Source organism: Podarcis bocagei, assembly GCF_964188305.1.
Source record: "Podarcis bocagei genome assembly, chromosome: 1".
NCBI classification, from domain to species: domain Eukaryota; kingdom Metazoa; phylum Chordata; class Lepidosauria; order Squamata; family Lacertidae; genus Podarcis; species Podarcis bocagei.
In genome coordinates, this window is record NC_138125.1 from 141,066,402 (window position 1) to 141,130,045 (window position 63,644).

Consider the following 63,644-nt stretch of genomic DNA (forward strand, 5'->3'; position numbering starts at 1 on the left):
GACAACTCACAGGCTACTTTAACTTCACAATTTATTGTGGCACATTCCCAGCCGGTCTCTCATCATGGCCCACAGAAACCACTGTAGAAATCACTTTTTTATCTCGTTTATGCAGGTCCCCTAAGGTAGGATGCCTTATTGTTAAAATCCTTGGCAAATATGATCCAGCTCATATCTGGCTGCTAATTCCTAATGCTGATGCTATTCTGAATCAGTAATGGATTGGATGAGGGCTGATCAACTGCATCTCAGACCAGAGCTTCTGTGGTAGGGAGGTGGCCCCGTATCTATCTAAGGAAGTGGGGTGCAAGCTGTTCTGAATGCGACCACACTGCCCCAAAGCACTAGGTTCATGGCCTGGGAGTTCTGCTGGATCATATCATTGTCCAAGGTGTTCTATCAACTTCACCAGCTACAAACTCTACTGGGCAGAGGTCATCTGGGCCATTTTATCCATGACTTGGTGAACTCTAGGTTAGGCTAGCACAATGGTTATGTTACTACAATGAGGTGAATAAAGTGCTGCAGGACACTACAGTGCATGATTTTGCATGGTGTGTAGAGAAAGTGTGTTTTCCTTCCTTGCTCACAATACTCAAACCCAGAGCCACTCAAAAAAGTTGTCAGTTCAGGACAGACCAATGAAACTGGCTACCACAAAATGCTGCCACCAACTTGGATGGCTTTAAAATGGGGTAGACCCTGAAGATCCTCTGAGGTTTTTGCTTAGCAAATATGCTTCAAAATTCACTTTTGGCAAAATTCAGTGGCAACTCTGGAGGTCAGATTTGCCCGCCACATTGGTTCTCTCAGTTAAATGAAAGTGTTACTTTAAGGCCTAACCTGTCACTCACTGCAGGTCATTAATACACTGGTGGTTGCCTCCATAGGTTTTTCCTTGAAAAGTCACTGGGTGACAAGATAAAACTAACTTTTTAAATCAAGCATATTTGTAGAACCAACAGGCTATAGAAGAGGTGAAGAAAACAATGGAGTAGGAGAGTGTTTATCAAATACTTTCCTGCGAGACTAATAAAGAGTCAGTTTACCACATAATGTTATTAGTTATATGAAATAAGACTGTCAAGTACAGCTTTATAAGCGACACAGAGAAACAGAGAAGGGCACGTGAGGGAGTGAGAACACCAGGGGCAAATCACTGTCATACATAAAAGAATGCCTGGCAGACAAAGAATTAAGTTCACTCTTCAGGCCAAGCTATCTCTGGCTGTTATAAATACATTTTAATGCCTCTGTCAGCATGGTGAATGCAAGAGGCAGCCTTTTCAAATAGTGTGTGTGTAAAATGGTCCCATTCATAGGAATTGTTTAAAAGAGACATTATTTAGTTTATTTGGTGCTGCAATGAAATTTCAATATAAGTTAGGAAGGGATGGGGGCTCAATGGTTCATTGCCCGCTCCAGGACTTAACTGGGAGCAAGGCTGAGGGCAGGGGGGAGCGTCCCACACAGAAAGGGGGCTTGGAAAGAGCATGCCAGGTCCATCCTTATTAAAAAAGACTTCCCTGCTTCCTCCTCAGGGAGAGAGGGAAGGAGAGCAGAGGGCAACGGATAGTGCCAGGTGGGAGAAGCCTACTAAGAAATCCCCAGGGGGAAATCTCTCCCTCCAGCGGCAGAAGGAACAGCAGTATAACTCTTCCACTAAGTCGTATCATTTCTTTTCCCCTGCCCCAGAGAAGTAACTGACACAGGTTTATTTACTTCAGTACTGATATCACTTACTTCTATTTCTGTTTCTGTCTCTGGGTGCTGTACAAAATACAGGTGTGGGATAGCCAGCCTCTTAAAACCAACATGCTTAAGTCTACATTAATGGATTAATAATGGATGAATGGATTAATACATGAATGGATTAATACCACAGAGTAAACTGTTCTGCCAGGCTTAACTATGTCTACTTACCCTCAGCAAGCCTATTGTCCCACCCACTGCAATCTACATGCGGACTTTGTTGTGTGAGGAACTCTGAGCTGCTCCTTCCAGCCACATGGCTTTAGCAAGACTCTCTTGAGTTCCTATACCAATAAACTAGGAACTTTTACCACTTTGTAAGTAAGCTACATTTTACTGCCTTTGCAACATTTTCTGACTGCATTTGGAGCGTTTGGAAGTAAAGCATGTTTAACTTACCAAATGTGTGGTCTTTTCCTATGATGGGGGAAGTGGGAAACTTTGGAAGGAACTTGGAACGACATTATATTGCACCAACAGAAGGCAGGAGAGAATTTCCTGGACACCAACTTCCAGGCTCCAACTTTTGTTCTCCTTGAAGTAGAAATAGCAACTTTGGAGCCTGGGCACACATGGAGAGCTAACACTGATGAGAATCATCACGCCGCCAAAGTGGTTTCACAATTATTTCCTCTCCATAGATAACCCAGGACCTATAGTTTGCCTAAACTGGTTCTGACATAACAACCATGATTTACTGGCCAAAGAATGAGCCTTGGGCCTGCACATTCACTCCTTGTCTCTCCTCTCCTCCCATTAAGCCACAATGTTCTCGTTTAAAACTGGGAAACTGTGTTTTAATCTCAGTTTACTGATCTGACCCTGTTTAGAAAGGAAGGATTAAGCCACATGACAAATGTTAAAAGACATTTGAAGAGATGTGATATATCTTTGGTGCTAAGCTGAAGTCTCAGTTCATAGGGGGTAACAGTGAAGCTCAATGGGCTCATTAAAAAAAACCCCAATGACCTGAATGTGATGTCCCTACATGACCCAGACAAAGGATTCAATTTGCAAAGTGCCATTGAAAGTAGAAAGTTTGAAAAATGCTTTCCCAGACAAGTCTCTTCCTCAGCTCCACACCTGTAAAATAGAAATAGCTCACAGATTTGTTTGTGAAGGAGGAGGAAGCAATTTATAAAATAGCCTGCACATTGCAAAGAGCTATATGAAGTATGAATTATGTCTCATCACAAGAGCCTAAGTATTTCTTCCTCAATCCAACCAATTTCCATCTAGTCTATTATTCTGTGGCTAGCAGTGGACAGCCAGATGCATTCGGAAGTTCACAAAGAGGCCATGAAGACAGCAGCTCCCCTTTGCTCTTCGTCCCCAGGATCTGGTGATCCGAGGTGCAAGTGGTACCTGAAGCTAGGGATGGGGGAAGATCTCCATTCTGGTATCTCTTACGTTCAGTTTTCCACATCAGTTTTGCCAAATATATTAAAGATCCTCATGAAAGCTCAGCATCATTTTAGTGCAATTTTCTCCTGACACATGTATTTTCATATGTGATTTTGCAAATCAGTTTTCTGTAGTCATACCTCTGGTTGCAAACATGATCCGTGCGGGAGGCACATTCGCAACCCGCAGCGTTCGCAGCCTGAAGCACTGCATCTGCACACACACATGGTGTGATTCGGCGCTTTTGCGCATGTGTGTGATGTCATTATGTGCTTCTTCACATGCGCCGAAACCCGGAAGAAACCTGTTCCGGTACTTCCGTGTTTGGCGCAGTCTGCAACCTCAAAACACACAACCTGCAGCGTTCGTAACCCGAGGTATGACTGTAATAGAATGTATTTTTGTATATTACTTTCACTACTGTATGCATTTATATGCAGTTTACCTGACCATAGCATCATTTATGCATTACTTGCCTGGAAAACTGCTGTCACGGGAAATGGCGTTGCTTGTGTGTAAACCTCCAGCTGTTCCAAACTGCTTAGAAGTTGGTGGTGTCTTTCCCTGACTGAGCAGCCTAGGTGGTGCTGCTGCTCAGTCACTGGACGAATCCATGAGTGGGTGTTTCCTAAATTTCCTCCAACATAAAAGCTCCTTGACTGACACCCTTCGCCTCGCCTCTCTGCGCGTAACCCTTCTGCGCAGAGTGGGCGTGCCCAGAGGTGCCCCTCCACTCTCTTCACTACCTTCAGTGCCAGCATCTCGGAGCCTCTCCTCCGAGGTGCTTCCTCCCTCTTCCTTCTTCCTGGTGTCACCGGAACATTCTTCCCCAGATGACCTTCTCTCTCTACCCTTACTCATCCCTTCTTCCGCAGAATCGGGAAGCACCGCCTCTCCCCTCTGCTCTGATGTCAGTTCCCTGACATCCACCTCCCTCCCAGGGCCCTCCTCTCCCCCCGTCCTTCCCTCTGACGGTGACGCAGGAAACCCTAGGAAAGAACTCTCCTCTCCATCTGACGATTCAAACACCCCTCTCCATTTGCTGCTGTCTCTCCCCTCTTCCCAATCGGATTCTTCTTCTGGCCAACCCCCTACCTCTTCTTCGGAGGCTGGAAAACCCTCAAAATCTTCCTCCTCATCGGTGTTGCCAAATTGCTCCCTCCAAAATCTCTCTGGTGGTTTGGGCTTTCTCGGGTACCTGCTATGAAACTCCTCCTGCAGATACTCATCCCTCATTTCTTCTGCTGGGACCCATGCGTTTTCCTCATCTGGCTCCCCCTCCCATGCCACCAAATACTCCACCCTCCCCCCTTTCCACCTGGAATCGAGAATCTCAGCTGCATGTCCACTGAGTTCCCTTTCCTCCATCTGTGGATGCAGGGGTGTTTCATTTTGCTGACCCAGACACTCCCTCCCTTCCCTGAAAGGTGAAAGTAAGGACCTGTGAAACACAGGGTGCAGTTTCATGTGAGATGGCAATTTGAGCCTAAAGGTCACCGGATTGACTTGCTGAACTACTTGGAATGGTCCCAGCCTCTTTGGCCGTAGCTTCTTGCACCCTCCTTTGAACGGTAACCCTTTGGTGGACAACCACACCTGGTCCCCCACTCCTATGTTTTCCCCCTCCCTGCGGTGCCGGTCTGCCTGCCTCTTATACCCTTCTTTGGCTCTCTCCAAGTTTAACTTAAGCTGTTGGTGTAAAGCCTGCATCTCTTCCACAAACTCCTCTGCTGCGGGAACACCCCAACTTCCCTCCCCTTCCCCAGGAAAAGCCCTGGGGTGACACCCGTAATTTGCCATAAACGGGCTCATCCCTGTGGACACATGCTCTGCGTTATTGTATGCAAACTCAGCCAACGCTAATTTGTCCACCCAGTCCTTCTCCCTCTCGTTGATGTAGCAGCGTAGATATTGTTGCAGCACGCTGTTTGCTCTCTCTGCCTGTCCATTGGTCTCCGGATGCCTGGCCGTTGTGAACACCACCTCCACGTCCAGCAGACTCATAAGCTTTCTCCAGAATCGGGACGTGAATTGCCGGCCTCTGTCGGATAAAATCCTCAAGGGGGCGCCATGCAACCTGAAAACATGCTCTACAAACAACTTGGCCGTTTCTTCTGCAGTCACCGCATGCGAGCATGCAATAAAATGGCACATTTTTGTCATCAAATCAACTACCACCATAACTGCTGTTTTCCCCCTGGCTTTGGGTAAATCAGTCATAAAGTCAATTGATACCACCTCCCATGGTTTCTCTGGTGTAGCTAAGGGTTCCAGTAACCCCGCAGGTGCCGACCTCTCCCCCTTCGCTCTCTGGCAAACCTGGCACCCTCGTACATACTGCTTCACATCCTCTCTCACCCGTGGCCACCAAAACTGCCTGGTGACTAGTAACATAGTTTTATGTTGTCCAAAATGTCCTGCCGTGGGGTTGTCATGCATCTGTTTGAGTATTCTGTTTCTCAATTCCCCCTCAGGTATGTACAAGGCCCCCCCTATAGTACAATGCTCCGTCCTTAACTTCAACCCCCCCCCCCCCCGGAGTTTCCCCGGTGATATCAATTTTTCGCATTTTGGTTTGTGCATATTGATCATCCCTCGTCAACCCGGCTAGCTCTTGCCTCCCGACGAACACTCCCCCACACACCCATTTGTCCTCGGGAATGACATGTCATGCTTCTGGTCCTCCCTCCCCTTCCTCGTATTCAGGCTTGCGAGAGAGGGCATCTGCTCTGACATTTTCCTTCCCGGGCACGCACCTAATTTCAAAATTAATCTTGGAAAACTCCTGAGCCCACCGCACCTGTCGTTGGTTGAGCACTCTTGCCGTTCTCCAATACTCCAGGTTCTTGTGGTCAGTACACACCTGGACCTTGTGCTGTGCGCCTATGAGAAAATGTCGCCACCGTTGGAAAGCCTCGTGAATTGCCAGCAGTTCTCGATCGTACACTGTGTAGTTTTGCTCCGACTTGTTAAGCTTCCTGGAAAAGAAGGCACACGGTTTCCACTTCCCATTTGCCTGCTGAAGCAATATTCCCCCTACAGCTCTGTCTGATGCGTCCGTCTCTAGCCTTATCGGCTTCCGCAGATCCACGTGCAGGAGCTGCTCTTCCGACGCAAACGCCTTCTTGAGCTTTTCAAAGGAGCTTTGGGCCTCCTCCGTCCATACGAACTTCTTGCTGCTGAGACAATCTGTTATGGGTGCTGTTAAATGAGCGAAGTTCTGGATAAACTTCCGGTAAAAATTTCAAACCCCAAAAACCTCTGTACATCCTTCCGGTTCTTGGGAGGCTGCCATTCTATCACTGCCTGCACCTTGCCTGGGTCCATGGCCAGACCCTTCGCTGACAACCTGTAGCCCAGGAACTCCACCTCTCGTGCATGGAATTGGCATTTCTCCAGTTTGACCCACAGCTGATGCTCCTGCAGCCTTTTCAGCACTTCTCTGACATCTTTCACATGCTGCTCCTCATTCTCTGAATAGATGAGTACGTCGTCCAGAAAAGCCACACAATTCTTGTACAGCAAAGATCCCAGCACGTGGTGCATGAAAGCTTGAAAGGTGCTCGATCCCGATTGTAATCCGAAGGGCATAACTAAGTACTCAAAGGCTCCCAGAGGGGTGAACATGGTGGTTTTCCATTCATCCCCCTCCCTCATCCTTATCAAGTTGTACGCCCCCCGAAGGTCCAGCTTGGTAAAAAACTTCCCCTTCCTTACCCTGGCCAAAATGTCATCAATTCTGGGCATTGGGAAGGTCACTGGTTCTGACACCCTGTTCAATCCACGGTAGTCCACTACGAGCCTGGGCTCATGAGAGTCTCGCTTGTCCACAAAGAACACTGGACTACCCCCCACCGCCCTCGATTCCCTTATGAACCCTCGCTTCAGGTTCTTGTCAATAAACTTCTGCAATTCCTGCATCTCCCTATCTGACATGGCGTACAGCTTGCCCACTGGCAGCTGAGCGTCTGGGAGCAAGTTGATCTGGCAGTCAAAGGGCCTGTGGGGGGGTAGCCGATCCACCTCCTTCTCGCTGAAGACTTCTTCCAAGTCCGCATACTGAGTTGGTACTCTCCCTTTTCCCCCCACCACCATCCCTGCCACCCTGGCTACTGCCATCCTCGAGGTTTCCCCTCCGTGGCAATGCTCTACGCAGTGAGCTGACCCAAAGGTGACTGTCCGCTGGTGCCACCCTACTACTGGGTCGTGCAGTGCCAGCCAACTCATTCCCAGTATGATTGGTGGTCCTGCCAGGGTGGCTACGTGGAAGGCAATGGTCTCAGTGTGTCTGGAAACCGTCATTTTCATGGGAGGGGTCTGGTGGGTTACATCCCCTCCCAAAAGTTCTCTCCCATCAATGGTGGTTACTTGCAGGGGATGTTCTAAAGGCACCACCTGGAGCTGGTGTTCTAGCGCAAAATCCTTGCTAAAGAAGTTGCAAGAGCTGCCTGAATCCAGCAGCGCCTTCACTTTGATGGGGTGTCCGTTTGGGAGTTCTAGCACCACCTCAATTGCGATGGCTGCTCGGGGGGGGGTCTGGTTTGGGCACTACTACTGGTTGCTCGCCTGGCTGCTGTGCCCTCTTTCCTGCAGCCAAGCCTTGCCGTTTCCCGGCTCCTCCTTCTTTTCCTCCTCAATCGCCACAGCCCCCACCATTCCTTGCCACGCCTTCTTCTGAGGGCATGCTCTGGCAAAATGTCCCGGCTGCTGGCATAGGAAACACCTCTTATTGGTTTTCCCCTCCTTCTTACGCACCTCGCTGGAGTTTGAAAATCCGTGCGCGCTCGCTCCTCCAATCTCCATTGGCTCCTCGGGCGGCACTGCCGACGCTGGCATGTCTGGAATCCGGTTCTCCTGCCAACGCTCAGCTCTCCTTTCCCGCCTTTCCAGCGCGCGCGTCTCTTGTCTGACTCCCACAGCGAGCGCCAACTTGGTCAGCTGGTCCATCGATTGAGGGCGGGGCGAGCGGGAAAGTTCGTCTCTCACCCAAGGGGATAAGCCCTCCTCAAACAACATTTGAATAGGTTCCGAACTCAGATCCCACCCAAGTTTATGTATCAGCATAGCAAATCTCGACCAGTACTCTCTCACTGACTGGTTCCCCTGTTTGTACCCCATCAGTTCTTTGCGCGTCACACTCAATTCCACATCGCTCGAAAACATGTGATCCATCGCTGAGAAGAACTTTCTCAGGTCCTTTAAGGCAGCGTTCTCCGCTGCCATTAAGGGCCGAACCCAATCTCTGGCTCGCCCCTCCAGGTGCCCCACCACGAAAGCAACTCTTCCCCCATCGTCAGCAAAGTCATCGTACTGCAGGTCCAACGCATACTGCACTTCTGTTTTAAAAGCGTTGTAATCTCTGGGGTTGCCCCCAAACTTCTGCACAAGTCCCGGTACCTTTCTTGCGTGGGGGTAATCTTCCCCTGGGCGTCATGCGTCCTCCTTTCATCCAGCTGCGCCGCTAGTAGAGCCAGTTGCCTCTCCAGATCTCGGTTTCTCTCCTCAAGACTCTGTCCGCCTCTGGCTCCCTTTCCTGCGCCTGCTCCTTCTATTTGACTCATGACTGTTCCCCAGTGCTCTTACACACAAGCAACGTAAGAGACTCACGGGTTGCTGTCACGGGAAATGGGGTTGCTTGTGTGTAAACCTCCAGCTGTTCCAAACTGCTTAGAAGTTGGTGGTGTCTTTCCCTGACTGAGCAGCCTAGGTGCTGCTGCTGCTCAGTCACTGGACGAATCCGTGAGTGGGTGTTTCCTAAATTTCCTCCAACATAAAAGCTCCTTGACTGACACCCTTCGCCTCGCCTCTCTGCGCGTAACCCTTCTGCGCAGAGTGGGCGTGCCCAGAGGTGCCCCTCCACTCTCTTCACTACCTTCAGTGCCAGCATCTCGGAGCCTCTCCTCCGAGGTGCTTCCTCCCTCTTCCTTCTTCCTGGTGTCACCGGAACATTCTTCCCCAGATGACCTTCTCTCTCTACCCTTACTCGTCCCTTCTTCCGCAGAATCGGGAAGCACCGCCTCTCCCCTCTGCTCTGATGTCAGTTCCCTGACATCTGCATTGCAGAATTTCAAAGGAAGGGTGGGTGTTTTGGTTTGTGAATTGTTTCAGAAAGTGTGGGTTACATACATTTACTTCTAAATGTGAATTGAGTCCAGTTTCTCCCCCAATTCTATCTGCTACAAAACATTTTTACACACCATCACTCTCTAACAGAATGTTCCTGTTGAGGGGTTTCAGCCAGCCATGTCCTGTTGCAATAAGTTGAAATGTTTTAATCTGAATTTTACTGTTTTTACTTTTAATGTTAAATTACAAACATCTAAAAATAATTAAATGAACTGTTTCAGTTGTTTTTTATTGGTAATTTTCATTCTTCTTGTAAACGGCTTAGAGGTTTTACTGTAATCAAGTGGCATATATGAGGACCCATATACAGTATTTCCCTGTGTGGAGGTGAAAAACCAGCCAGAGATGTTGATTCTGAATTGGTGAAATGACAGAATTAAGTGTGGCCACTCTGCACACCCACTACAATACAACTTTACTTGCAGCTGCTTTCAGTTTTAAAAACTGCACAGGAAAATATCCTAATATTCCACATAATTTATTCCATGTACCATCAAACAGATGTTAGGGACACAGTTCAGGAACCAGTACAAAGCCTGGTCCTCAAGCATAAACTCAGAGGTGCCTCTACGTTTATTATTACTTCGCCTGTTCCAGCATGAATATGTTGGAGCTTAGCATTCGAAAGAAGTGGTGGAGCAAGGTTGTGGTCAACTTTAGCTCAAATTAATCCCTCTTGGCGATTCTGTGCTTTTAAAAGCATGCCTTCTAAGAGGGAAGGGTGTGGACAGGTATGCAGTTTTGTCATGTTGGTTTCATTTTGCTTTTAACTTGTCATTGATAGCTGCCTAGAGCTTTTTTAATAAAAGCAGGATATAATTTTTTAGATTATATAAGCAATAAATGTGTGCATATCTATTTTTGTGGATTAATAGAATAATGCTTAGAAATCATATATGCTGCTTAGATTGTTCTTATCTCCTTACAGCAACTTTGTAAAGCACATATATTATATTATTCCCCTATTATAGGGGCAGGAAGGCTGATCCCGCATGAGAGCCAGTGTGGTGTAGCACTTAGTGATGGACTGCAACCTGGGAGTCCACAGTTCGAATCCCCACTTGGCCATGAAGCTCACTGGGTTGTTGTGGGGATTAAATGAGATTGGGGGGGGGGCAGAATCATGGAAGCCACTTTGTGGTCCACTGAGAAAAAGGTGGGATATTAATGCAACAAAATTAATAAAGACTTGTATCAGCCCAACTAAAGCCGCTTTCAGCAATCTGCCCAAGACATTTGGAAGACAGCAGGTGGATAATGGCTGAGCTAGAAAGTTCCTAGCAAAGGTGGGTTGCCAACCAAACTCGGTCCCTTAATGAGTATGATACACCAGAGTCTGCCAGGAAGCCTTCTTCTGTCTCAGAGCAAAAGACTGTATTCCAATTAGTGCCACGGAATCTTTTCCATAAGCACAAGCATTTCTACTCACAAGGTTTCCTTTCCCCCATGTACAATTCTGGGGTTTTCCCCAGGCCTCCAGAGCAGATTAGGGGAGATGGAGCAGGGAGGAAGCACCATTGCACTAGTGGGAATCATTGAACTGGCTTCCACTAGCACAACAATTTCATTGAATACGGCCCACAAGGTTTAATTATCCATACCATTTGTTTAGCTTGCCTCAGACGTTTTCCGCAAGTGTAAAGGTAAAGGGACCCCTGACCATTAGGTCCAGTCATGGCCGACTCTGGGGTTGCGGCGCTCATCTCGCTTTATTGGATGAGGGAGCCGGTATACAACTTCCAGGTCATGCGACCGGCATGACTAAGTCGCTTCTGGCGAACCAGAGCAGTGCACGGAGATGCCGTTTATCTTCCCGCTATTTATCTACTTGCACTTTGACGTGCTTTTGAATGGCTAGGTTGGCAGGAGCTGGGACCGAGCGATGGGAGCTCACCCCGTTGCAGGGATTCGAACCACCAACCTTCTGATCGGCAAGTCCTAGGCTCTGTGGTTTAACCCACAGCGCCACCCACATCCCTTCAGCAAGTGTAGTGCAGAATAAAAAGATGGGGTATTTTCCTCAGCTAAAGGCTAGTTACACTGAAATCTTTTCCCAAAGTAAAAGGCAAATAAGAACTTCATCCACACAAACACACACCAGCAAAAAACCAAGGACATTTTAGGTAATATAGCTGAAGTATGACTGATGGTAAAATATTCAAATGTTGTAAAATGAAATAAAATAAATGAAATGGCAATGGCATTATAAAACAAATGGTGGAAGGCTTTTTATTTTTTATTTTTACTGCTACAACAAAAATCCATATTTCTCTGAATGGCAAAAGTCAGGTGGGTTTTTACTTAGTCTTTTTCCAATGGCAAATACATTGGTGGTTTTCAGGGCTGGACTGCCTAATCCATCAGTACTCCAGCTAACTTGCATCCAGAGGGGGCTTTCCTGCTTGGTGATTGCAGATCATTTCCCAAGGTACCAGTTAGAGTTTCAAATGCGCTACTGAGAGTGAAAAATGAACAAATAAATTGGATTTGCCAGGGCCCGTCTCACCAGTCAAAAGAGCAGGCAAGGAGAACAAAGAGGGAACGTGCAGACTGACCTTGCTCACAGAAGACACTTGCCCTGCAAAGGACAGGCTTGGGATCCTTTTGCAAGGCATACAGGGAGTCAGTTATTATGCAAGACTCATCTGGACAGGCAGCTGTCCCCCTCTCATGATTCTGCCAGGGCCCCACTTCCTTTTGACCTCCAGTGGTTTCTAATGCTCAGCAGAAAGTACCAAATGGTGCCAAGACGAATTCGGATGGTGATTTTGAAATTTGGGCAAGTGCAGGTTGGGAAAGGTGTGAGAATTGCCTTTGAACTCTTCTCCATGTAACGGAATTGCAGAGGTGGAGGGTGAGCCGATTAACCTTCCACGGCACCGTCCAGCATTCCAGCTTGAGATAAATGGGACACGGTGGAGCAGATACTTAAATGAAGATGGATAGAATTTTTAGCCAGCACACATTAGTGTTGATGGAGCTACACCAACGTATGTCAGATGTGAATCTTGCCTGGAAACCGGAGGGGGGAGGCACGGGAAATATTTTCAAGCAGATTTTGGTATAGGTTTGCTTAACAGAGCAGCTTCCACCTCTAGCTGCCCCCCCCCATAAATGAACAGCTTTCAGCATTTCCTTTGTCCCTCCAGCTTTTCCTCATAAATTTTTTTTTTTTTAATGGTATCCACAGTACCAACAAAAATTTTCTCTCCTCTGTCCTCCAAAGAGCAATTAAACCCCATTACCCTTCAGGAGACCCACTCAGGCAAGACGGTCACTGACAGCCTGTGAAATTGTCATCAGGTAATCATCGCCAAGGTGGCTCAGAGCTCTGTCACCAAGCAGCCAGCCTTGTTCAGCCCTGAGCCCTGGCAGCTGAGGAGAAGAGGGAGGGAGGGAGGGAGGACGAGAGGCTGCAATGGGAGTTTCCTTCCTACTCAGTCATTACTTCCAAAAAGCCTGCTGGGATTTCCCAATAGAACGGCATATTTATTTTCCTTTTATAGTTGGGAACAGTGAAAACATTTGTCAGTGGTGAGGAGAACACACTAAGTGCCCATGCCGGGGTGGGGTGGGGTGGGGGGAGTTACGGCCACTTCACATACCACTTCAATTTTTTTAAAAAGTGCCAAGACCAGAAAAAACAGCCACATTTGCAACCTGTTCGGTCTCAGACTGTATTAAGCAAGCCTGATCAATTCCAAGTATTAATGCTGGCAATAGCACTGCTCCATAAGCTGTCATAGTGTATGAATCCTGGATCACACCAATTCTACAAAAGGGACAGCCATTTTGCTGTGTATTTTGCAAGTTTGGCATACCTGTAAGTGTGACCCCCCCCCCCCCGGTAAAATTCTCTGCATTTTTAGGGAGGAGGTGTGAGTGTACATTTTGTCATAACATAAGAATAAATCTCTAGTTTTCTGCAACAAACTGATTTGTAATAAACACTGCTAATCTTCTATGAAGTTTGTAACTGTTTTTATATAATTTGCTTTCTCCTTGGATCTGTGTTTGTTGCTATAGGGCTCCCTTTGCTAATAAGCAGGGGGTGTTAGAAACCGTGTCCTCCTCACGGAGAGCATGTGGTGCGGTGAGATCATCAGGACTGACCTCACTGCTTGTGTGGGTAGGAGCAACTGGATAGCCACAACAACCCGATTGGTGGTCCCTCGGCTGCAGTGGTAATTCTGGCCATTGGGATTGTTCATGCATTATCCGAGGGACCTATATACACCGCTGCACGTTGCGTTGAGCTTCCTTTTTTTTGCCTCGTGCATCGGCTCACCCGCCCACGCTCCCTCTATTTAGGGTTCATTATGACCTTACTACCCCTTCATGGATCACTGCCTTGCCGTGGCGAAGGGGCTTGAAGAACTCAGAGAAGCTATGAACTATGCCGAGCAGGGCACCCAAGATGAACAGGTCATAGTGGAGAGTTTTGACCAAACGTGATCCACCTGGAGTAGGAACCGGCAAGCCACTCCAGTATCCCGGCCAAGAAAACTCCATGGACAAAGACAACAGGCATATAAAAGTTATGACGCTGGAAGATGAGCCCCTCAGGTCGGAAGGTGTCCAACATGCTACTGGGGAAGAGCGGAGGACAAGTACAAGTAGATCCAGAGCTGATGAAGCGGCTGGGCCAAAGCCGAAAGGACGCTCAGTTGCGGATATGCATGGAAGCGAAAGGAAAGTCCAATGCTGTAAAGAAAAATATTGCATAGGAACCTGGAATGTAAGAACCATGAACCTGGGTAAGTTGGATGTGGTCAAAAATGAGATGGCGAGAATAAATATTGACATCCTGGGCATCAGTGAGCTAAAATGGACGGGAATGGGCGAATTCAGTTCGGATGACTATCATATCTACTACTGTGGGCAAGAAACCCGTAAAAGAAATGGAGTGGCCCTCATAGTCAACAAAAGAGTGGCGAAAGCTGTACTGGGATGCAGTCTCAAAAATGATAGAATGATCTCGATACGAATCCAAGGCAGACCTTTTAACATCACAGTAATCCAAGTTTATGCACCAACTACTGGTGCTGAAGAAACTGAAATTGACCAATTCTATGAAGAATTACAAGACCTTATAGAAGTGACACCAAAGAAGGATGTTCTGCTCATTATAGGGGATTGGAATGCTAAAGTAGGGAATCAAGAGATAAAAGGAACAACTGGCAAGTTTGGCCTTGGAGATCAAAACTAAGCAGGGCAAAGGCTAATAGAGTTCTGCCAAGAGAACAAGCTGGTCATCACAAACACGCTTTTCCAACAACACAAGAGACGACTCTACACATGGACATCCCCAGATGGGCAACATCGAAATCAGATTGATTATATTCTCTGCAGCCAAAGATGGAGAAGCTCTATACAGTCAGCAAAAACAAGACCTGGAGCAGACTGTGGCTCAGATCATCAGCTTCTCATAGCAAAATTCAAGCTTAAACTGAAGAAAGTAGGAAAAACCACTGGACAGGTAAGATACAACCTAAACCAAATCCCTTATGAATACACAGTGGAAGTGAGGAACAGGTTTAAGGATTTAGATTTGCTGGACAGAGTGCCTGAAGAACTATGGGTGGAGGCTCGCAACATTATACAGGAGGCAGCAACTAAAACCATCCCAATGAAAAAGAAATGCAAGAAAGCAAAGTGGCTGTCCAACGAGGCCTTACAAATAGCGGGGGAGAGAAGGCAAGCAAAATGCGAGGGAGATAATGAAAGATACAAGAAATTGAATGCAGATTTCCAAAGAATAGCAAGGAGAGACAAGAAGGCCTTCTTAAACGAGCAATGCAAAGAAATAGAGGAAAGCAACAGAATGGGAAGAACCAGAGATCTGTTCAAGAAAATCGGAAACATGAAAGGAACATTTCGTACAAAGATTACCATAATAAAGGACAAAAGTGGTAAAGACCTAACTGAAGCAGAAGACATCAAGAAGAGGTGGCAAGAATACACAGAGGAATTATACCAGAAAGATATGGATGTCTCGTACACCCCAGGTAGTGTGGTTGCTGACCTTGATCCAGACATCCTGGAGAGTGAAGTCAAATGGGCCTTAGAAAGCACTGCAAATAACAAGGCCAGTGGAAGTGATAGTATTCCAGCTGAACTGTTTAAAATTTTAAAAGATGATGCTGTTAAGGTGCTACACTCAATATGCCAGCAAGTTTGGAAAACTCAGCAGTGGCCAGAGGATTGGAGAAGATCAGTCTACATCCCAATCCCAAAGAAAGGCAGTGCCAAAGAATGCTCCAACTACCGCACAATTGCACTCATTTCACACGCTAGCAAGGTTATGCTTAAAATTCTACAAGGAAGGCTCAAGCAGTATGTGGACCGAGAACTCCCAGAAGTGCAAGCTGGATTTAGAAGAGGCAGAGGAACCAGAGACCAAATTGCAAACATGTGCTGGATTATGGAGAAAGCTAGAGAGTTCCAGAAAGACATCTACTTCTGCTTCATTGACTATGCAAAAGCCTTTGACTGTGTTGACCACAGCAAACTATGGCAAGTTCTTAAAGAAATGGGAGTGCCTGATCACCTCATCTGTCTCCTGAGAAATCTCTATGTGGGACAAGAAGCTACAGTTAGAACTGGATATGGAACAACTGATTGGTTCCAAATTGGGAAAGGAGTACGGCAAGGCTGTATATTGTCTCCCTGCTTATTTAACTTATATGCAGAATTCATCATGCGAAAGGCTGGGCTGGATGAATCCCAAGCCGGAATTAAGATTGCCGGAAGAAATATCAACAACCTCAGATATGCAGATGACACAACCTTGATGGCAGAAAGTGAAGAGGAATTAAAGAACCTTTTAATGAGGGTGAAAGAGGAGAGCGCAAAATATGGTCTGAAGCTCAACATCAAAAAAACGAAGATCATGGCCACTGGGCCCATCACCTCCTGGCAAATAGAAGGGGAAGAAATGGAGGCAGTGAGAGATTTTACCTTCTTGGGCTCCATGATCAGTGCAGATGGTGACAGCAGTCACGAAATTAAAAGACGCCTGCTCCTTGGGAGAAAGGCGATGGCAAACCTAGACAACATCTTAAAAAGCAGAGACATCACCTTGCCAACAAAGGTCCGTATAGTAAAAGCCATGGTTTTCCCAGTAGTGATGTATGGAAGTGAGAGCTGGACCATAAAGAAGGCTGATCGCCGAAGAATTGATGCTTTTGAATTATGGTGCTGGAGGAGACTCTTGAGAGTCCCATGGACTGCAAGAAGATCAAACCTCTCCATTCTGAAGGAAATCAGCCCTGAGCGCTCACTGGAAGGACAGAACGTGAAGCTGAGGCTCCAATACTTTGGCCACCTCATGAGAAGAGAAGACTCCCTGGAAAAGACCCTGATGTTGGGAAAGATGGAGGGCACAAGGAGAAGGGGACGACAGAGAATGAGATGGTTGGATGGTGTTCTTGAAGCTACCAGCATGAGTTTGATCAAACTGCGGGAGGCAGTGGAGGACAGAAGTGCCTGGCGTGCTCTGGTCCATGGGGTCACGAAGAGTCGGACACGACTAAACGACTAAACAACAACATGACCTTACTATGCCATCATGGGTCGTCTGTTTTTGAGACAGGGGCCCGGGAGGAATTTTCCTATTTGGCGGATTGGCTGGTGCCACTTGGGTTTCGCCTGCCACGTAGCAAATCCTCACAACTTTGTAAGGTTTGGCAGTTAGGCATTGGTTCAATGTGGAGGAGAGGGGAGGTTGTTACACCTTCTCCTCCAATGTGCGAAAGGGTATTCTGTTAAAGGAATCCAGGGGCTCGCCTTCCAGGGGCTAGGGCCACGCCAGAGCCCCTGGGAGCATTTGGGGGGGTTAGCCTGGGCCAATGCTCCCCCACGATGTTTACCTGAACTGACCTCTGCCGGTGTCCAGTCATCAGTGCTGCCCTGCTAAGGTCAGGGGCAGCTAGTCGGGAACCAATGCCTAAGCAAACCTCTCACGATCTGTAATCAATAAAGTTGTGGCCAAAATTATGCCAATAACCTTAAACTAAATTATGTGTCTTTATTTATTGGGGGAGGTCTTGGGATATTAACACACAAACTTATGGGGAGAAGTCAAGTTGCATTTTACTCTGTTCCTGAAGAGCCATTTTGGAATAATATGTTCATTGGAGAAATTTTGGGTTTTGAAGATTTTCGGTATGCCCCCCCCCCCTCCTTCAGACAAGCTTTTCATTCTAATTCTCAGAGGAGCTCTTGGAGTGGTGACTAAAATATATTCTGTCTTTCTGAAGGTTATGTCATACATACTTTTTATTTGAGGGGTTGATCAGGCTCTTCAAAGCTCTGGATAGTCTCAGATCTGCTTATTGCAGAGGATGCTTTCTGTCACCTTGAACGGCCTCACATCGGCTGAGCGGTGGGGGCAGCCTGGCGACTGAACAAATGAACTCTTCAGCTCCAGCAGGAAACCTAAATAGGAGAAAAGAGGGAGAGAACAAAGGAGAGCATTTTCAAAGAATAAGAAATCAGTCCAGTAAAGAGTAGGTGGTGTTGTAATCCACAGTTGCATGGCCAGCTATGACACTGCAGCCTTCTTCAGACACTCACTATTCACATTACGTAAACACATGAGAGGGCAAGCTTATTCTACTTCCCCCAATTGCTATTCTAATCACTTTCCAGAGATTGGAGGATGATATTCTGAAATGGGGAGTGCAACTTTTCTTGAAAGATTCCCTCTTTCTCTTAGAATGGCAATGACACCCACCTGAGAGGTGCCAGAACTAAGTTCCAGCGAGTTCCCCCGGGAAAAACAAACCCTGCTTCCCATGCATTTCAGAACCTCGATTTTCCATGAGCATAGGAGGTCCCCTACTTCCTGGTTATCAGAACACTGATGGGGACAGAGCTATCCCACTTATATGTACTGCTTGCCTCTCTGTATGTGCCAGAAATGGGTTTTGGACTTCTTTTAAATGTGCATAAACTCATCAGTCTGGAGGACCACCAAAATAATCACTCAGGAATGAACATTCCTTGGGCAAAACTGAATTGCTGTACAACCTCTGAAATCCTATATGGCTTAAGACCCAGGTATTTAAAGGACTGCCTAGCTCTCCATGAAACTGCTCAAACCTGAAGATAATCCTGTGAGGTATTCCTCCTGGAAGGACACCTGCCTATGGAGAGGTGAGATAGGTGATAAGCAGGAAGAGGGTCTTCTCTGTCGCAGTACAACAGGGACACGACCTGTGAAGATGTACACGATTGTTGTAACCCTAAGGGCTTTCAAAAGAATGAAAAGTTTTAAAACATTGTTGGAGGAAAGACACCACCCTTTCTGTATTGCACATGACTCCAAAAATGCTCTCCCTAAATGAAACTCAGATTACTCTCTTCAAAAGTTGGGTCCAAAACAGTTCAACTCATATTCGACACAACAAATATGAATAGGAAAATGTTTTGACTTGTGCAAACCTTTAACAAGCACACCATAAAGAGCTCATAACTCACCTACTCTCAGCAGCAAGAAACATCATAGCCAGACACTGGAGAGACCCGTCAGGAGTAAGCATGGACCAGTGGTATCAAATAGTATGGGAAACAGCCTTTTTAGAAAAACTAACCAATAAACTGAAACTGACGCAGGAACAAATAGAAGAAGACGCCTTCACTCCAGTATGGTCCCACTTTATCACATACACAGCCCAACAAGACAACAGAAAGAATCCGCCGACAGCGTACGAATCAGTCTGGCTAACCTGATTCAAATTACACATTCACACCCCGCTCACACACAAAAACAATTCTCACTACAGCCAACCAAAGGCAACCAACCACACCCTAAGCCACCCCCAACCTCTCTCACCACCAAGGAAATACAACAGGTGAATAGTAAGAGAACCCACACAAGTGATGCTGACAAAATCCTTCACACACACTAAGTAGAATAATAGAAGCATAACCACCCCACCCCACTCGCCACTCCCCGTTTTTTCTCCCCCCCCCCTTCTTCCTAATTGTTTAAACCAATTCATAAATCAAGAACTTATACATTGATCACTAATAATGAAACGTGTTGTGGATATTTTTCCACATTTATTATGCTATTTTTGTGATATACTAATGACATGAGAAAACTTGGTATACTTGTTTGTATAACATTATTCTTGTTTATAAAACCCAATTAAAAAACAAAAAAAAACAAGCACACTCCACCATGTGGTGGAAGCAGAAAGTGCAGAGAAAACAGAGCTTCGAAATTCAGCATGTTCTGTAAAGTTGTATGGTGTTTGACAGCAACTGTTGGAATAAGTTAATGACCAAATGGGTGCTTAGGGCAATCCTGACCACGTTCTATTGAATTCTGTGGGGCTTACCCCCATAAGTATGTGGGGTTAGGATTGCAGCCTAACTATTTGATAATCTGAAGAGTTTCTACTGCAAATTCCTCCCATTCAATCTGTGTGATTACTTTTCAGACTTGCTTTCATGTACATCATTTCTTTTTTCTTGTTCTGAGTCTGGGTGCGTGTGCCTTTTAAAAAAGAGGCTTAGGAGCAGGTGTTCGGCCGCTCCCCTTCCCCTGGGACGCAGCATTGCTGGTGGACATCTGGGACCTCGCAGTGACCTGAGAGCAGGCGGATGGATGCTGCCCACGTCATTAGGGCACCCAGCCGCGTCACACCCCTGACTGACCAATCGGATTAGCCGGGGGGCATGGCTGCTTGCCGTTTACACCGCCGCGCAGCTAGGGTGCAACCTCTTCTCGCCAGATCTCCCAGCCCACCCACCCTCTATTTCATGCGTTGCTTGACTTTGGCCTTGCTATGGACTAACGTTGGTCACCTAGTTGCAGGGGCCAGGTAGGAATTTTTCCACTTGGCAAATTGGCACCAAGCATTTGGTTTTCGCCTGTCTTGTAGCAATCATCACAACTTTGTAAGGTTAGGCATTGGGTAAGCCTTGTTTGTGGGAGGGGAGGTTGTTGCTGCCGCCTGCCCCTCCTCGTTAAGGGTACCTCATTAAAGGGATCCGGGGGTGTGGTTCCTGTCCGAAGCCTGGGCGTGGGCTAGGGCCGTGCCACGACCCCATCGGCGACCCTGGGGGTGCTCTTAATTGATGCATATCATAGGGCTCCCCCTGTCAGTGGTTGACCCTTGAGAGATTTCCTGCAGATGGGCAGGAGAGTCAGGTTATAGTCTGGCTTCACCCAAATGCCTTAGCCAAACCGCTCACATCTGTAACCAATAAAGTTGTGGCCTTATTTATCCCATTAACCCAACATACTTATGTCGGTGTGTTTATTTCTGAGGGGAACTGCAGGACCTGGGGCCTCGCCAAGCAAGTCTGGAGAAAGGAACACATAGCTAGGCAGTACCCTACGTAAAGGGACCCCTGACCATTAGGTCCAGTCGCGGATGACTCTGGGGTTGTGGTGCTCATCTCACTTTATTGGCCAAGGGAGCCGGCGCACAGCTTCCAGATCATGTGGCCTGCATGACTAAGCCACTTCTGGCAAACCAGAGCAGCACACGGAAACGCCGTTTACCTTCCTGCTGGAGTGGTACCTATTTATCTACTTGCACTTTTTAGCGTGCTTTTGAACTGCTATGTTGGCAGGAGCAGGGACCGAGCAACGGGAGCTCACCCCGTCGCGGGGATTCGAACTGCCAACCTTCTGATCGGTAAGCCCTAGGCTCTGTGGACCACAGCACCACCTTACTCGAGAGTAATTCAGCAGACAGAGATTTATTTCTTCTCTAAGTTTATGAATCAGATTATATTGAAGCTATTTGTCCTTGGTGGTTTATGGGAAGGTTTTTTAACTAATGGGATGTGTTCCTCTTTCACTAAAGGAAAAGCACCAGTGACAGCCAGAGGAAAGGAGGTGGAAAAGCCAGGGAAGAATGTTCCCATTCAGATTCTGTTGTTCACGCCCATTTCCTATTGCTTACAACAAAACCCCAGCTCTTGGCTGATCTGTTGAATTGGATGCAGCTGGCAAAATTGAGGGAAGACAGTGCTTTGTTCTGTGGAGGCAAGTGATCATTTGATTATCTTATCTGCAGCTGAATGGACTCCATTTTCAATAAGAAAATTATCCCAATAGAGGATATACATTATGAACAAAAGACTGCACTTCAGCAGCTTAGAAGCTGCTAAACTGGGAAAAACAGGAGTAATCAAAACGTATTTGAGTGTGGAGTTTGGAGATTAATTTTATCAGATGCAACTTTGCTCAAGGAGACATAAGCATTTTTAATTATGTACCACTATTCCTAAAGGAACACTGAACTTCTTTCTTAAGGCATTCCTCTTCCTCTCCTCTGTCACATTTCATCCCATTTAAGCCAATTGAAACTCTTCCCCAGCCCCCCGGGCACCGTCATTTTGGCACATAAAATGCCCACTGCTCAGCCCCCTACCATGTGCCACCTTTGCCAGCCGTGTGGTCTCCCTACTACTACCCAGCTGACTTTTTTGCACACCTGGACAGGCACTCTCTGGGCACCTGTGTTTACAATATGGCTAACTCTATCATACTTTTTACTAGTTTGACCAGGGACTCTGCTCATCACCGCTAAGCAACACTTGGTTTTGTTTTGGAAAAATCTAGGTGTGAGGCTGCTCAGTCCCCCAGCTGGCCGGGCAGAGCCCGTGGGTCCCTGCGGAATAAAGGAAGGATTCCAGCCAACCGGAGCAAATAGCTGTAGACCAAAGTTTATTGCGCAATAGGTTCAAAGAGGAAATTTGAACCTCGAGGATGGGGTGACAAAGACTTTTAAAACTTTCCCACCATATCCCAGAATACAGTTCGTACAGCATCATTGCTACATCACTGACATGTCACAAAAGGGGAGGGGTTAACCTTGGCAAACATGTCCAGACAAGTCCTTGGTACATAAGCAGACATGGCGGGGCAAGACTCAGGTATAAAATTAGCATATACAAATATGTCTTAAGTACCCACCACCCAAAAGTACAATAGAACTTCCTTTGCATGTCTGGAGCCTGAAGCAAGTCAGGTTATGAGATTTGGCTTCCCTTGGCTAACAATGAGCCCAGCAATTGTCACCTCTGGGGACTTCCTGGGGTCCTTTTTCAAGGGGAAAATAGCTTTGGAATGGAGGAAACTGGCAAGGAGTTGATTTTATATTATTTTTAAAGCTAGGTAACTTCCCTGAGCTGTCAAGTTGGAAGGATATATTCAGGCATAATATTTGTATCATTTAACAACTTTAAAGATGTGCCCACCCCCCCCCACCCCGTAATTTCCGTAACAGCTTGCTGCTAGTTTCCAGGTGCTACCAAAACTTTTATTCAGAAAGGATATAGAAAAATCACAGGGACACTTGAGAAAATTATTTTGGAGGAATTCCTATGTGGAATAACATGGTCCACAAGTTCAAACAAATATGTAAATCAGAATTTTACTATCTTTCAAATTTCACACTTCTTGGAATGTTGTAACAGTTCTTGGATGCTTTAGACCTGTATTTCCCAACCTTGAGTCTCCAGCCATTTTCAGACTACAATTTGCATCATCCCTGACCACTCATTTTGCTAGCTAGGGATGATGGGAGTTGTAGTCCAAAAACCGCTAGAGGCCCAAGGTTGGAAAACACTACTTTAAACATTCTAAAATGCATGTTTAAATGTGAATTTTGAGAGATAATATGCATTAAAAGAAAATACTTTGAAAGAAAATACATAAAAGTTCTAAGCCTGTGCGTATATTGAGATGAAATTTTTAAGATCATCAATTAATGTGGAAATTGAATCATAGAATCATAGAGTTGGAAGAGACCACAAGGGCCATCGAGTCCAACCCCCTGCCAAGCAGGAAACACCATCAGAGCACTCCTGACATATGGTTGTCAAGCCTCTGCTTAAAGACCTCCAAAGCAGGAGAGTCCACCACAATAGAATCAATCTGAATTATTGATAAATATGTGAAAATTACACAAACAGAAATATAATAGATTTGCCCATTACTATAAAATTACTCTTCAAGATCATAGAATCTTAGAGCTGGAAGGGATCACAAGGGTCATCTAGTCTAACCCCCTTTCAATGCCGGAATCTCAGCTAAAGCATCCATGGAAGATGCCCCTCCAACCTCTGCTTAAAAACCTCCAAGGAAGGAAAGTCCACCACCTTTCATGGGAGTCTGTTCCACGGTCAGAAAGTTTTTCCAAATGTTTAATCAGAATCTCCTTTCTTGCAGCTTGAAGCTATTGGTTCAAGTCTACCGTACAGAGCAAGAAAAAACAAGCATGCTTCCTCCTCCATGTCACAGCCCTTAATATATTTGAAGATGACTATCATATCTCGCCTCGGTCTTCTATTTTCCAGGCTAACCATACCCACCTCCTTCAAGCGCTCCTCATAAAGCTTGGTTTCCAAACCTTGATCGTCTTTGTTTCCCTGCTCTCCACAAGTTCTAGCTTGTCAACATCCTTCTTCAATCCTTCCACAGTCACTTACAGACTCATTGTTAAAACCGTGTTTATGGAAGACAATCTTACTCGGCTATGAGTGATCGCCAAAGAAGAATAACCACAACTCACAGACTGACTGTTGAATTATTTGTTCTAGAACCTTCCCTTGTATCGATGTCAAGTTCACCGGTCTTCCTTTCCCCCCTTATTGAAGATGGGGACAGCATTTACCTGCCTCCAGTCTGTAGGGACCTCACCTGTTCTCCAAGAATTCTCAGGCTCTGAAATTACTTCCACAAGCTCCTTTAGAACCCTTGGATGCAGCTCCCTGGAGATTTGACTTCATTTCAAGTAGCCTGGTGTTCCCTTGCTACCGTATTTTTCGCCCTATAAGACGCACTTTTCCCCCTCCAAAAATGAAGGGGAAATGTGGGTGCGTCTTATGGGGCGAATGCAGGCTTTCGCTGAAGCCTGGAGAGCGAGAGCGGTAGGTGCGCACCGACCCCTCTCGCTCTCCAGGCTTCGCGGACCTCTCCCCAAGCAGCGGGAATGCTCCCGCTGCTTGGGGAGAGTTGCCGGCATCCCGAAGCCTGCGCGCGCTGATCCCAGCGCCGGCAGGCTTCGCGGATCTCTCCGCAAGCAGCGGGAACGTTCCCGCTGCTTGGGGAGAGTTGCAGGCATCCCGAAGCCTGCCCGCGCTGATCCCAGCGCCGGCAGGCTTCGCGGATCTCTCCGCAAGCAGCGGGAACGTTCCCGCTGCTTGGGGAGAGTTGCAGGCATCCCGAAGCCTGCCCGCGCTGATCCCAGCGCCGGCAGGCTTCGCGGATCTCTCCGCAAGCAGCGGGAACGTTCCCGCTGCTTGGGGAGAGTTGCAGGCATCCCGAAGCCTGCGCGCGCTGATCCCAGCGCCTGCAGGCTTCGCGGATCTCTCCGCAAGCAGCGGGAACGTTCCCGCTGCTTGGGGAGAGTTGCAGGCATCCCGAAGCCTGCCCGCGCTGATCCCAGCGCCGGCAGGCTTCGCGGATCTCTCCGCAAGCAGCGGGAACGTTCCCGCTGCTTGGGGAGAGTTGCAGGCATCCCGAAGCCTGCCCGCGCTGATCCCAGCGCCGGCAGGCTTCGCGGATCTCTCCGCAAGCAGCGGGAACGTTCCCGCTGCTTGGGGAGAGTTGCAGGCATCCCGAAGCCTGCCCGCGCTGATCCCAGCGCCGGCAGGCTTCGCGGATCTCTCCGCAAGCAGCGGGAACGTTCCCGCTGCTTGGGGAGAGTTGCAGGCATCCCGAAGCCTGCCCGCGCTGATCCCAGCGCCGGCAGGCTTCGCGGATCTCTCCGCAAGCAGCGGGAACGTTCCCGCTGCTTGGGGAGAGTTGCAGGCATCCCGAAGCCTGCCCGCGCTGATCCCAGCGCCGGCAGGCTTCGCGGATCTCTCCGCAAGCAGCGGGAACGTTCCCGCTGCTTGGGGAGAGTTGCAGGCATCCCGAAGCCTGCGCGCGCTGATCCCAGCGCCTGCAGGCTTCGCGGATCTCTCCGCAAGCAGCGGGAACGTTCCCGCTGCTTGGGGAGAGTTGCAGGCATCCCGAAGCCTGCCCGCGCTGATCCCAGCGCCGGCAGGCTTCGCGGATCTCTCCGCAAGCAGCGGGAACGTTCCCGCTGCTTGGGGAGAGTTGCAGGCATCCCGAAGCCTGCCCGCGCTGATCCCAGCGCCGGCAGGCTTCGCGGATCTCTCCGCAAGCAGCGGGAACGTTCCCGCTGCTTGGGGAGAGTTGCAGGCATCCCGAAGCCTGCCCGTGCTGATCCCAGCGCCGGCAGGCTTCGCGGATCTCTCCGCAAGCAGCGGGAACGGTCCCGCTGCTTGGGGAGAGTTGCAGGCATCCCGAAGCCTGCCCGCGCTGATCCCAGCGCCGGCAGGCTTCGCGGATCTCTCCGCAAGCAGCGGGAACCACCGCTGGGCTCCCACGGCTTGCAGAGAGCTGCCTGTTTGCGGGCTGGGGTCGGGGGAAGCTCGGGCTGCCCCAGCCCTGCGCCTGGGGGGGAAATAATTTTTTTCCTTTATTTCCCCCCCAAAAAACTAGGTGCGTCTTATGGGCCGGAGCGTCTTATGGGGCGCAAAATACGGTACTTCTTTTCCTATCTTACATCCCTCCTTACATCATTTATTCTGTTATCACCAGGCTGGGCATCACTTGCCTTTTGGGTGAAGACATATCTAATCAAAAGTTTCATATGATTTGTACCACTGTGGAAATGCTGACCAATACCACAAGTATGAAACAAATTCTGAACCCATTCCTTAGGGAGTTCTAACGAGCTTGGGCCTCATGGGGTTGGATATTGTTTGAGAAGAAGTTTGGTAACTTAAAGATGGGACAATCAATAACTCCACATGTCTCTCCTACTCTTCAGCTCTATGTTTTATTTTTTGTCAACAACACATTTTAACTGTCTGCAATCTCTAAGCCAGACGAAGCCACCTCTTTGTAGATAATGGTGCCGTATGTCCCTGTCGCAAGTCCTGGTAGCCACCTGCAATTTCTACCATAGCATATGGAGGGAGAGAGCATTGCACCGAGTGAATCTCATTCGTTCTGCATGATTAGTCCTCGATCTCCCAGTACAGATGTTAACACATATGGTCCCCATCACCACCCCACTAATCACACAAATAAGAAAGAAACTTTTCTGTTAACTTTGAGTCTCAGATTGACAGAACTGGTCCCTAATTATCCATACTTACTACTTTCCCTCCTTTCAGCTGCTTAAATTAGCACATGCCATTCTGGCAAACTTTTATTAACTACAAGATACAAAAAAAATTGCAATGCTTACTCAGTACAAAATTGGCACTCAGAAAAACTTCAGAGGATACAAGGAGAGCAGGGCTGCCTAGCAGTGTTTGCAATCTATTCTTACATAACTCCAAAAGCCATCCTTAGACTGAAGCTCTTATTATTTCTGGGCCATTTTTAAAAATATATAAATTGTTGCACCCAGTCAGCACTGTATTCCAGAACAGTTTCCAAAATAAAAACTATGAGCTGGCAATAAAAACTATGAGCTGGCAAAACTATGAGTTCCTACATAACTTAACAAACCAATACTCGGGTATGCTGCACAAAGGATATTCTCTGAAATACCAGTGAATCAACCATGAGCTCAAATGTGACGTCTCGTCCCACAATGATTTGGTTGCTTTGCTATTTGATGCATAGACTACCCTTCCGTACAAAGATTCCTAGGATGGGGGGGGGGGCAGAAAAAGCTCAATATGGAGGTCAAATGGCCAAAATATTGGGGAAATTTTGGAACAAGAAGGAGATAAATTGAAACTGCAAAGTTTTGAGAAATTGAAAAATAAAGTGAGAGATTGGCTCCATTATTACCAGATAATGGAGGCTTACAACCAGGATAAAAGAATTGGTTTCCAGGTGGAAAAATCTAAATTGGAAACAGAACTGTTAGAACCTAAAGCCAAGATTTTGTCCAAAATGTATAACTTGCTGTTGAAATGGAACACTCAGGGTGAAACGGTGAAATCGGTCATGATTAAATGGGCACAAGATGTTGGACATAACATTATGTTTGCTGACTGGGAACAGTTGTGGACCACCGGAATGAAATTTATGGCATGTAATGCCTTGAGAGAAAATATTATGAAAATGATATATAGGTGGTACATGACCCCAGTCAAGCTTGCAAAAATCTATCATTTGCCCGATAACAAATGTTGGAAATGTAAAGAAACTGAAGGTACATTATTTCACCTTTGGTGGACGTGCCCAAGGATTAAGGCTTTCTGGGAGATGATATATAATGAACTGAAAAAGGTATTTAAATATACCTTCCTGAAGAAACCAGAGGCCTTTCTCCTGGGCATGGTCGGCCAATTGGTGTTAAAGAAGGATAGAACCTTTTTTATGTACGCTACAACAGCAGCAAGAATACTCATTGCAAAGTATTGGAAGACACAAGACCTACCCACTTTGGAAGAATGACAGATGAAGCTGATTGACTGTATGGGACTGGCAGAAATGACTGGCAGAATCCGTGACCAGGGAGAAGAGTTGGCAGAAGAAGACTGGAAAAAATTTAAGGACTATCTACAAAAATATTGTAAAATTAAGGAATGTTGAATGACGCTGGATTGAAATTAAGTGGTTTCAAGCTGTAACTATGATAAAATGACTTTCTTTTTGTAAGCAAGAATTTAAAGCTACAATAATTTAAGATGTTGAGATAAGGATTTGCTGTATAAATAATTCAAACTGGGTATACAAGAAGGGGAGGTATGAGGAGGTCGGGGAAATAAGTCACAAGAAAATAAGATGTGAAATTTATGTGTTTTTAATATTTTTATGTTTGTTTTTTTCTTTTTGTTTGTAAAAAAATTGGAAACTTTAATAAATATCTTTTTTAAAAAAAAAAGATTCCTAGGATGGAATACAACAAAAGTAATTAAAATAAAGTGATGATCCCATAAAACATCAATACAAATAAGGAGCAGCCACCAAGAACCAGTAAAAAACAGTCAACCCATAAAATCCATCAAGCCATAAAAAAATTCACACACTGTTGGGATTGCCTGGCCAAATAAAAAAGTATTCACTTGGTGCCAAAGAGAAATCAATATTTGTGCCAGGCAAACATCTCTGGGAAAGGCATAGGCTATACAGGGCATGGGGCATCACGAAACACACACCAAAAAAAACCTTCATTTTAAAATGTGCTCTTCCAGTGAACCCTCAAAATGTCCCCTTTTAAAAGTTATTGCCAAACTTTCACACTTGCCTAGCACAGGTAAGTCATAAAATGGTTTTACTTACAAATCTCTTCAAAGGTCAGATTCATGTGCTTTTACATACAAGCAGTCAGAAAAGATGCACAGGCAATTTAAAAAGTTGCTTAGTTGCTGAAGCCCACATGCAGAGGGAGAGAGCAAAAGACTTGGTTACCTATTCCCTATTATACTGTAAATATGGTTATGTATTTACAATATAATATTTATCTGTACTTGTCAAATTATTTTTTTGGCACATTGCTGTACATGTTGCTTGTGTTCCGTATTTGAACACACACACAGGTACCGCTGTAGTGGGAAGTTAAACAACATTTCCATGCACTCTGGCACTCATCATGGTCCTCTGTACGCCAGAAGCAGTTTAGTCATTCTGGCCACGTGACCTGGAAAGCTGTCTGCAGACAAACGCCGGATCCCTCGGCCTGAACGTGAGATGAGCGCTGCAGCCCATAGTTGCCTTTGACTGGACTTAACTGTCCAGGGGTCCTTTACCTTTTCACACACACACACATATCTCAAAAATATAAGTAAGCTCAAGAAACCTCATTAATAAAACAGTCATACAGGATTTTATTTTTTGATGTGGAAACAGCATTTGACCATTTAGAATAGGATCTGTTGTACAATATTTTAATGGCATGATATCCCAGTATGAAAATGGATTTGGCAAAGCGATTTCTCCTTCATGGAGAGCACGTGTTGCGGTGGGGTCTGACAGGCCACCCCCTCAGTTGCCGGGCGGAATCATTTAGATAGCCATTAGCAGTGAATGGGCTGTTTGGGTTACTGGGCTAATTTTGATGTTGTCAATTTGTGGGATGGACCAAACGTTTTTTAAGCTGGGCTCGCAGCTTCGCACTTTCTCTTTCGCTGTGTGCACCGGATCACCTGGAGCACTCAGACAGTCTGGAGGACAGTGGAGCGATCTTCTCATTGTCTGATTACATTTCTTTAGTTCCCCCTTCTTTTTAACCCTCTCTAGTTCCTTAAATAATTTTATTCCCACTTTTTCCTGTTTGATTTCCCACCCCACCCCACCCCTTACCCTGCCTGCCCTGTGGGAAGATTCTCCCTGTGTCTGTGAGCGCTGCCTGTGCATAATCCTCCTTGGCTTGCCTTTCCCAATAGGGGAGAGCCCCCGTTAGGGGCTTTCTTTCGCAAAAAGGTTCCCCCCATTTCGCCTGTTTGTTAACTGTGGGGCTAGTCAGGGCTGTTCCCAGCTTAGCTGGAATCACTTTCATTTATAGTATCCCCAAATGTCGGTTTTATTTTGGGTGCGTGCAGTGCTGTTTGCCAAATTTTAATCTAGCCTTGGGCGGGAGCGCTATTTTGAGCTTCCTTTAATATTGCAATAAGACAAAGATTCTCAAGAGCAGAAGCAGGGAGGCCTTCACAGCCTGCACATATCATTCAAGCCTAAGTCTTCTACAGTTAGCAGTACAGTAAATTGTTAAGTCTCTGTGACACGTGACTCATTCTCTCTATAAGAATGTATCAGCTTGCAGGCTCAGTTGTTGCTTATGTATATCTGAGGCAGACAGAGTGGAGCCAGAGGCTCTCTGTGCCTCCAATGAGCACTCTGTGTATGCTCTTTAACTATGCTGTTTCTGAACAAGTTTATTTTCTTCAAGTTTTGTTTTTTTTGCCCTGATAGTGGCGACTGCCATTTTAGAGACGAGCCATTGTGGCTTAGTGGCTAGAGGGCAGGACTAGGACCTGGGAGACAGGGTTCATATCCCACACTTAGCCATTGTTATAACAAAACAAAACAAAACAAACTGCTCCTTATGGACTATTCTGTTGCTGGGTAGTTTGGCCCATTTGTGATATTGCTCCCAAAAAGAACTTTGGGTTTCTTGAGGGGGTGCTTCCCTCTAAAAGGGCAAGCAGGGGTACCTGGACAGGTGGTGGGCTGCCTCGAGTCTGTTCTCTCACTGGACACATTTATGTCTGGCCTAGCAGGTGATCCTGGGGCTTGGCCCTGCTTTGCTCTAGAATTCAATGGCCTCTGGCAGTGTTTCCAGCCTGCTTTCTACCTTCTGCCCGGGGCCTTCTTCATCAGGGGCCTTCCATCTCTAGTAAAGAGGGAGAGGATTTTCCTCCTTCTGGGCCCCTTTTTTCTGATTCACAATTTTTCCAGAACCGAGCTAGGTCCTTAGGGAGGAAGGTAGCGTCCCCATGTGGTGCACGAAGCATTGGTTTCACCGGTTCCTCACTGTTTAGTTTTTTGCAGACTATGGCAGGGCCTTTGCAGATACCTCCAGAGCTTGCCTCTCCTGCAGAGGATGACTTGCTGATGCCCCAGGTGCCTTCTTCCGGAAGGAAGCGTCCTCGGAGGCGGCAATCCAGGAGGAGGGCAAAGAGGAGCAGGGAACGTGATTCCACTTCCTTGTCAGGTACATCATTCCTGAGCTCTGATGACGATTTTGACGTCAACTTGGACCTCAACGGGGGTCAGGGTCAGGCTGACCTGGGTCTTTAGGGATCATCCTGGATAGCTTAGCTGGTCAGCACATAGTGCCGGTAATGCCTAGATTGCAGGACTGGTCTCTGTATGGGACAGCTGCATGCTCCCCCATCGTTCTACCCAGACACTGAAGTCCACGCCAAGGGCCTTCTGGTGGTTCCCTCACTGCGAGAAGCCAAGTAACAGGGAACCAGGCAGAGGGCCTTCTCGGTAGTGGTGACCGCCCTGTGGAACGCCCTCCCACCAGATGTCAAAGAGAACAATAACTAGCAGACTTTTAGAAGACATTTGATGCATTACTGTATGCATGGGCAGGGTATAAATAATAAATTATTATTATTATTATTATTATTATTATTATTATTATTATTATTATTATTATGGAGTGGACTAGATGATCCTCAGGGTCCCTTCCAACTCTACGATTCTATAAGTGGCAATTCACTATGATGGGAATGTTAGACGTAGGGCTGCCATCATCCCCACGGCTCGCTGGGATCGCAGGGACGGGGACATGTGGACCACTTGCGCAGCTCCACATTTCGAATGGAAATTCCCTGAGCAATAGAACCTGAAGCTGGTATGCAGGAAGCTGCCCCGGCAGCAGCTTTGTTGAGACTTCTTTAGGGGTTCTGGCCAGCGTTGGCCCTGTAAATTCACACTTCATAGCGGCAGCACAAGACGCCCCCTGCCCAAGCGGTGGCTGGGGGCTGTCAAGCAATAGCTCAATACCTCTTGCCCACATTCCCATAAAATTATCTCCCTTGAAAACCTGGCTAAAAGGTTATGCAGATGGGTCAGCGGTTTTGTGCTTGTGGGAAGGGTTTTCCCAAGGTTTAGGATTCCTCTGGCTTTTCAGCCAGTGGCTCGGAATACAGGAAATCAAAAGCCAGTTAGAGAGCTACCTGAGGTAGCCAGAAAGAAGGTTAGGAAGCAGCTTGCATTGGGACGTATGGTGGGATCACCTTTGATTCTCCTTCTATTCCTGATTTGCATTTATCCCCATTGGGGGTCGCCCTAAGAAATCCCCATATAATTCCATCTGATCCATATTTATTGCATCCCAAAGGCACCTCAGTGAATGATGCTATCCCTCCGGAATTGTTCCGTGAAATACGCGTCTCAGGATCAGGCAGTTGAGGTTACCATCAAATTGGAAGAGGTGCCTTGTTGGCAATATGTGATATTGAATCGGCCGTTAGGCTGCTGCTGATTCACCCTTGAGATGTTAAGTGGTTGGGCTTTAATTTCGATGGAGCTCCTTATAGTGATAAGGCGATGCTGATGGATTGCACAATAGCCTGTGCAGCACTCGAGTGCTTTAGCGCCTTCTGGATTGAACATTGCGAGTCAAGACTCGTTTAACTGGGGGTACCATTGATTGGATTATTTTACTGGCTGGTTCATGTGACACCAGCCTCTGCGTAGGCTTACTGGACGCCCTTTATTCCCTCACTGAGGAGCTAGGTGTTCCGTTGGCAGTGGATAGGACAGTGGGTGCTACTGCCGCTTTTAATGTATTTGGGGGCTAGCTACCATATTTTTCGCTCTATAGGACGCACCTTGTTTTAGATGGGGAGAACAAGAAAAAAAAAATCTCCCCCTCTCTGCTCAGCGCCCCTTCAACGAAGCAGCAGGAGAAACGGAGCCCCTTCCATTTCTCCTCATGCTTGGCTGAAGAGGCGCTGTGCAGCTCTCCCTCTCTGCTGAAGCCAGGAGAGTCTTGCTCTCCTGGCTTCAGCGAAAGAAACCCGAAGCCTGCGGAGCGCAGCGGGAACTCGCGCTGCGCTCCAAAGGCTCCAGGTGGCTATCCCTGAAGCCTGGAGAGCGAGAGGGGTCGGTGCTCACGACCCCTCTTGCTCTCCAGGCTTCAGCGAAAGCAATGCGAAGCTTCCTCTGCGCTTCGGAGGTTTCGCGTTGCTATCGCTGAAGCCAAGGAGCCTACATTCACTCCATAGGACGCACACACATTTCCCCTTAATTTTTGGAGGGGGAAAAGTATGTCCTATATAGTGAAAAATTCGGTAGATACCATTGCTCAAACATCTGCTTGCCTGTGGAAAAGCTGTTTCCCTTGAAGGAAGTTATTCTTGTAATACTTCCTCTGAAGCAAGTGTTGCTTTGTCAGATCCTATCATTGCTAGGTCAGTTAAATTTTGCATGCAGGGTGGTTGCTCCAGGCTGCCCCTTCCATACTTGCTTGGCCAGGTTGTCTCATGGCCCGGGGTCCCTTCATCATCATGTACACTGGCCTTGAGCCTGACAGGGCAAGGCAAGCACATGTGACCTAACTTTTCTTGAGTTTTCCCCATTGTAGTGGCAGTGCACATCTGGACTGAGGAGTTCAGGGATCATCGGGTTGGAGCCAGTACGGGGCTGTGAGTCTGGAGGCTTATTGCCTCAGGACTTTTCCTTATCTGCTTTGGAGCTTGTCATTAGTGTCTGGAGCTCTAAGTCAGACCTAGTGGGCAGGGTTGCCACCATCAGGCTTCTGGTCACAGGTGAGGCGGGCCCTTGCCCTGTTATGGATACCAGAAATATTTGGCTTTTCATTCCCCTGGGGGGTGGCTCGCTCCTAGTGCACGAAAATGGGTTCTCGTTAGACAGGCATCTAATTGCTCACGTTGTGTGCCAGTTATTGCAGCCTGCGGCTTTAGCCACTGCCCAGCTGCCACCAAGAGGGCTAGAAAGCCTGTGGATAGCAGAGTGGCCAAAAAGGTCCTTGCCTTGGGAGGTGCGGTTGTCCGCCATGCAGGCCAGGAAGTGCACTAATAGTGCTGTGGCTAAAAGGGTTTAGTCTTGGGGGCGGTGCTTAATTTTGCACCCTGACATTACCATCAATGCTTCTTCTTTTTACAGGGATGATGGAGTGCACCTCTCTCCAGCTGGTTATGACATCTGGTTTACTGCTGTGTCGTTGGGGTTGAGGAATTGGGTGCAGTGGTGAGTGGTTTGGCAGCAAGCTCTCAGTGCTTGTTTTGGCGGTTAGGCATTGGTTAATTTTTGGTTGGTGGAGGGAATGTGGTTGGCAGTGCCTGCTCCTCCAATGCTGCTGCTGCAAGGGAATTCCGTTAAAGGAATCCAGGGGCTCGCCATGCTTTCGTCCGAATCCCTGGCGTGGGGCTTGGGCCGCGCAAGCTCCTGGGAGCATGTGGTGAGAGGCGAGGGCCTGGGGCTCAGCTCCATTTTCTCCCCAATATTGTTTCCCCTTACTGGCTTTCGCTGGAATCCGCAAGTCAGTTCTGACAGATAGTCGGAACCAATGCCTAAGCAACCACTCACATTTATGTATTTTAATAAAGTTGTAGCCAAAATTATGCCAAAATGAAACAGTAAAGATGTTTGTACCTTTAAGAACAGTTTTTGTGAGCTCTGGGCTAATTGGTTGCAGCTGGCCATGGCTACAAAAGGAGAAAAGCTGCAGTTTGAACTCTGCCTGCAGAAAAACACCCACAAGCTTACTGTTTGTTGTTTTGAAATAAAAACTTTATTTTATTGGGTTTTACACTGGTCTCATGGTGTCACAGTCTTCTGTCATCTGCCACCAGTGGAAAATCCCCCTCTAACACAAAAACCTTAAACAAAAATTCTGTGTGAATTGTGATTTATTTGGGGGTGGCTTGGGGACCTCGACACGCAAAATCTTCTACAGCAAACTACTGGCAGTAGTTTGAAAGAAATAATTAATAAGTTTACTGTCTGATGATATTTAACACCCACGGAGATCAAATAATATCTGTAGAGGTTCTGAAAGGGACATCGGTATTCAGACCAGGAATGTAAAAATCAGGCAGCAAAGTTTCTTAAAGAAAAAGTTTTTATTTGGATTTTGTCAGACAAAAAGCAAATAGGGTGCATTCAGGAAAATGAAGAATGCCCACCCCCCCTTTGGGGCAGTCAACTTATATATCTTTCTGCAAAGCACAGTTCAGCCCCTTGGCATCCCTTTAGCCAATGATTGACAATTTCCTATGGTCATTGATGCATATCGGTATTCAGACCAGGAATGTAAAGTTCTAACAATTTATGTTGGAGATACAAAGGAAACCAAGGTAATATATAACATATTTTTGGTCTCTGTTCCCAAAAAGATCCTTCTGATCCACTATAATAAGAGAAAATGAAGTCCCAACTGGATGTGATCTAGCCATGGAGTCATTAAGTCATACCGTTTGAGTCTGTTAAAAGATCTTTTATTAGAGAAAGAGTGATGGTAATACATCAGTTAACCATATTGGTGGCTAGGAAGAAAAATAAGTATATAAAGGAAGAATTCCTAGATGCCAAGATCCAGGTAGGGGGCAAGTGCTCTTTGGTAAGAGAACCCCAGTAGCTATTTAAAATCACAAAACGCGCAGCAAAATAAAGCATGGAAATATAGGCTGTTAGATCTTTATTTTTTTAAAAAAATATTTTTATTGCTTTTTTCCAATTACAGATATAAAGTCAGATATACAACAAAATAGCGAAAGAAGAAAGAAGAAAATAAGAACAAAAGAAATCCAACTTTCCAGTACATTTTTTCATAACCAATTGGACTTCCCCACGTCTTCCTCACCCTGCTTTCTTTACAATAAATATGTCAGCAAATTAATACCTTGTTTCATGTGTTATTTGTATTTTCAGATAAATCTCTTTTGGTTTCAAAATACCTATTATCCATTTACTTTTGCCCTGAGATAAATACAATGATATTTTAAACTTTAATCCTTTCATAATTATATCTTAATTTCCAATATACCAAATCTTGTTGCTGGAGCTGTATTTTCTAAATCATGCAATTTCTTAACATTCATATAACTTATGATGTTTTTGTAAGTAGTCCTTAATTTTTTTCCAATCCTCCTCCATCGTCTCTTCTCCCAAATCTCGGATTCTGCCAGTCATTTCGGCCAGTTCCATATAATCCATCAGTTGCGTATGCCATTCTTCCAGTGTGGGCAATTCTTGTGTCTTCCATAGGCTGTTAGATCTTTAAAGTATGCCCTTCCAAGTTCCTTCCAAAGTTTCCCCCTTCCACTAGCATAGAAAAAGACCACACAGTTGTAAATTAACAATGGTTTACTTACAAATTCTCCAAAAGTCAGTTTCATGTGCCTTTCTGTTCAGCATTGAGAAATAGCTGCACAGGCAGAATGGCTTGGTTACAGTGGTGGAAGTTCCTAAATTCCTAAATTCCTAAACGGCCAAGAGGACGTTCCCTCGTCTGGCCCCTGTATTTATAGCCTCTGGCCCCTCCTCCAAATTGCCAAATTAGAACTCCCCAGCAACCCAATTAACCCTTTAGTGCTTGGGTTGCTAACAATTTGCCGAGTCACTGTAGGGTGGCCTGTTTCCCCAACCGCAACACGTGCTCTCTGTTAGGGAGAACACGCTTTGCGTGTTGAGTCCCACAAGCCACCCCCCAAATAACTCACACTTCACACTTCAATTTTTGTTTAAGGTTTTTGGCATAATTTTGGCCACAACTTTATTCAAATACAAAATACGTGAGTGGTTGCTTAGGCATTGGTTATGAGTATCTGTCCTTGCCCTCAGGAACAGAGCTGGCCTTCCGGACACCAACGGAAGCCAGCGTGGGAAACAAGTATTGGGTGAGAATGAAGCTGGGAATCAGACTAACACCTCTCACCCTCATGTTCCGGTGGGGCTTGCCCAGCCCAAGTCCGACTCCAGGGACAAGGACGAAAGAATGGCAAGCCCCTGGATTTCCTTTAACGGAATTCCCATTCGCATCATTTGGAGGGGTAGGCACTTACCCCTCCAAGCACCATTTAACCAATGCCTAACCACCATGGAGCCCTCAGCTCCCCACCAACCACTCACAGCCCCAGCCAAGACCTCCGCTTGGCCACCACTGCACCTATCCAAGCCTCATTCCCAGAAGCCGACAGGTGCACTCCATCAGCCCTAAAAAGGGCTGCCGCTTGAAAGGTGATTTCGGGATGAAAAATCACCTCTCCACCCAACTCCACAATCCTTCTGGAAACAGCAGCATTGAAAGGATGGCCTCTCAAAAAGAATCTCGGGGTGGGAAATTGCATCGCCACCCAGCTCCAAAACTTTTCTGACCACAGCAGAATTGATGCGTTTTCTGGCCCTTTCAGTGGCAGCCGGGCAACGACTGCCCTTCCAAACGCAGCGCTGCAAAAGCTTTGACCAAAATTTTTTCGCTGTCGGCACCATTGCACGCAGCGTCTCCAGGTCACCCAAAATTGCAGCACGTAGTGACAAACAGTCCATGGGCACCAGGTCGTTCTCACCAAGCTGCACCACAATAGCAGCTGGCGGCCCCTCCAAGAGCAACTGCCTCCGGATACTTGGCAGGAACTCCGACCAGCGCATCCCACGTCTGGACAGCCAAGACAAGCGAATATGTGGAGGAAAGGCGAAATCTGGACCCAATCCAGATTGCCGTGCTGCGACACCAGCCCAATGGACGATACTGTGCCCCACAATCCAAACACGGGTCACCGCTAAACCTGATAAATAAGATAAAACAAGCAAAAATTGTAAGACACCAATAATGTTAACGAACATAATCTTTGAATGCATTCGATTTCCAACGACCTGTATTTTATTTCCACTGCCTTATTAACATGCTTTCCGGCCTTCTTGGTGGTACGTTTGTCTAGGCATTGGTTCCCGACTAGCTGCACCTGACCTCAGCAGGGCAGCACTGACGACTGGGCCCCACCATATCGTCCGTACCAGCAAACATTGTGGGGGAGCAATGAATCCCAAGGCAATCGCATCCCGCCAGGTGTCGTTCCCCATAGGAAAAAGATGCACCCCATCTGCCCTAAAGAGGGCAATAGCCTTGAAGAAAATTAGGAGGGTGCAATATTACAGAACCACCTAAAGCAAGGACCTATTTTATTTTATTTGTTATTTTATTTACTTTATTTATTTTATTCTATCATCCACCTCCTTATTAACATTCTTTCTGGCCTGCTCGGTGGTAGTTTGTCTAGGCATTGGTTCCCGACTAGCTGCACCTGACCTCAGCAGTTCCATATCGCCAGTTCCAGTAAACAGCATGGGGGAGCAATGAACCAGGATCAGACTCAAGCTCACCCCAAATGCTCCCAGGGACTCTGGCATGGCCCTAACCCTCGAAAGGGGTCGACAAAAGCATGGCAAATCCTTGGATTCCCTTAATGGAACATCTTTGCGCATTGGAGGGGACAGGTGCTCCAACCCCCCCTCCAAACCACCTTGAACCAATGCCTTAAATTATTTTGAGTCCAGGGAGAGCTGCCATCAACTCAATCCAAGCCCTCTTGCATGCAGGAATGCAAACTTATGCTGGAGGAAGACAGCAAACATTCTCGCCCAGCTGTACCACCAGCACTGCGGGAGGACCTGCACAGGTCACACTCGACCGCACCAAAGGAAGGATCTCCTCCCAAAGTATTCCCCATCTGGAGATCCAGTATATGTTCACATGGGCAGGAAGACTGAGATGGCACCCCAGTCCAAACTCGTCAACATGCTTGCCAGCCTAGTGTACAATGCTGTGGCTCAAATGTGCACAGCTGCTCCTATGAAAAAAGGAAATAACAGACAAGCATCAGCACAGACATCATTGTGACACTTCCTGATATAACCCTTGTCAGCGTCAGACTTCCGATGACCCGTATTCACAATCCTGTCTACTGACAGGCACCCAGTGTGCAGCCTTTGCAGCAGCACCTAATCGTAAGGAATGAGGAGTGTTCAGCGGTAAGCAAGCCGCAGGCTGTAATAACTGGTGCACAACGTAAGCACATTGATGCCGGGCTAACGGGAACCCATTTTCATGCACTAGGAGCGGGCCAGCCCCCAGGGAATAAAAAGCAAAATATTCTGTTATCCATAACCGGGCAAGGGCCCTCCTCACCTGTGGCGGGAAGCCTGATTGTGGCACTCCTGCCCACTAAGTCTGTTTTAGAGTTACCAACTCTAATGACAAGCTCCAAAGGATAAGGAAAAGTCCTGAAGCAATAAGCCTCCAGACTCTCAGCCCCGTGCTGGCTCCAACAACCATTTCCCCAACCCTCAGTGCGAAAATGCAATGGACTACTGAAAGGAGTCTCACCTTGATCTTTAACCCGCAGACAAGTTTTAACTTGTTGCAGATACTGCATAGGTAAAATTGACCGACTTCCTGCCCACTGTCCTATGAGGTTGGAGCCTATTCCAACCTTCCAAGGCCCTGCGCACTGCAAACTTTATACAAGGGTCTCTGAAAAATAAAGCTTCAATGTAACAGACATTGCAGCGGACTGAATTCGGATAGTTATAACCGCATGCCCAATCTGCAGCAGGTGGACCAAATACTGCAGGATCTGCTCAGAGGATGGGGGCCAATTCTTCTGAATGGCCGAGAACTGCCAGCTTAAGGCTAAGAAATCCATCCAGGCCTTCCCATAAGAGGTAAAAGCAGAAGGGGAAATGGAAGCTGCCGCTCTCTGAAATTACTAATTGTTGTCAAAATGCCACAGGTCTGGAAAAGTCTGGCAATAGCTGAGTCTGGAGCCCAGGATCTGAAGCGCTTCATCTGAAAATCGGATAGTGTCAGCGTAATTTGGAGAGTAGAAAGCACAATATTAAACCTTAAGTGGCGCAGCTCGAAAGCATGAGGACTGTGCTACAGCATGAGGACTGTTTTGCCAAGACGCTCACCACTACCTGGTTATCAGACCAAAAGCAGATCCGATGGTCACTGAACTCCTCGGGCCACGTGAACTGCTACTACAATGGGGAAAACTCAAGAAAAGTTATGTCACATGATTGCCTCACCACACCAGGCTTGAGGCCATAGCTTTGCACACCAGCAGCCCTTGAAATAAAAACCAAAGGGCAAAGATCCAGCAGCACCAGCATGAACCTAAAAATCCCTGAGCGGGTTCAAGGTATCCTGCCATGGCAAACTACTATTGCATACATTCAGGAATTGCTACCATCGCCTGATATCTGCCTTCACCACACTTGGTAGGCATACACAAAGGTAAGGGGACCTCTGTCAGCATCGCCCTTGAGCCAGTGCCACCAACTGGACTCATCCACTTCAGCCCCAACTGGGCTAGGCGAGGTGGGTAGCACTTCCAGAGACCACCTTCTGCACAGGAACAGGTCAAAGTGCTGTGGACTCACAGCTTAGAGTTGTGAGCAACGGATTAACTCCAACAAAAGACAGTCGTCGCACAGCAGAGTCTAGCAGAGTATATAAACAACTCGGAGAGCAGCTCTGTAGAATATCTTCTTTATTCTATCTACAACTATACAAACTATATACAGAGCTTAATAGGTCTAAGTATAAATAAACGCTGCACTGCACTGAGTGTCTGCAGCTGCCCTTAGCAGCAACCTTATCTCTACACATGATCTCTAACACTCAGTCTCTCTCCCTCTCCGACACTCACTGACTTGACTGACTGACTGACTTGGTGCTGGAGCAGAATAAGTAGAGACCAGAACACGCTCCTCCTCTCTGGAGAATCAGCAGACTCCTCAGGAGATTCTTGGATATGGGAGGGGTGAAATCTAGGCAGCCTGGCCTAGTGGGAAGATTAGTTAAGTGACCCAGCAAGATCGGATCTGGTGAAGCATCACTTGCTACAGAGGAAGTATTACAAAATAACTTCCTTCAAGGCAGACAGCTTCTCCATAGCCAAGTGGTATGTTTTAGCAACGATATCCAACTGGATCCCTAAATAAAATGGGAATAAGGGCCAAAGGTATTGAGCTATTGCTTGCCAGCTTCCAGCCCCCGCTTGGGCAGGGGGCATCTTGTGCTGCCATCATGATATGTAAATTTACAGGGCCGACGCTGGCCAGAACCCCTAAAGAAGTCCCAACCAAGCTGCCGCCAAGCCAGCTTCCTTTTCAGACACACACTCTGTGCAATGCAAAAAACACACTCCGTGCAGTGCACACACTCTATATGCAATGCAACTACACTGTGCAATGCAAAAAGCACGCTCTGTGCAATGCAACTACACACTCCGTGCAATGCACACACAAACCCTCCGTGCAATGCAACTACACACCCCGTGCAATGCAACTACACACTCCCTGCAATGAACACACCCTTCATGCAATGCAACTACACTCCATGCAATGCAACTACACACTCCGTGCACTGCACACCCTCTGTTCAATGCAACTACATACTCCGTGCAATGCACACACACTCCGTGCAATGCAAAAAAACCAACAACACACTCTGTGCAATACAACTTGACCCTCCATGCAATGCACACGCACTCCATGCAATGCAGCTACACACTCCCTGCAATGCACACACCCTTCATGCAATGCAACTACACACTCCGTGCACTGCACACACTCTATATGCAATGCAACTACACACTCTGTGCAATGCAAAAAGCACGCTCTGTGCAATGCAACTACACACTCCGTGCAATGCACACACAAACCCTCCGTGCAATGCAACTACACACCCCGTGCAATGCAACTACACACTCCCTGCAATGCACACACCCTTCATGCAATGCAACTACACTCCATGCAATGCAACTACACACTCCGTGCACTGCACACCCTCTGTTCAATGCAACTACATACTCCGTGCAATGCACACACACTCCGTGCAATGCAAAAAAACCAACAACACACTCTGTGCAATACAACTTGACCCTCCATGCAATGCACACGCACTCCATGCAATGCAGCTACACACTCCCTGCAATGCACACACCCTTCATGCAATGCAACTACACTCCATGCAATGCAACTACACACTCCGTGCACTGCACACCCTCTGTTCAATGCAACAACAGACTCCGTGCAATGCAACTACACACTCCGTGCAATGCACACACACCCTCCATGCAATGCACACACCCTCTGTGCAATGCAACTGCAAATCTCCTAGCAATGCAATGCAATTGCAGCCCGTGCAGCGCCGTGCTCTGCAACGCACAGAGCAAACTGCAATGCGGGCACGCAAAGGTGCTTTCTCCCAGTTGCATATTGCAAACGTGGCGCCCGTTACATCCCTCGCAGTGAGGTAACCACCAAAAGGACTTAAGTGTCCAGGTAGAGCAATGGGGGAGCATGCAGCTGTCCCATACAGGGACCAATCCTGCAACCTAGGCATTACCGGCACTATCCGCTGACCCAGTGAAACCAATGCTTCATGGACCACATGGGGACACTATTGAGGCCGGAAACGCTTCCAGGCCATCGAATTCTAGGGCAAAGCCCTAGGATCACCTGCTAGGCCAGGCATAAATGTTTCCAGTGAAATAGCAGAGTTGAGGTAGCCCACAGCTTGTCCAGGTACACCTGCTTGCCCTTTTAGAGGGAAGCACCCCTTCAAGAAACCCAAAGTTCTTTTATCACAAATGGGCCGAACTGCCCAGCAACAGAATAGCTCAAAAGGAGCAGTTTGTTTTGTTTTGTTATAACAATGGCTAAGAGGGGTATATGAACCCTGTCTCCCAGGTCCTAGTCCTGCACTTTAGCCACTAAGCCATGATGGCTCATCTCTAAAATGGCAGTCGCCACTATCAGGGCAAAACAAACTTAAAGAAAATAAACTTGTTCAGAAACAGCATAGTTCAAGAGCATATAAGAGTGCTCATAGTCCTTGGAGGCACAGGGAGTCATAAAGCCAACCTTCGGGGATACTATAAACGAAAGTGATACCAGGTAAGCTGGGAACAGCCCTGACTAGCCCCACAATTTCAACAAGAGAAATGGGGGAAACCTTTTTGCGAAAGAAAGCCCCTAACGGGGGCTCTCTCACTATTGGGAAAGGCAAGCCACAGATACAGGGAGAATCTTCCCACAGGGCAGGGTAAGGGGTGGGGTGGGAAATCGAACAGGAAAAAGGGGGGAATTAAATTATTCAAGGGACTAGAGAGGATTAAAAAGAAGGGGAAAATAAAGAAATAAAGAAATGTAACCAGACAATGAGAAGATTGTCCAAGTGCTCCATGTGATCCGGTGCAAAACGGCCAAGAGGACGTTCCCTCGTCTGGCCCCTGTATTTATAGCCTCTGGCCCCTCCTCCAAATTGCCAAATTAGAACTCCCCAGCAACCCAATTAACCCTTTAGTGCTTGGGTTGCTAACAATTTGCCGAGTCACTGTAGGGTGGCCTGTTTCCCCAACCGCAACACGTGCTCTCTGTTAGGGAGAACACGCTTTTCATGTGCCTTTCTGTTCAGCATTGAGAAATAGCTGCACAGGCAGAATGGCTTGGTTACAGTGGTGGAAGTTCCTAAATTTATAGGAACTCAAAATGTAGCACCCTGCTTGTGGTTAACGCTTAGCTGGAATGAAATATTCAACGCAGCAATAGAGAAATTAAAATAATAATTTATTTGTCAGACAAATAAATGAGAGGCATAGTGGTATATGGTTACCAAGCTCTGGCCTGGCCTCCTGCCATTATGGCCAGCACTTATATTCCCTTAATCCAGCCCCCTTTGCTCCTCCTGTGGCTGCCTCTGTCCAATCAGCCTGGTTGAATTTCCTATTGGCTGATTGCTATAACCAATCCTAAAAGATACACCCATATCCTCCTGTCCTTATATGGAACACAAAGAGCTATATATTGTTACATCTATAAATGACAAATAAGTAGTAATATATCTTACATGTGTCTCAACAAGGAATCTTAATTACCAGCTCACCTCTTGCCCTCCTTGCCCTATTGCCTTCTAAAACAAATGGTTAATCTTAAATTTTTATTTTAAACATATGTCAAGGATCTTGAGTTTCACATCAACATTGAAAGATCTCCTTCATTTGAAGGTTTCTAAACAAATGCCTGACAGCTATATATCAGGACTGCTTGGATGGCGTCTTCCTGTCTGGCAGGGGGGCTAGGCTGGTGGCTGACTTAATTTCAGGATAAATACAACTCTTACAACTATATGAAATAAGAATCTAGCATTTCTTAAATCCTTTGCATAATTACATTTAAGCAAATATATTTAATACATAACATAGGTAGCCTTTTAAAAGGAATAAGGCCTTTGTAAAGTAGAAAAGGAACTCAGTAAAAAACCGCTTCAAAAGAAGCCTCTTCAGTTTACACCCCCCCCCTTCAGCCAGCTGCTTTTCCCATTAGCTCTTCCCAACATTTATTGCCCTCTAACTCTCTCAGTTTAAGAAAGAAACAGCTTTAAAAAGACTTCCCAAAAATGCTCTCCCAAAAATGCTCTCTTTCTGCCAGCTAGATGCTTCTCCATTTGGTCTTGGCCTTTTAACCTTAGAAAGAAGATCTGGCTCATTTTACTGGGAGGCACATTGGTATTATTTTACTATTTACTCATTCCTAATTATGTTTATCTCTGCCTTTTTTATCTTCTGTAACATGTAGGGTCAGTGTCCTCACTCTCAGTCTGTAATTCCAGCTTTTACGACTTTGAGAATTGTTTTCTGCTATAAATCAAGGGGCCCCTTTGTCTAGGAGGAAAACATTGCCAAGGTTCTCTAAGCAGCTGTCTTCTGCCTGGCATGAAACTTTTGAAAATCTTTAAGCTCTCTCTTTAATATACAAGCCCTGATCAAACATTAATAAAATGCAGGCTTATGCCTGATGCCTCATTCCCCCCCTTTCAAGCTCAAGGACCTTCATCCCAAGTGTCCTTGATAGCTTGACCTTCATCATATTCCTGAGGTAAAGCTCTGTATAGGGCCATGATATGAGGTAGAGTTTCATTCGAAATCATCTTGCTAATTGTACTTCTAAAACATGAAATGATACATGGCATCATACATAAAACCATTACCACTACTGTCAAGAAAAACAAGCAAGACAATAGTATCCCTTTGAGTCCTGTGACATTAGGTAACCAATTGGTGAGCCATCCCATATCCCATCCTTCCCATGTTTGTACTGGGACATGTGCTATATTCTCCATCTTTGTGGCCAACACACGGATTGCCTCACCATTATCTGAAATGTTAAAGCAACAGGCATTCCCTGTCAAGTTCAAGACTCCACATAGGCCTCCCTGCTTGGCAAGTACATAATCCATTCCCATTTTCAGCTGCAAAATGGCGGCTCTACTTTCATCCAACTGTTGTGCAATAAGTCTCAAACTCTGGGCCGTTGCATTGGTTACAAGTTCCACTACTGCTTGCAATCGAATTATTCTGTTTAGATTATAAATAGGATCCCGTGCCCCTTGTATGAGCTCACCAGGATTCCAGGAGGCGGGATCATAATAGGCTATAATGCGCTCTGGTGGCCAATCATCAGTATCGCTCCAACTTTGGGTACTTCCTCCTGCTATACGAGAAATATCAGCGTTTCTTCGTGTACGCTTGGCCAAATTAGTGGGCATAATCCACATTGGTGGTAATACCCATCCCAGGAAACAAGTCCCACTCCATTTGGAGGGGAGTTTCTTGTATGCCCATTCTCCACATATCCACCACAACCATCGGGTCTGAGGTTTTTGGTACGTGGAGTACAGAAGGCGAAATATCAAAAGAGGTAGAGAGTTCACAGTGCAGTATGTTAGATTGCCTTTTTCTGTCACAGTTATGTTCCATACCACTTTCCATGCATGAATAAAAGGAGGTGCACAGGGCAAGGTATTCCGAGTTCGATAGGTAGTACCGTGTGCCCAGGTATGACTATTCTTAATATAATCCCAAGTATAGTGACAATGAGAAGAGCCTATCATGGTAGAATCAGCTGCATCTGATGATTTATGTACACAGAATTCCCCTTGTACAGGTATAACTCGTAATGGTTTAGTTGAGTTCCATCCGGGGAAATTCTGTATTTCTGTTTGGTGTGGCATTTCGCTTACCATACCAATGGCATCTAATGGTATCGGTAATAAGGGCATACCTCCCTCTGAATCATCTGGCCCAAGAGAGCAAACAAGGCAATTGGTCCTATTTGCAACATTGGCTACCATTTCAGCTAAACCTACCCACATATTGTGGTCATGGCGGAATCCATATTTAGCAAATTTGGTCAGATTCAAGGACCCTTCCCCTTCCCAAGGGATCAGGATTAATAATAAAATCATGTTGATGTCTAGCATATGCATTCCTTCCACAAAAGATTACCTTATTGTGATAGCAAATAAATATTAGTCCCAATATAATTCCCCCAGTGACAGAAATGGGGAACCACCAAGACCAAAACATATATCCCGAGGATCCCCAATGAGTAATATCTCTGTTAATTGTTCCACAAGGGGGGGCAGTCAATTAATTGTATAAGAGAATCTTCCCTTTCACAATCGCTGGTTCAGATGCTCCTCAAGCTTCAGGCGTGCGCAGGTCAGCCAGCTTCCAGGTTGTGGCTGCAGCAGGCCGGTCGTCTAATGTTGCCCGTGACCTAGCCCGTTCCCGGTAGGGCTAGATACAGGGGTTTTTGGAGAGAGTCAGTTTAAGAGGATTAGAGGGGTCACCTTTGCACGTCCAACTGCCTTCGGACTTCTTCAAACGGGAGTGATGAATCCAGGGGGTCACCTCAGCTACCTTCACCGCTGTTGGAGTAGAGAGCAAGACGGTGTAAGGTCCACGCCACTTAGGTGCAAGTGGATCACGTTTCCACTCTTTCACCCATACGCTATCGCCAGCCTGGAACTGATGAATCGGCTCGGCAATGCTGCACGGCGTGCGCTCGAGGGCCCACCTGTTAAGAGAAACAAAAACACGGGAGAGAGATTGCACTTGTCCCTGTGTCACATGGTCTCCTATTTGTTTAAGATCAGCTGAAATATCCTGAACAAAGGAGGGCGGTCTCCCATACAGGAGCTCAAAAGGTGACAACTTAAGTCTTTTTGTGGGTGCACACCGAACACGAAACAGTGTTATGGGTAACACATCTACCCATCCCAATCCCGTTTCCTGGGTTAATTTTGCCAATTGGGTTTTCAGAGTCCAATTCATTCTTTCAGTTTTCCCTGAACTCTGAGGCCTATAGGCTGCATGCAGTCTCCATTTCACTTGTAGGACTCGACATACTTCTTGTACTACTTGATCAATGAACGCTGGCCCATTATCACTTCCAATGCATCTAGGTAATCCAAACCTCGGGATCAATTCAGTGAGGAGTCTCTTAGTTACCTCTCGTGCCTTTTCAGTTCGGGTGGGAAAAGCTTCAACCCATCCGGTAAGAGTATCTACAAACACAAGGAGATACTTGAATCCCTTAGAAGGGACCAGCTCTGTGAAGTCCACAATTAGGCTTTCCATGGGGACATATCCCACATGTTGGATTCCAGGAGGTTGTACCGGTCCCTGCCTGGGATTGTTTTTAGCACAAAGAACACATTTCTGTGAAATGCAAGTTGCTAATTGTGATAGATTAATAATATACAACTTCCGACTGAGACTCTCTCTGGTTGCAGTACCGCCAAGGTGAGTAGATTCATGATAATTTCTTACAATTGTGCCTGCTAGATGATGAGGTACATAAATCCTATTGTCCGGCAGGATCATCCAACCGTCCTTCACAACTGCTCCTTCCTGTTCAGCCCACTTCCTCTCTTCTGGGGTATAGTGAGGTTTAACTTCTTCTGGAACTACCTCTGGTATGAGGGCTGCTATAAATCCTCCCACAGGCTTTTGGGCTGCCTCTCGGGCTGCTTTGTCAGCAGCATGATTTCCTCTGGTTATTGGATCCCTTCCTCGTCCATGACCTTTGCAGTGCATTACAGCAATCTGTTCTGGAGCCCATACTGCTTCTAACAGGATTTCTACTTCAGGTCCATATTTCAAGGCCTTCCCGTGGGCTCCTATTAGACCTCTTTCTTTCCATAGAGCTCCATGTGCATGCAGGGTTAAGAAGGCATATTTAGAATCAGTATAGATGTTTGCCTTACATCCGGCTGCCAATTGCAGAGCTCTAGTTAAACCTATAAGTTCAGCTTTTTGTGCTGAGGTGCCAGCAGGCAAAGCTTCAGCTTCCACAACTTCCTCATTGGTGACCACAGCATATCCTGCTCGTCTGGCACCTTCATGCAGGTAACTGCTACCATCAGTATAATACACAACATCTGGATTTTTCAATGGTTCATCTTTCAGATCGGGTCTACTGGAATAAACTTCATCCATTACTTGGAGACAATCATGTGATTCCTCATCATCTACCTCTGGTAGGGGCAGCAAAGTCGCTGGATTGAGCATATTCACTACTCGTAGATGAATCCTGGGATTTTCACACAATAGGCCTTGGTACCTAGCCATCCTTGGGTTCGTTAGCCAATAACTACCCTTATATTCCATGAGCGTCAGAACAGCATGAGGTACATTCACATACATCGTCTGGCCGAAGGTAAATTTATCAGCTTCTTTGACAAGGCTTGCAGTGGCCGCTACTGCCCTTAGGCATGGAGGCCATCCTTTTGCTACTGAGTCCAATTGTTTTGACAAATAAGCTACTGGACGATTCCAACTTCCTAATCTCTGGGTCAGGACTGCCGCTGCAATCCCATTCTGTTCATGTACATACAGCTGAAAGGGTTTTTCCGAATTAGGCAGTCCAAGGGCTGGGGCCTCCATAAGTCGTTGTTTGATAACTAAAAAGGCTTGTTGCTGCTCAGGTCCCCATACGAATGGGTCCTTTTCTGCACCTCGAGTGCTTTCATGTAAGGGCTTGGCCAGACTGCTGAAATCAGGTATCCATAGTCTACAAAACCCTGCTGTTCCCAGGAATCCTCTGAGTTGTTTCCTTGTGGTAGGTTCCTTGATAAGGCAAATAGCTTCTTTCCTCTCTGGCCTCAATGCTCGTTGTTGGTGTGAGATGTCAAAGCCCAAATATTTGACCTTTTCTAAACATAACTGTGCCTTTTTCTGGGAAACTCGGTAGCCAGCTTCCCAGAGCAAGTGGAGCAGTTCCTCTGTACCTTCTTTACAGGTATCAAAATCCTTTGCTGCTAGTATAAGGTCATCTACATATTGCAGAACCACCTTTTCTCCAGGTATTGAGGGGTAACTTGTTAGATCCTTCACCAAGGCAGTGCCAAATAAAGTTGGGGAATTTTTGAATCCCTGGGGCAATCTCGTCCAGGTTAGCTGGCCTTTTGTTCCTGTTAAAGGGTCTTCCCACTGGAAGGCAAATATAGGTTGGCTCTGTGGTGCCAGCCGGCAACAGAAGAATGCATCTTTCAAGTCCAATACAGTAAAAAATGTTGCTTCTGGTGGGATCAAACTCAGCAGGGTATATGGGTTTGGTACATTTGGGTGCAAGGTCTCGATAGCCTGGTTTACGAGCCTCAAGTCCTGCACTGGCCTGTATTCATCTGTTCCAGGTTTTCGAACAGGCAAAAGGGGTGTGTTCCATTCTGATTGGCAGGGCTTAAGCAGACCATATTTTAATAGGCGGTCCAAATGTTTCTGGATGCCCTCTGCTGCTCGCCGGGGTAAAGGATATTGCTTTACAGATACAGGGGTAGCCATAGGTTTTAAGGTTACTACAATTGGAGCTATATTCTTGGCCATTCCTGGTGGGCTATTTTCAGCCCATACTCCTGGTGGCACCTGTAGAGTTCGGAGGAGCTTGTTTAACTCTGTATCCAATGTGGGTTGGACTTGCAGGGCTGACATTAGGCGCCATGATTGTTCCTTAGGTACTGAGAGGGAAATTATTCCTGCTGCCTTTGATGGCAGTTTCATTTCTGGACCTCGAGGAGTGAAGGTGATTTGGGCCTGCAATTTGGACAGCATATCTCTACCTAAGAGAGGTATTGGACACTCAGGTATATACAAAAACTGATGGGTTAAACGATGTCCCCCAATCTGGCATTCCAAAGGTTGGAGGAAAGACCTCTTAGCTGACTGACCAGTGGCACTTTTAATGACTACACTTTTGGATGCCTTTTTCTGCAATAGTTCTGGGAGTACTGAGTATTCAGCCCCAGTATCAATCATAAAGTCTATTAAATGGCTTCCTAATTGAATCGTGACCGTGGGCTCCTGGAAGCCTAACTTTATGGAGTCCGGTCGTTCCTAGTCTTGGGTAAAATCCTCCTCTGCCAGTCCAATGAAATTGTCTCTACTCTGTCCTTGTCCAGGTCTCTGATATCTTCCATTTTGGATCATTCCCCGTCCCCGTCCCTGGTTTCTTGGGCCGGAGCCTGGGCCTGGGCCTGGGCGTACTTCTTCCAACCTCAGGGGTTCAGGACACTCCCGCTTCCAATGACCCTCCTTCTTGCAATTCGCACATTGATTCCTTCCCAGTGGTGGATTCCTTCCCCGCCCTCTTCCTCCATTTAAGGGGCGGTAGTCTTGCTTCACTGCTGTGGCTAGCATTACCATCTTTTCCTTCTGCCACTTCTTCTTCTCTTGTTTCTCAGCCTCATCCCTATTCCGATAAACTCGGCGTGCAATGGCCATAATTTGGCTCATCAGCATCCCTTCCCATCCTTCTGATTTCTGAATTTTCTTACGAATGTCAGAAGCGCACTGGGCCACAAATGTAGCAGTAATCATTCTGCTGTTTTCAGGGGCTTCAGGGTCAAAAGGAGTCCATATACGATAGGCTTCTTGCAGCCTCTCTAAAAAGTCTCCTGGACTCTCATTTGGTTTCTGTTCTACTTCTGAGACTTTAGACATATTAGTGGGCTTCTGGCATGCCCTGCGGATACCTTGCACAAGCGTCTGGCGGTAAGTGGTAAGTCTGGCCAGGTGAATTGCATTGTTTGGATCCCAATTAGGATCTTCCAAGGGAAAGTTGTCTTGGAGATGACGGTCAATATTAAAAATATTTCCCACTCTGGCCTGCTCACGCAAATATATCTGTGCCTTTTCAATTATGTCTCTCCTTTCCTCAGTGGTGAACAGAGTATTCAGGAGCTGGCGGCAATCTGTCCAAGTAGGACTATGAGTATTTATTATTGAAGTCACCAAGTCCATCATAGCCTGAGGTTTTTCTGCAAAAGATGGGGTGTGTGTTTTCCAATTCATCAGATCTGTAGTCGTGAATGGAATATATTGCAGGGTCGAAGTTCGAGGTGGCCGTGGTCCAGGTTGCCCGTTGACCAGCACAGGCTCCTCAAGTGCATCAAATACTCTTCTGAGAGGGGCTACTACGTGATCTTTCTCTTCGCTTTGCTCTAGGGGCCTCAAATCATAGGGGATGGTATTAGTCCCAAGGCGTTCTTTTAGCAGCCTTATACGCCTGGCTGTATTGCTTGCTGACCGATTAAGGTCTCCCTGTAACTTCTGTAATAATTCTCTAGGACTTGGATGTACAGGGGTTTGGGGTAGGCAATCAGTTGTTCCACTAAAAGAGACTGTAGATGGAGTTCTACTGGGACTCACAGATGGAATAACCACTTCTGCTTGGGCTTCATTATAGGCCTCCAATGCCTCCTGAAGATATTTATCATAATCTATCAAGGAATCAAGTTCTGTGACTCCAGCCCCATTATTCATTCCACTTTCTTGCCTTGGGGTTACAACTGGTGGAGTGTTTGGATTAGGCTCCCTTCGATGTGGAGCATAGGGTGGAGGTGGAAGCAGCTCTTCCTCTGGTCCCTCAAAAATGGGTTTGAGTTTATTTGGCAAGATTCCTTTCCTAGCTTCGGCTTTTACAGCCAATAATTTGCATCGTTTGACCTTGCATTCCCTTATCCATGGAGGATTTTTATTTAATGTGCTCAGCCAAGAATCTATATATGAAAATTGTTCTGGGCACCCTCCAGTTTCTTTGGCAATGTTAGACCAAAGTTTGCTTACTAAATTTATATCAAAGGTTCCCTGAGATGGCCATTCAGTATTTTGCTTCGGCCACTCTAATTCACATAACGTTCTCAGGCGCTCTGGCGTCATTTTGACTCCATACGCCCCTGAGAAGGCTTTCTTAAAATTATTTAACATACATTCAAGAGGTGTATTTTCCCCCTTTGAACCCCCAACTCCCATTGTATGGCCCTGTGAAGTATCCACTCAGTCACTCACACACACGCTTCGTGGGTTTCGTTGCCTAGTGAAGTCGCCTTACTAGGAACCGAAGTACTGCCCACTCCACACTCAGGTCAGCTACAGATTGCTCTGTACTTTCTCACACATACAATGCGCTAGATACTTCACCACACTCTACCTCCCAACTTTCCTTTCCCTACACCAGATCACCATCTGATGTACCCAACCACCTAGCGTACTCAGTTCCCACTTACTGAGACGCAGAAGTTTGATCAAGACTTCTCTTCCTCCCAATTAATTGGAGGGCCAAAAATCCCTTTGTGCACTTACCCTTGGTTGGTTCCGTTTCCCCCCGGTCCGTCGCCGCCAGTGAGCAGGGTATCAGACAGACGAGACTCTGCGTTCCCCCTGGAAAAATTTACCAGTGCGCGCTGGGTAAGCAGTTTAGAGATCCTCTCTCTTGTACCCTGCCCAGTAGGGCGAAGGGGCTGCGTTCCAGCAGACCACTTATCCGAGTCACAGGAGCACCATAAAATGTAGCACCCTGCTTGTGGTTAACGCTTAGCTGGAATGAAATATTCAACGCAGCAATAGAGAAATTAAAATAATAATTTATTTGTCAGACAAATAAATGAGAGGCACAGTGGTATATGGTTACCAAGCTCTGGCCTGGCCTCCTGCCATTATGGCCAGCACTTATATTCCCTTAATCCAGCCCCCTTTGCTCCTCCTGTGGCTGCCTCTGTCCAATCAGCCTGGTTGAATTTCCTATTGGCTGATTGCTATAACCAATCCTAAAAGATACACCCATATCCTCCTGTCCTTATATGGAACACAAAGAGCTATATATTGTTACATCTATAAATGACAAATAAGTAGTAATATATCTTACATGTGTCTCAACAAGGAATCTTAATTACCAGCTCACCTCTTGCCCTCCTTGCCCTATTGCCTTCTAAAACAAATGGTTAATCTTAAATTTTTATTTTAAACATATGTCAAGGATCTTGAGTTTCACATCAACATTGAAAGATCTCCTTCATTTGAAGGTTTCTAAACAAATGCCTGACAGCTATATATCAGGACTGCTTGGATGGCGTCTTCCTGTCTGGCAGGGGGGCTAGGCTGGTGGCTGACTTAATTTCAGGATAAATACAACTCTTACAACTATATGAAATAAGAATCTAGCATTTCTTAAATCCTTTGCATAATTACATTTAAGCAAATATATTTAATACATAACATAGGTAGCCTTTTAAAAGGAATAAGGCCTTTGTAAAGTAGAAAAGGAACTCAGTAAAAAACCGCTTCAAAAGAAGCCTCTTCAGTTTACACCCCCCCCTTCAGCCAGCTGCTTTTCCCATTAGCTCTTCCCAACATTTATTGCCCTCTAACTCTCTCAGTTTAAGAAAGAAACAGCTTTAAAAAGACTTCCCAAAAATGCTCTCCCAAAAATGCTCTCTTTCTGCCAGCTAGATGCTTCTCCATTTGGTCTTGGCCTTTTAACCTTAGAAAGAAGATCTGGCTCATTTTACTGGGAGGCACATTGGTATTATTTTACTATTTACTCATTCCTAATTATGTTTATCTCTGCCTTTTTTATCTTCTGTAACATGTAGGGTCAGTGTCCTCACTCTCAGTCTGTAATTCCAGCTTTTACGACTTTGAGAATTGTTTTCTGCTATAAATCAAGGGGCCCCTTTGTCTAGGAGGAAAACATTGCCAAGGTTCTCTAAGCAGCTGTCTTCTGCCTGGCATGAAACTTTTGAAAATCTTTAAGCTCTCTCTTTAATATACAAGCCCTGATCAAACATTAATAAAATGCAGGCTTATGCCTGATGCCTCAAAAAGACACTTGTTAGACCCATGTGGTTTGAGCTCAGATTTGCTCACAAACTGAGCTTCTCAGGTAGACTGGAGGTGCAACAATAGGCTTGATTACCTTCCTCCCAAGGTGAGGGGGACTGACCTAGCTAAGCCTGTCAAGACAGCTTACCCCATGGCATTGACTCCCTTGTGCATTAATCAGACTTAAACATGTTGGTTATATGAGGCTGGTTATCCTGTAAACCTATGTTAGATAATTATAACTGGGGGCGAGGACTAATATTGGAGAGCTGGATATCATGAATATGGAAAGTGGTACAAATGATACAATTAACCAGTGGAGTAAGGGAAGGAATTCAGTGACTGCTTCACTGAGAAGTGCTGCTCTGTACTATGTATTGGTGCAACAAACACAAGATAATCTTCAACCATACAAATTTCTGAGAACAGTTTAGTTTTATATTGTATAAATTATGTACAATGGCTTAAAAGTAATCTCTGTATTATTTCTTTTTGATGTCATTGTTTCCTACACTACATTGTTTTGTACTGTAGTTTTACTGCAAAAAATTAAAAGACGGTTGTCTGCCTCTGTTCTAAGTTTAAATTCATCAGTATGGTCAATCCTGCTTCAAAACAATGTCTAAATCAAATAAGACCAATACCACAACTGCTTCAGCAGCTTTTCACACCTGCTGCCAAACCAATTATGTACTGTCTGGATATATAAACGTTGATTTCACATATGCGCACATTATGTTTTTCAGGTTTCTGGTGTGCTTCTTGTTGTTTAGTAGTCCCTAAGTGATCACAACTAAGGAGTGCAATTCCATCCAAGTGCCCATCAGCATGCTAGCCTATAAACACTGTTAATAAGTACAGCTAATAAAATCCAGTTTATTAGCCACCTTTTTGTAATATTTTTTGCAGCCTTCATTCACAAAAATAAATCCTCAGCTATTCCAGTGCCAGCTTCATTCACTCTCCTGTAATGTGGCAAGTAATTAAATCCTTATAGCAACAGCAGGGGTTTCATTGCCTAGCAGAAGCTCATCTTCTCTGCCTTTCCCTGATCCAGTGAGATAATGTTTTAAATGCTAGTCCATTAAAAGGCCTCAACAACTAAACTTTTAGTTCATGATCTGCCAGTTGAACATTTTATGTTCGCTGACTCCCTTTGTTCCACTGACCTTCCAAAATACCATCATCTGTAGATTATCATCCCATCTTTCTAAGACCTTCTGCGGCTCTTCTGGTGGGTCTTGCACCTCTTTGACTTTTACTCTTCTCAGGAGAGAGAGCCAGGCACCTTTCTTATTCACACCACTTCATTTAGGTGTAAAATGGTCAGTGGGTGCTGAATGAGAGTGTGACTCCCACCCTTCAGAATTGAGCCTCTCCCCATCTAAGTGGCTCACACATGTGAATTCTCCAGACAGGTGAAAAAGCAAACAAACATATCTGCCCCATCATATCTAGTTTTGCTGCTGCAGTTCAAGGTCAGCTGCACTCTGACCAAGCGGCACAGTTGGCACCAGTTCAGCCCAGCCACCGGGTCTGTGGATACTGGGGTTTTAAGACCTTGCTATGGTATAATTGGTCTCTGTATTCGCGGCTGGGAAGGAATCTGCATATAAACAAATTGGGCCCGTTTAGGGTGTTTGCCTTCCTCATATCATTCACCACAACTTTGGGTTGAATCCTGGAGTCTGTTTTCTGGGAGGGGGCGAAGTGGTGCATCACCCTCTTTCCTTCCCACAGGTGTGATAACTCCAGGTCCCCTGTTAAAGGGCTCTGCGTGCAAGTTCCGCCCTGAAGCCTAGATGGGAGCAGATGGGCCACCAAACCTCCAGGGAACAGTCTGGGGAACTAGCTGAGTTGACTTGCATCTGGAGGTGGCCATTAACCCAGGCACAACCCAGGCAGGAGAACTGATCAGGATTTGAGCTGACAAAAATCAAGAGAATCTGCTCAGGAGAGGAGAGGTATTTGCAGGTTTCTGCAACTGACATACTGTAAACTTCTCCTTCCTGTGTGCAAAATGCTCACACCACAGCCTCTGGGAATAGTAGAGCATTAGCAGCTATGAAACAATGGCTGTCTGTTTCCTGCTTGCCTTTTCCAGTCTGCTGAGGTGTCAGCAGATACTCAATATAAAAGGAAAATGTATCTGCGAAGACCTGAGATTCAGCCCTGTGCAGAGATAGGAAAAGCAAGGTAGCTATGAGAGAGGAAGGATCAATTCACTCTGTTAATTTTTACACATGTTCATCAATAGCTACCATGTCCCAAACAATATCAGAATGGAGGGTCACTAATGGAGCAGAACTGGAGAAACCCACTCACTGCTATGATTGACAGCACTGCCATGTCTTGGGTGCCCCTCAGGGTTGAGCATCACCTTCCTTCCAGGTGGTTTCTGGGCCCCAGGATCCAAGACAATGCCAAGCTGGTGCCAAGCATGTTGTTCTACTTTCATTTGGAGCACGTCCTCGAGGCCAATAGGGGGTCTTGTCATCTGAGCAGCCCAGAACCTCCATCCACACTTCCCAGTCTTGCCCCCCGGGAGGTCACTTTGGTGCTGGTAAAGCAGAAATTTGATTTAATCTTGGAAGTGCATTCCAATGTCTCTGGAGACAGACGGATGCCAACAACAATATAAAACTCTACTCCTCACCCCCACCCCAAATAACTGTGTACTTTTACTTTTTTTTTTTTACTGTCTTCCTGTGCTTTGGTTTCTCTTGGGTTTTCCTTTGCTGTTGCACTTTCAGTTTATGTCTTCCTTTGTGTCCCTGACTTACTTGTTATTATTATTATATACTTATGTATACCCTGCCTTTTCCTGCTTTCTTTCGTGACTCCTTTGCTTCACTTCTCCCCCAGTTTGTGGGACCAAGGATCAAATCCTAAGCCCATGAATGGGCAGCACTAGCTTCCTGACTGTGTACCAGTTGCTAGGCAGGTTCCAGTATGGCTTTTTGGGGAATGTGGGAGAGTTTCCTTCCAAAACACTGCAGACAAAAGGACAGCAGAGTGATTACAGGTAATGAGAAAGGAGTGTTAGCTCAATAAAACCCACCAGTATCAATTAGTTTGGGGTGACAGTTGATGAGCTATAATTTGGTTGGAGTTTAAAGGTGGACATAAACCTTTTCTTTTTATTTACAGCATGACCTTCCCCAGCTCACAGAAGCTGACTGGCCAAATGAACCACAAAACAGGAATGCCATTACAATCTAAAATAATTGATTACTCAGAGGGCGTTGCCAGCGCAGTGAGAAGATCAGTGCAAAAGTGACACCATTTATTTCAAATGCCTTCTGTTCTGGCCTTAAATATTTGGAGGTGCTTGGTAAAATCAGTTCCTGTGATCAAGGTTTTTCTTGAGCAAATCAAAACCAAAATTCAATATGCACTAGATAAACATATTCTTGGGGATCCTTTTTTCTCTCCCTATTGTGCTAAAAGCCAGTCCTATTCTTCCAGCTGCCTCAGTTGCCCATCATTTCATGAGAAAAGAATTTACATTTGAAATTTATCAGTGGAGAGTTCAGTGAGATTCTCCTGGGTGTGATATCTGGGTTTTTTTGCACATACCTTGCTACAGGTTGTTTTTGATTGCCCTTTCCTATTATTCTATGATCCTCAGATGAAGGGCAGTATGGGGAATTTAATAATAATAATAATAATATACAAAATTATTTACGTAAGTCATGTAAGTTAGCAATTTAACACAATTAAAGACAAGAGCACCCCAGTCAGATGGGCAGGGGACAAATAATGACATTATTATAAATATTTGTAATAATAGTATTAAACATAATTGTTTCCACACCATTTGTTTCAATGCAAAGGAAACACAGTTAAAAAACAAAGAGGGAAGTAATCAATTACAAACCATTTGTGGACTGGAAAAAACACAGCTGGACTTATTTCTGTTGCATTAAAATATCAACAAACTGAAGAAATCTCATAAGATATCATAGAGCCCCCAAATGCCAACAAACAAAACAAATTCAGCAAACAAACTATCGCAAAGCCCAGGTGCCTTTTGACCTTGGTCTTCCTCTGTGGTCTCAACAAACAGTAAACCAAATGTTGTATATATAAATCAAAAGGGAACATCACAAATGGATATTCTTGATATCTGGCAAATATACACTGTTTGTGTTCATATTATTTTGCTTTGGATAAAAATAGTCATGTATTGTTTGCTTCTAATTGTTATTAGATTCCATCAAATTGTTTTCTCTATATTATATGCATTTACATTAGCTTGCAACTACTTTTAAAAAATATGAACGTTTTTAATCATGCCTTCAGTTTGCTGCTAATAATTTCCTTCTTCAAATCATTTAATTTCTGTTAAAAGGGATTTCCACTTCTGTTTCAATTTTTGTCTGAATTCTCTGACATCCCTAGCTGCAGAAAGAGAATATTGACTCTCACATCACCACTCTGATTCCTCCTCAGCAAAGGTGCCTAAACTCTGCTCAGACAAAAATATAAAAGTTTCTCAGGTTTTGAGTTGTCTTTTTCACATTGAAATCATTAGAATTTGGAGGTAAAATATGGAAGAGCGCTACCTCCCCCCACTTTGTCAAAATATATTTATGGGGGTTTCCAAGTCTGCTACCACAAAAACCTTGAAAACATAAACAATATATGGCATTTATTTGCTGCACATTTTACACATTCCTTTGGTAGAACTCCATATTAACACAGTGCTTATAATCCTTTCCCAGACTGCTTAAGTCTTTCATAGACATGATCTCAGTAAACCTTTAAATGTAATATGAGGATTCTGCAGACGGAGGCTAGTGACTGGGGGGGGGGGCTCAGAGAGAGCAGCTTGCCTGGAGCTACGCATTATGTACCTGACATGAGACTTTAGATAGCGGCTTCGGATACACAGTGCATGTGAAAAGCGAGGAGGAGACACAGACTGACCAGCCCCCTCGCCCAGCCAGCCTTCTTGCCTTCCTCCAGGTCTTCAGGAGGGCTGCTGCTGCTGCTGCTGCATCACAAAGCCTGGCTTGTGTGGCTCATGGCACAGAGAAAAGGAAGTGCATTTTGCCCCATGAGCCGACGCCCCCTCCCAGAAGCCCCAAAGACCAGGAGAGAGTCCTGCCTTCCCCCTCCCCACGTGGCATGAAGTGAGACTCAGATCCGCAGGCCTCTGCACAAGCTGGGAGGGATGGGACCATGCTTTGGGAGGGAGACCGTGATGGGATGATGAGCTGCTTGTGCGTAAAATCCTCGTCCCTCAGAGTTTGGTTAAGTCCGCAAACCTCTGTCTGTAACGGAGCCCCTTAAACATGGCTCCGTCAGTCGCTGGCAGATTCCGACAGTGGTTGCTTACGGAATCTCTTCCAACATAAAAGCTCCTTAACGGAAACACGTCTTCTGGACTCTCGGCGTGACAGTTTCCAGCGAGGAGTGGGTGTCCCTATAGGAGGTCCTGAAACCTCCCCACTGTTTTCGCTGGAAGTGTCTCTGAGCCATCCCTCCTGCTCACTTTTCCCCGGAGCTCCTCCTCTCCCCCTGCTGGTTCCCTCTTCAGCTGCTGAGTCTCTCTCAACCTCTGTGAGCCCTTCCACCTCCTGTCCTTCCGATGGCAGTTCCCTGACATCCACCTCCCCTCCAGGGCCCCCTTCACCCCCTCCCGTTCCCTCCTCTATGGGCGGTGAGGAGGCAAAACCCCTGAAAGAACTTCCTTCATCTTCCGACGTCTCGAACATTTCCCTCCACCGGTTGCTGTTCCTGGTCTCTAAGTACTCCTCCTCATCGGAGTCTATTCCTCCTTCCAACTCCGAGTCCGTGAATCCTTCCAACTCCTCCTCCTCGTCGGTGGGACCAAAGTATTCCCTCCGGAACCTCGCTACAGGCTGAGGTTTCCTTGGGAACCTTTGATGGAACGTTTCTATTAAGACCTCGTCATTGACATCCTCTGCCATTACCCAGGTGTTTTCTGACTCCAGTTCCCCTTCCCACGCTACCAAATATTCCACCTGATCACCTTTCCACCTGGAGTTGATGATTTCCGCCACATGGCTGCTGTGTTCCCTTTCTTCTATAGCTGGTCCCCGTGTGGACATCCCCTCTCGTTCCTCCTTATACGGTGACAGTAACGACCGGTGGAATACTGGGTGCAGTTTCATGTGGTTCGGTAACCGGAGCCTGAAAGCCACTGGGTTGACCTGTTGAATGACCTCAAATGGACCCAATCTTTTGGGTCTTAATTTCTTACAACCACCTCTGAACGGCAACCCTTGGGTTGACAGCCACACCTGATTCCCCACCCTTATGGTTTCACCTTCCCTTCTGTTTTTGTCTGCCTGCCTCTTATATTCTTCCTTGGCCCTTTCTAAGTTGAGTTGGAGCTGACGATGGATCGCTTCCATTTCTTCTACAAATTGTTCGGCTGCTGGGACGCTCCATCTCTCCCCTCCTCCCCCGGCAAATGCCCTGGGATGACACCCATAATTAGCCAAAAAGGGGCTCATCCCGGTGGACACATTCTCCGCATTGTTGTAGGCAAATTCCGCCAGCGCTAACTTCTCTACCCAATCATTCTCTCTGTCATTGACATAACACCTCAGGTATTGCTGGAGGATACCGTTTGCTCTTTCCGCCTGCCCGTTGGTTTCAGGGTGCCGGGCAGTCGAAAAATTGACCTCTACGTGCAGTAAGCTCATGAGCTTCCTCCAGAACCTGGACGTAAATTGTTTCCCTCTGTCTGAGACCACCCTAAAGGGGGCGCCATGTAACCTAAAGATGTGCTCTACAAACAATTTCGCTGTCTCTTCCGCCGTGACTGCATGCGAGCAGGCTACAAAGTGGCACATCTTTGTTAATAGGTCTACTACGACCATGATGGCTGTTTTCCCCTTGGACTTCGGCAGATCAGTCATAAAATCTATCGACACTGCCTCCCATGGTCGTTCTGGTGTGGGTAATGGTTCTAATAACCCCGCCGGCGCCCAGCTTTCCCCTTTGGCTCGCTGGCATTGGTCACACCCTCTCACATACTCCCGTACATCTTCCCTCACCTTGGGCCACCAAAATTCCCTGGTGACCAACCACATGATTTTGTGTTGCCCAAAATGCCCCGCTGTGGGGCTGTCGTGCAACTGCTTGAGTACCTTCCCCCTCAATTCTCCTTCGGGTATATACAGTGCCCCTTTGTAATACAACGCCCCGTTTCTTTCCTCAAAACCTCCGGGTTTCTCTCCCTCCCTCCTAAGACCTCTGAGCTTATCCTGGGCGTATTCATCATTCTCCGTTCCCTCTGCCAGTTCTCTTTGCCCCACCAATGCCGCCCCACACACCCAGCGGTCCTCTGGGATGACATGTCTCTCTTCGGGTGCTCCCTCCCCCTCCAAATATTCAGGTTTACGTGAGAGAGCGTCCGCCCTAACGTTTTCTGGGCCTGGCACGTAACAAATTTCAAAGTGGAATTTGGAGAACTCCTGGGCCCATCTCACTTGCCGTTGGTTGAGTACTCGTGCCGTTCTCCAATACTCTAGGTTCTTGTGGTCAGTGCACACTTGCACCTTATGTTGTGCACCAATTAATAGGTGCCTCCATCTTCGGAACACTTCGTGAATGGCGAGTAGTTCTCGGTCATACACCGTGTAGTTCCTCTCGGATTTGTTCAGCTTTCGCGAGAAAAAGGCACACGGTCTCCACTCTGACTTCTCCTCCCCAGGCTGCAGAAGCACCGCCCCTACCGCCCGGTCCGATGCGTCCGTTTCTACTCTCATCGGTTTTTGTAAATCCACATGCAGGAGCTGTTCTTCAGAAGCGAACGCCCTTTTCAGTTCCTCAAATGCTCGCTCCGCCTCCGCCGTCCAAACAAATTTCCTCTTACTGCTGAGACAGTCAGTAATGGGAGCCGTCAAGTGGGCAAAGTTTCTGATGAACTTCCGATAGAAGTTTCCGAACCCTAGGAATCTCTGCACATCCTTCTTCGTTCTCGGTGTCTTCCATTCCAGCACCGCTTGGACCTTGCCTGGATCCATGGCCAATCCCTTGTCTGACAAGCGGTACCCCAGGAATTCCACCTCCTTGGTATGAAACTGACACTTCTCCAGTTTCACCCACAGCTGGTTCGCTTGCAGTTTGCCCAACACTTCCCTGACGTCTCTCACATGCTGCTCCTCATTCTCTGAATATACCAACACGTCATCTAAAAAGGCCACGCAATTCTTGTAAAGCAAAGGTCCCAGGATGTGGTTCATAAACGATTGGAAACACGCTGAGCCTGCTTGTAGACCGAAGGGCATAACGAGGTATTCAAATGCCCCCAAAGGGGTGAACATGGTGGTTTTCCATTCATCCCCCTTCCTTATTCGTATCAGGTTGTACGCCCCCCTCAGGTCCAGTTTAGTAAAAATCTTCCCCTTCCTGACCCTTGTCAAAATGTCATCAATTCTAGGCATAGGGAAAGCCACTGGTTCTGACACTGCATTTAAGGCCCGGTAGTCCACTACCAGCCTCGGTTTGTCCGTGTTTTTTTTGTCCACAAAAAACACTGGGCTGCCACCCACCGCTCTGGACTCTCTGATGAAACCTCTCTTCAGATTTTTGTCAATGAACTCCCTTAACTCCTGCATTTCCCTGTCTGACATGGCGTACAGCTTGCCTACTGGGAGCTGGGCCCCAGGGAGTAAATTGATTTGACAGTCAAAGGGTCTATGCGGAGGTAGTTTGTCTGCTTCTCTTTCGCTGAAGACGTTGCCCAGGTCGGCGTATTGTCGGGGCACCTTCCCTTTGTCCGTTACTTCCGTCCCTGCTAGAGTGGCTTTGGCCCCTCCTGGAGCTTTCCCCTCTTTGCAGTGTTCTAGACAATGTGCTGACCCAAAGGAGACCACTCTCTGATGCCAGCCCACTAGCGGATCATGTAACGCTAGCCAGCTCATCCCCAAAATAATGGGAGCTCCTCCCAAGGTGGCCACATTAAACGCTATTAGCTCGGTGTGTCTTGCCACCCTCATTATCATTGGCACAGTCTGTTGGCTGACTTCTCCTCCTAACAGCTCCCTCCCATCGATCGTGGTCACCTGCAAAGGGTTGCTTAAAGGGATAGTCTGTATCTGGTGTTCAGCTGCAAACTCCTTGCTCATGAAATTACAGGAGCTGCCTGAGTCCAATAGCGCCTTTATTTTTAGTGGGTGTCCGTTTGGCAGCTCTAGCAACACCTCTATCACTAGGGCGGGTTTAGGAGGTTCCGGCGTGGGCACTTTCACTGCTCTTTGGCCTGGCTGCTGTGCCCCGACGGTGGCAGCTAGGCGTTGGCTTTTACTTGCTCCTGGACTTCTTCCTCCTTCTCCCCAACAGCTCCCACCATCCCTTGCCATTCCTTTCTTTGGGGGCAGACTCTGGTAAAGTGACCTGGCTGTTGGCAGAGATAACATTTCCTGGCGCCTTTCCCCTCCTTCTTCCGCCCTTCACTGGGCTTTGAAACTGCGCGCGCGCTGTTCCAATTTCCATCGGCTCTCCTGGCGGGAAAGGTGGCTCTGGAATCTCTGGAATGCAAAACTCCCTCCAACGTTCCCCCTTCCCTTCCCGCCTCTCCAAGGCTCTCGCCTCCTGGCATGCTCCTATGGTCAGCGCGGATTTGGTCAGCTGGTCCATAGACTCCGCCCTGGGCGCCCGGGAAAGTTTGTCTTCCACAGCCGAAGAAAGCCCTTCTTCAAAAAGCATTTGTATGCGTTCCGTGGATAGATCCCACCCCAATTTATGGATCAACATGGTAAACTCAGTCCAGTACTCACGGACAGATCGGCTCCCCTGTTTACAAGCCATTAACTGTCTGCGTACCACTCCCTGTTCAATATCGCTGGAAAACATCAGGTCCATGGCACGAAAAAACTTCCTCGTGTCCTTTAGGATCTCATTATTCGCTGCCATCAGGGGCCTAACCCAGTCTTTCGCCCCCCCCCCCTTCGAGATGTCCAATCACAAACGCCACTTGCGATTCCTCGTCGGGAAAGTCA

At 46.5% G+C, this 63,644-nt stretch overlaps 1 long non-coding RNA gene across 2 annotated transcripts; it reads left to right on the forward strand.

Annotated features, from left to right (window-relative positions):
* The first annotated feature begins 29,596 nt into the window (after positions 1-29,596).
* LOC308582087 lies at positions 29,597-57,212 on the forward strand. 2 transcript variants are annotated; one of them, XR_014005483.1, is made up of 3 exons: positions 29,597-30,884; positions 33,815-33,898; positions 56,812-57,212. It is a non-coding gene; the product is annotated as an uncharacterized lncRNA (long non-coding RNA). The 2 variants fall into 2 exon arrangements; XR_014005484.1 differs by lacking the exon at positions 56,812-57,212 and adding an exon at positions 54,408-54,602.
* Positions 57,213-63,644: the final 6,432 nt, after the last annotated feature.